Genomic DNA, 72,089 nt, shown 5'->3' on the forward strand with positions numbered 1-72,089 from the left:
CGAACTCATACCAAAATGCCATCCATCAATCATTCCTGTCCACGCTCATGTATATTGTTGTTGGGTCTGGCAATGCATTTATTTTAATATTCTCAAGCATGTCATCATGTCAGTCCATGAAACGCCCCACAGTTTCTCTCCGTTGATTGACCAATCACCTGACAGTTGCTAATATTTAAACTGACTTCTTCCATGCCTGTTGTCTGTCAAGCAATCATTTCGACATTTAACAAACAACCAAACACAACAACATTCACATCAATCATCTCTCACTACATGCCCCCTCACCCCGTCTCTGTCCGCCATGGACATGCATGCAAAAGCTTGCTCTGATTCAATGAAGATATTGAGACATAACTCTTTGAGAACTGGGCTGCAAATTTTACCAAGTTAGGCTGATATCGTTCGCATCATTTTGGCAAAATTTGCATTGTTCCTCAGGTTGGGCAGCTAATGCATTCTATTGAGCAGTAGACGAGCATAGTTTGCACAGCTGTCTATGTTGGGCTGCCATCTTGTCCCAAATTATTGATCTGGATGATTCTGTGAGGAATGTTTAGAATTTGAAGCAAGAAACCATTTCAGCTCATCTGATAATGCCTTTTTCCTTGTCATTTGGATCCTACAACGTCTAAAGTCATCCAGGTAATCTCAATCTCCTGGCCTTTCCTCTCCCCCATGCTTGAACAACATGTCCTCAGTTGCATAATTGTCTGCTGCTTTGATTAACGTTAATCTCACTTTGCATCCATTCTTGGATTTGGTCTATCCCTCCTTAGTGTATCCAGTGCTGCTTTTGTGAAGCTCAGAAGAATGAAATGGTATGTGTCGGGCTGTTGTTCATTTGCCAGCTTGTTCCACGTGCTGCTCCATAATCGACAGTGGCGTGCAACAGATTTGAGACATTAGTTCATAACTTCATGAGTGCCTATCTGCTGAACGCCTGTATTTGTCCCTCTCAGCTGATTGTGCTGTGATTAACAAGAGGAAGCCTCTGAAGTATCATTGTGAAGTTTCAATACATTTAACTTGTAGTTGACGGTCTTCTGATTGACTCCTGCTAGCGAAAGGTTAGTGGAGCTGATTGGGATGTTTTGGTGGAGGTAGTCCTGTGAGCTGCCTCAGACATTCAGGGAGAGCTGAGAATTTGGAAAACCAACTCTGCATGGAGCATTGTGGACTGTAGCTAAAGCATCTCGCTCTGCAACATGAAACAGACATGGATCGGAGGTTGCACAAACAGAGAGCTCTGAAACCAATTAGGGAACGTGTGTGCAGAGTGGGAACTGTTGTATCTACCCCGGGTTTTCCAAAAACAGCTTCCCAAGCTATGCATCATCCTGGTGTAGAGTGTGCGGTGACCTTGATTAAATAAGGACATGTTCATAGAATTATGTCACATCCTTCAACAAACATGCAGCTTCGCAATGAGCATTGTGGGTGGAGATGGGGGTGTCATAGTTTCATTCAGTTTCTATGACAGGGAAGTTCGCAGGGAGGAGTAAGTGGCATATTTAATATCTCCCAGTTTGTCGATAGGCATTTCAAAAATTGGTAATGAAGGTGTTATATAGTGGATGAAGTGAATATAATGTTCCCTCCCTCAGCAGGTAGACGACAGGTGCATTCTTGATTTCCACGTATAGTGGGATTCCCGGTGGTGCACCTAGCTGTGCGATGTCAACATATCACTGGGGAGAGGTAGAGAAACTAAGCGAAATCTCTGATCATTCATGTTGCAGTGAGACCACGAACAGTCCGCCATGTTAGTGAATAGACACTGTCCTGTCAGCAGTCACAGTCTCTACATTGAGAAGCAATCAGTCATTCCTATTGTCTTCGGGTCTGCACGTCCAAAGACGGGATGGCTTCTACAAAAAAGGCCATCCCATTGATTGATGTTCAAAATTCCCTCTCCGTCACGACTCCCCACCACCAACCAAACACACCAAAATATACCTTGTGTGCTGAGAGCAATGGGCCACTGAGAACAGAGCATCCGGTCCGTCGAGTAAAACCTCTCATGCCAGAATGAGTCACAGTAACCTCTCGAGTACATACTGTACTACTAATATCCCAAATTTCACTCTGGCAAAATAAGATACTGCATTTGAATCTTTATAACAATAATTGACAGGATCATGGTTACTCGCGTATTATTTGACCTGCCCAAAAAAAACTCATTCTGTTACTTTTTTGTATTCAAACTGCCTGCTTCCTGTTTCATAACCAACTCTCCTCCATTGCTCTGTCGCATATTCGAGGGGTTCAACGTTATATGTATGTTTAAAATTGCATCGATAATTATCAGTGTCCATCTCAGCTTTAGACCCTCCTTCCTGCTCACTCTCCATAATCCTTCAAAGCTGAATCTGTCCAGCATCCACTGCACTCTGGGGTGGTGAGTTGCATTGATTTATTACCATTTGAGACAAGTCAGTTATCCTCGCCCCGGTTTTCAATTTACTCTGCATTATCCAAAATCTATAATCTCTTCTTGAATATTGAACCACATGTGAAAGTATCCATTGATCATCCACATTGACAATCATGGTTACAATCTTCCAGGCCTCAATTACATATGTTTTTCTTCTTCTAAATTCCAGAAGGTATTCGCCTGAACTGCTTAACTTCTCTTCAAAAGACAAATTCCTTGTCTCTGGAATCAATCTCTTCTGAACTGCCGCTCATGCAACCATAAGACCATAAGACCATAAGACATAGGAGTGGAAGTAAGGCCATTCGGCCCATCGAGTCCACTCCGCCATTCAATCATGGCTGATGCGCATTTCAGCTCCACTTGCCCGCATTCTCCCCGTAGCCCTTAATCCCTCTAGCCAACAAGAACCTATCAATCTTGGCCTTGAAGACATTTAGCGTCCCGGCTTCCACTGCACTCCGTGGCAATGAATTCCACAGGCCCACCACTCTCTGGCTGACGAAATGTCTCCGCATTTCTGTTCTGAAATGACCCCCTCTAATTCTAAGGCTGTGTCCACGGGTCCTCGTCTCCTCGCATAACAGAAACAATTTTCTAGCATTTACCTTTTCAAAGCCATGTATTATTTTATACGTCTCTATTAGATCTCCCCTTAATCTTCTAAACTCCAACGAATACAATCCCAGTATCCTCAGCCGTTCCTTATATGCTAGACCTGTCATTCCAGGGATCATCCGTGTGAATCTCCGCTGGACACGTTCCAGTGCCAGTATGTCCTTCCTGAGGTGTGGGGACCAAAACTGGACACAGTACTCCAAATGGGGCCTAACCAGAGCTTTATATACTCTTCGTAGTACATCTCTGCTTTTATATTCCAACCCTCTTGAGATAAGAGACAACATTGCATTCGCTTTCTTAATCACAGACTCAACCTGCATGTTTACCTTTAGAGAATCCTCGACGAGCACTCCCAGATCCCTTTGTGCTTTGGCTTTATTAATTTTCTCACCATTTAGAAAGTAGTCCATGCTTTTATTCTTTTTGCAAAAGTGCAAGACCTCACACTTGCTCACATTAAATTCCATCAGCCATTTCCTGGACCACTCTCCCAACCTGTCTAGATCCTTCTGTAGCCTCCCCACTTCCTCAGTACTACCTGCCTGTCCACCTAACTTCGTATCATCTGCAAACTTCGCTAGAATGCCCCCGGTTCTCTCATCCAAATCATTAATATATAATGCGAACAGCTGTGGCCCCAGCACCGAACCCTGCGGGACACCGCTCGTCACCGGCTGCCATTCTGAAAAAGAACCTTTTATCCTAACTCTCTGCCTTCTGTTAGATAGCCAATCCTCAATCCATCCCAGCAGCTCACCTCGAAAACCATGGGCCCTCACCTTGCTCAGCAGCCTCCCGTGTGGCACCTTATCAAAGGCCTTTTGAAAGTCCAGATAGACCACATCCACTGGGTTTCCCTGGTCTAACCTACTTGTTACCTCTTCAAAAAATTCCAACAGGTTTGTCAGGCATGACCTCCCTTTACTAAATCCATGATGACTTGTTCTAATCAGACTCTGCTCTTCCAAGAATTTAGAAACCTCATCCTTAATGATGGATTCTAGAATTTTACCAACAACCGAGGTTAAGCTGATTGGCCTATAATTTTCCATCTTTTGCCTTGATCCTTTCTTGAACAAGGGGGTTACTCCAGCCATCTTCCAATCATCCGGGACCTTTCCCGACTCCAGTGACTCTTGAAACATCTCAACCAATGCCTCTGCTATTTCCTCAGCAACCTCTCTCAGAACTCTCGGGTGTATCCCATCGGGGCCAGGAGATTTATCAATTTTAAGACTTTTTAACTTTTCTAGCACTATCTCTTTCGTAATGGCAGCCATACTCAACTCAGCCCCGTGACACCCTTTAATTTTTGGGATATTACTCATGTCTTCCACTGTGAAAACTGACGCAAAGTACTTGTTAAGTTCTCCTGCTATTTCCTTATCTCCCATCACTAGGCTTCCTGCATCAGTTTGAAGTGGCCCAATGTCTACTTTTGCCTGTCGTTTGTTTCTTATGTACTGAAAGAAACTTTTACTATTATTTCTAATATTACTGGCTAGCCTACCTTCATATTTGATCCTCTCATTTCTTATTACACTCTTTGTTATCCTCTGTTGGCTTTTGTATCCTTCCCAATCTTCTGATTTCCCGTTGTTCTTAGCCATTTTATAGGATCTCTCTTTTTCTTTAATACATTTCCTGACTTCCTTTGTCAGCCAAGGTTGTCTAATCCCTCCCCGGTTAATCTTTCTTTTCTTTAGAATGAACCTCTGTACAGTGTCCTCAATTATACCTACAAACTCCTGCCATTTTTGCTCTAGTGACTTCCCGGTTAGCCTCTGCTTCCAGTCTATTTTAGTCAGTTCCTCTCTCATGCCTTCATAATTACCTTTATTCAACTGTAACACTATTACATCAGATTTAGCCTTCTCCCTTTCAAACTCCAGACTGAACTCTACCATATTATGGTCGCTACTTCCTAAGGGTTCCCTTACTTTAAGATCTTTTATAGAGTCTGGTTCATTGCAAAGCACTAGGTCCAGAATAGCCTGCTCTCTTGTGGGCTCCATGACAAGCTGTTCCAAAAAGCCATCCTGTATGCATTCCATGAATTCCCTTTCTTTAGATCGACTAGCAACATTATTTACCCAGTCCACCTGCATATTGAAGTCTCCCATGATCAATGCAACCTTGCCTTTCTGACATGCCTTCTCAATTTCCCGGTACATGTTGCGTCCCTGGTCCTGACCACTGTTCGGAGGTCTGTACACAACTCCAATTATGGTTTTTTTGCCTTTGTGGTTCCTCAATTCCACCCACACAGACTCCACATCATCCGACGCTATGTCATTCAATACCATAGATTTAATTTAGTTCTTAACTAACAAGGCAACCCCACCCCCTCTGCCCACCTCTCTGTCTTTTCGATAAGTTAAAAAACCATGGAGGTTTAACTGCCAGTCCTGACCCCCCTGTAACCAAGTCTCTGTGATGCCTACTACATCATAATCATTCACTATTATCCGTGCCATTTGTTCATCGGCTTTGTTATGAATGCTACGAGCATTCAGGTAAAGTGCCTTAATGCTAACTTCCTTATCATTAGAGATGTTGGAAGTCATGTGTCCTAAGTTATCCTTGCTTTTTTCTGCATTCTCACTCTGCCTCAATTTTAAATCCGCCTGGAAACATGCCATCCTGCTGCTTATCTTTCCATTTACCTCCATACTCCCTGTCGCTTTCACTTTCCCTTCCCCCCAACTCAGAAGTTTAAAGTCCTACTGACCACCCTATTTATCCTCTTCGCTAGAACATTGGTACCTGATTGGTTCAGGTGGAGACCGTCCCAACGGTACAGATCCCCCCTGTTCCAAAACTGATGCCAATGCCCCATGAAGTGGAATCCCTCTTTCCCACACCAATCCCTTAGCCACGTGTTTACTTGCCTAATTTTCTTGTCCCTATGCGAATTGGCACGTGGCTCGGGCAGTAATCCGGCGATTATGACCCTTGAGGACCTGTGCTTCAATTTCCTGCCTAGTGCTTCGTAATGCCCAAACAGGTCCTCCACCCTAGTCTTGCCTATGTTGTTGGTACCAACGTGGACCACAACAACTGGTTCCTCCCCCTCCCGCTCCAATATCCTTTCAAGCCGGTCAGAGATGTCTCGCGCCCTGGCACCGGGCAGGCAACACACCATGCGAGACTCCCGATCCGGCTTGCAAAGGATACTATCTGTCCCCCTAATTATAGAGTCCCCTATAACCACGACTTGTCTATTAGCTCCCCCCTCTTGAATGGCCTTCTGCACCATGGTGCCTTGGTCAGTTGGCTCATCCTGTCCAGAGCCCTTTTCCTCATCCGAACAGGGAGCAAGAATCTCGTACCTGTTGGACAAGGTCAAGGGCTGAGGCTCCTCCACTCCTGAACTCTGGTTCCCCCTACCTGCCTCACTTACAGTCACACTCTTTTGTGCCTGATCACTAGCTGAGTGTGAATTAATTAATCTCCCAGGTGTGACTGCCTCCTGAAACAAAGCATCAAGGTAACTCTCCCCCTCCCGGATATGCCGCAGTGTTTGAAGCTCAGATTCCAGATCATCAACTCTGATCCGGAGTTCTTCCAGCAACCAACACTTGCTGCAGATGTGATCACTGCCGTTCACAATGGGATCAACCAGCTCCCACATCATATAGCAACAGCACATCACCTGCCCAACCATCTCTGCTTAGTTAGTTAATTACTTACTTTGTACAAGTATGAGTTAGAATACCTTGTGATACCTCTCTGCTATAGTTTTTTTTTACCGTAAGGACTTGATGTGTACACACAAAAAAAAACACGAAGTAATTTTTTAACTCGTCCCCAGTAAAGAAATAAAAATTCTTACCTTAAAAGAAAAAACTGAGTAGTTAAGAAGGTTAGAGGAGGAGGGTGGGTGGGAGATACTACAGGTGTAGAATCTCGGGTTTAGCCGCCTTCCGGACTTATATACTCACTTTTCCTTCCACCAGTCGGGGCGCCAAAACAGTACATGGCTGCATTTTCAATCATACCTTGCATAGTTGCAGGAACATTTCTCTGCATTTGTACTCTTTTTTAAAAAATAAAATAAATGCTGTAAGTAAACTTGCCCTGCTCATAACATATGGTGCTGTATACGAGTATTCTGTGATATGTTTGAGCACACCCAGATCCCGCTGCTCATAAGTACTTTGAAGTTTCTCTCCCATAAGACAATGAATTATTTTTTCGATTGCTCTTAACAAATGGAACATCCTCATGTTCATTCATGTTAATTTTTATAAGCCTAATGTTATCCCGTTTATCTCATCTATCCATATCCACTTGTAAATTCATAATATCTTTCCAGTAAATTACTTTTCCAACTCTTTTAGCATCATCTTAACATTCATTTTAGTAATTTCCATCGCCTTCACAAGTCATAGTAGAGATTGGAAATAGTTGCGAACTGAAGACCAAACTCTATGGCATCTCACAATATGGATGTGACAAAAAAAAATCCATTTGCTCCATCTCTCTGCATTTGCTTGGGTAGCGAGTCCTCTATCCGAGCAAACAAAATATACTTACCTCCATGTGCTGTTATGTTGTGTGTCTTTTCGGCATATGATGCAATCATGTTCACCTGACCATGAATATATGCCACATGCACCCATTATCTACATTGCTTGGCCCATTTTTAAGGAACTTAGGTAAATAGTTCAAAGACAATTCATCCTTCGTAAAGCGATGGTCACTCTGATGGATAGTGGCTTAACATTTCAAGTATCTTTTTGTTACTTCATTGATAACGGAAAATAGCAAATTTCATTAATTACGAACAAATTGCTCACTTTTCTTAACTATCACGCGAAATTGACAGTTCTCAGCTATTTCCTTTCTGCAGGCGATGCTTTCGCTTCCAGTTCGTGTGCAATTGGTGCAACGGTATAAAGGATTTCCTCTGATTTCTGAGGAAGAGCCATGTGTGGATGAATGGATGCATTCAGTTCCTGGTTTCAGTCGGTGGGCTGAACGTCTTCTGGGTTTTCTTACATTAATTCTTGACCATTTGAATGTCTTGCTCCTATTCCTGAGCAATCCGTTTGACTCTTAAGTGCCCTCTCCTTGTTGTATGAAAATTTTGAGGACTTATGGAACCTTCCTGTTGCAATGATACATTTCAATGGGCTGAAGGCGCTCCCCATGATCCTCCATAATAGGCATAAACTGGTGAACAGTCTGCGTCAACATCCCTGGATTGGGACTTAGGCAGTTCTTGATCTGCCCTTTGTCGACAAAACGGACTCTTGGGCAGAATTTTCTCCTGCTCTTCACTTCAACACAAAGCTCATCGGTTTCATGTCCTTCTTCTCTACTTGCATAACGTGCTCAATGACGTGAATGTCCTTAATCTCGTGGGAGAATTTCCAGTCACTTTATGCCCTCATCCAGTTCTTGTACTGCAGCACTGAGAAGGCAGAATGGACTCATGTGGTTATTGTGTAATAGGATGCAAGTGCAGAATTACCAACAACGGGTACCACGTTAAGCACTGCTGCTGAACAGTCCCAGAGACCTTGTTCAATTCCAGCCTATTTGCGGTGTACTTCCGTTGTGGATCAGTTCTGCAATAATTTACTTCTTTGTGAAATTGAAAATCAGGATCCAAGGTCTAACCAGCCTTCTCATCATCTGATATCAGAGAATATACTTCTGCTGTTTTGATATTCCAGTTCAGAGAAGTGGAACCGACTCTTGAATTTGCTGTATTTATCTTCTATATTTGCTGAGACTTAAAGTCTAAAAGCAAGTTTTTCACAATATTTGTAAACTGGAAGAGGTATACGACCAATCTGCTCATTTAGTTTTAATGTACTGTGTCAGTTTGACTGCTTAACTTGTTTGCTTAATAAGAAATACATGTCGGTTTAAACCTTCGACTTACATTATAGAACCTTTATTTAAACTTCTCATTAAAAGCATCAAACCTATTGGTGGAGATGCAGGCAACTGTCGACTGAACATGATTCTTGTGTTTGAACGGAACGGTTCTCCCACGCCTTTTGCAAAGTTTTATTCTATATCAGAGGACATAAATTTTAGTTAAGATGATGGCTTACTCATATTATCACTTTCCATTGCAGCCAGAGGTGCAGAAATGTTCTGGGGAGCTGGATATAAATTCTGTTCATGGATTTCATTAAGTGTGGTACCATGGCCGGGCAGTTAAAGATGCGAGTTGCAGTCTGCCGCCGCTTTCACTTGAGCTCATAACATGTTGTGCCAGGTACTGGTGCGTATCAGTTCTGTTTCAGTTAATCACAACAGAATGTACCATTCGTCCCGCAATCTATGATCAGCGACAAAGCAGAACCTCCAGCGGGACAGCGGCCACACTGCGATTCTACAATGTTGCTTTAATCACATACACCTCTCACGCTAAGATTTCTGATAATGGGCTGAATTAGAGAAGTGCGCGGTCTCTTTGCTCAGGTATTTTGTGGTTGTCATTACTGGATCGCTCAGGAGAGAGCTTTGCTTCCTGACAGCACGAGAGCCCTTGATTTAGTTTACGTCACATCGTGTTTCACTTGCTAGTTAAAGCAGTGGTTATCACTGCTATCTCAAGCCACCAGAAACCTTGATTCAATTCCAGCCTTGGGTGGCTGTCTTTGGGAGTGAGTACGATATCGCCATGTCTGAAAGGGTTTAATCGAGATGTTGCGATTTCTCCTACTGTCCCAGATGTGCATGCCAGATGGGTTCGCCAAACTAAATTACCCATGATGACCTGAGATGTGCCAGAGCTGAGTTAGTCATTGTAAATACCGGATACAGTGATTTGGCAGAGATGCTGCTTCGGTGGGATTGTTTCAGAGGATTTGTATGGAGTCGATGCGCCAAATGGCCTGCTTCCACACTGTAGGTTTTCTCCGAATATCACTTCAATTGCAGTAATCCGTTGAAGGAACAATCCCTGATTTGCTTCCAATTTTTTTTTTCAGTGAGGAGACTAAATCTCTACATACTCTTCCAGATTCTTGTTGTCGGCTGCAGCGGGATATCGACAGGATGCAGAGATGGGCTGAGAGGTGGCATATGGAGTTCAACCTGGATAAATGTGAGGTGATGCATATCGGAAGGTCGAATTTGAAAGCTGAGTACAGGATTAAGGATAGGATACTTGGCAATGTGGAGGAACAGAGGGATCTTGGTGTGCAGGTACATAGATCCCTTAAAATGGCCACCCAAGTGGCCAGGGTTGTTAAGAAAGCATATGGTGTTTTGGCTTTCATTAACAGGGGGATTGAGTTTAAGCTTCGTGAGATCTTGTTGCAACTCTATAAAACTTTGGTTAGACCGCACTTGGAATACTGCCTCCAGTTCTGGTCTCCCTATTATAGGAAAAATGTGTTTGCTTTGGAGAGGGTTCAGAGGAGGTTTACCAGGATGCTGCCTGAACTGGAGGGCTTATCTTATGAAGAGAGGTTGACTGAGCTCGGACTTTTTTCATTGGAGAAAAGGAGGAGGAGAGCGGACCTATTTGAGGTATACAAGACAATGAGAGGCATCGATAGAGTCGATAGCCAGAGACTATTTCCCAGGGCAGAAATGACTACCACGAGTGGTCATAGTTTTAAGCTGGTTGGAGGAAAGTATAGAGGGGATGTCAGAGGCGGGTTGTTTACAGAGAGTTGTGAGAGCATGGAATGCTTGCCGGCAGCAGTTGCGGAAGCAAGGTCATTGGGGATATTTAAGAGACTCCTGAACATGCATATGTTCACAGAAATTTGAGTGTTCATGTATGCAGATCAGTGGTCGGCACAAAATCGTGGGCTGAAGGGCCTAATCTGTGCAGTACTGTTCTATGTTCTATGCTGTATTTAATCCCACTAAGAACTAATAAAGCAACCACACGCTTTGTTAGCCTACTCTGAGGTTCACACACAAGTTAGAGCAGTCTAAGCTGTACGGAGGAATGCAGATTATTGTAGAAAAACTTTTGTCCTCCTCTAATCCGTCAGCATAACGGGTGATCCGGGGAAAATGCCATAATGACACTTGAGAAAAACGAACAAGACGTGGCAAGAAAATGTCACCATTGCGATGGGCCTCTGCAAACATCTCGTCTAATTCTACCATTCATCTCCTCAGGGTCAACGCGCTCATATTCTACTCAATCAGTTAAGGTGGAGATTAGAAATAGCAAGGAGTAGCAAAGATGGGGGGTTTTATATCAATTTCAAAATGGCAACACAAAGATTGGGCAGGCTACTAATCTGAAAATTAAACATGCATGCTATTGACTACTGCAGTAAAAATGGACAAATTGAAAATTTAATCTGATCAGCTGCAGAGCAGTCTAAAACGGATGGGTGAACAGCCAGTTGTCTTTGTGCAAAAAGGCACCAACGATCTAAGTAGATAGCGATATGGGGTCCTGAAAAATAGAATTCAGAGAGCGAGGAGAGAAGATGAAGGGGAGGACCTCAAAGTTACTGATCGCGGGATTACTACTAGTGCAACGTGCTCGCCAGCGTGGAAATGAAAGAAATAGGCAAGATGAACATGTGGCTTGAGAGATGGCGTAGGAGGAAGGGGTTCAGATTTATTGGAGATTGGGACTGGTTCTGGGGAAGGTGGGACTATTACAAATGGGACGGTCTGTATCTGAACCAGACCTGAAGCAATGTCCTTGGAGGAGTTTTTGCTACTGCTGGTGGGGAGGTTATAAACCAATGTGGCAGGGGACTGGGAACAGGATGAGGAAACAAGAAGGCAGCGAGATTGAGACTGCAGACTGTAAGAATTATGAAGATAGCACTAATAAAGGGAAGAATAGGCAGAGAACACGTGAGCACAAAAGAACTAGTGGCTCGAAATGCATTTACTTTCATGCAAGGAGTACAGGGTGAAAAGCAGATGAATTTAGGGCTTGGATTGGTGCCTGCGAGTATGACATTATTTTCATCGCTGAGACATGTTTGAAGGAATGGCACGACGTTTGGCAAATGAATGTTCCAGGACATAGACATTTCAGACAGGACAGGGAGGGAAGTAAAAGAGTGGGTGGAGTTGCATTGCTGGTCAGGGATGATATCACGGCTGTGCGAAAGGACGATACTGTGGTGGTCGTGGGTAATGAGGTATTATGGGCGAAGCTGAGAAATAAAAAGGGTGCAGTTATATTGTTGGGGCGGTATTACAGATCTGCCAACAGTGAACGTGCGGTAGAAGAACAATGAGGCAAACCGATTATGAAACGGTGGAGAGGCAATAAGGTAGTGGCGATGGGAGATTTTAATTCTCCCAATATTGCATGGGATACACTTAGCGTCAGATGTCTGGATGGAGTAGAATTTGGACGAAGCATCCAGGAGAGTTTTCTAGAGCAGTATGTAAATAGTCCGACAAGGGAAGGGGCCATAATGGTCCTAGTACTGGGTAACGAGCAAGAATAAGTGGTACAAGATGTGGTGGGGGTTTTCTTTGGGAACAGTGATCACAATTCTGTAAGATTTACAATACTCATGGATAAAGAAAAGAGTGGTCCTAAGGGAAGATGCTAAACTGGTCCAAGGCAAATTATATCAAAATTAGGCAGGACCTGGTTAACGTGGATTGGGCAAAATTATTTGAAGGGAAGACCACATTTGAAATATGGGAGGCTTTGAAAGATTGGCTAACGGCAGTGCAGGATAGGCAGGTCCCGTTGAAGGTAAAGGATGGGAAGGGCAAGATTCGTGAACTGTGGATGACAGGAGATATTGTACGACTTGGCAAGAGGAAAAGGGAAGCGTACATAAGGTCTAGGCAGCTGAGGACAGAACGGGCCCTGGAGGAATATTGGAAGAGGAGGACAAGTCTTAAACAAGTAATCAAGTGGGCTAAAAGGGGTCATGAATATGCTGTAGCTATCAGGGTTAAGGAAAATCCCAAAGCATTTTATACTTATATAAGAAGCAAGCGAGTAACTAGAGAAAGGATTGGTCCACTAAAAGATAATAACGAAGGCTGTGAGCTGAACTTGAGAGAATGGGTGAGATTCTGAATGATTACTTTGCATCAGAGTCACTGAGGAGAGGAACATGATGTATCTTTCGATTAGAGGTAGAAATTTGATTAGTCTGAATCACGTTGGCATAGGTAGGGAAGATGTGTTGGGTATGCTAGATCTTAGTAAAGTGGAAAAAGCCCCAGGACCAGATGGGATCTATCCCAGGTTGCTGAGGAAGGCGAGAGAGGAATTAGCTGGGTTCCTGACAGATATCTTTGCGTCTTCCTTAAATACAGGCAGGTGCAGGAGGGCAGGTAGGTTGCTCATGTTGTCCCCCTGTACAAGAAGGGTGGTATGGATATTCCGGGTGACTACAGACCAGTAAGCCTGACATCGGTCGTGGAGAAGTTGGTTGGAGAGGGCACTGAGAGATATGATCTATTTATATTTGGAAAGGAATGAGCTTATCGGTGATGGGCAACATGTTTTTGTTCCAGCGAGGTCGTGCCTTACCAACTTGATAGAGTTCTTCGAGGAAGTGACCAAGTTGTTAGGTGAAGGAAGGGCTGTTGATGTCATATACATGGACTTTAGTAAGATGTTTGATAAGGTTCCCCATTGCAGACTAATAGAAAAAGTGAAGTCACATGGTGTGCAGGGTGTTCTAGCTAGATGGATAAAGAACAGGTTGAGCAACAGGAGTCAGAGAGTAGTAGTTGAGGGGAGCTTCTCAAAATGGAGAAAGGTGACCAGTGGTGTTCCACAGTGGTCAGTATTGGGGCTACTGTTGTTTGTATTATACATAAGTGGTCTAGAAGAGGGCACTCTTGGAATGATCAGCAAGTTTGCAGATGGTGCAAAGATTGATGGAGAGGCAGAAAGCATAAGGGACTGTCAGAGAATACAGGAGGGTATACATAGGCTGGAGAGTTGGGCGGAAAAGTGGCAGATGGCTTTCAATCCAGACAAATATGAGGTTATGCATTGAGGCAAGTCTAATTCTACAGTGAATTATGCAATGAATGTAAGAGTCTGGAGAAAAGATGATGCGTAGAGGGATCATGGAATGCGGGTCCATTGTATTCTGAAGTTTGTTGGACAGGTAGATAGAGTGGTCAAGAAGGCATATAGTATGCTTGCTTTTATCAAATGGTTTATTGAGTCTAAGAGCTGGCAAATCATGTTAAAATTGTACAAGACATTGGTTCGGCCGCATTTAGAATACTGCGTACAGGTCTGGGTGCCACATTACTAAAAAGATGTGGACGCTTTGGAGAGGGTGTAAAGAAGTTTTGCGAAGATGTTGCCTTTTATGGAAGGTGCTAGCTATGATGATAGGTTGAGTAGGTTAGGTTTATTTTCACGAGAAAAAAGGAGATTGAGGGGGGGCCTGATTGATGTTTACAAAATCATGAAGGTAATAGACAGCGTGGATAGAGACAAGCGTTTTCCCAGGGTGAAGAATTCAATAACGATTAGTCATGCTTTCAAAGTTAGACTTGGAAAGTTTAAGGGGCAATACACGTGGTAAGTACTTCACACACAGTTTGGAGCGCATTGCCAACAGAGGTGATTTAGGCAGGCACGGTAGATTCATTTAAGATGCGTCTGGACAGATGCTTGAGTCGGTGGGGCGCAGAGAGATACAGATGCTGACGAATTGACCGATAGGTTTAGACAGTACATTTGTATCGGTTCAGGTTTGGAGGGCCGAAGGGCATGTTCCTGGGCTGTAAATTTTCGTTGTTCTTTGTTATTTGTTCTAGCTGCACATCAGTCTGTTATGGAATTGCAGTCGTTATCACAACAGCAAATTGTAAACACTGGCGTAATGGTCGTTTCGATTGTAGTGATAAAGATGTATTGACTTTTTTTAGCGATGTCTGACTACAAAACAGTTTTTGTACTTTTCTTAAAATAATGGTTACATCGCTCATGCAGGCCCTGAACGTGTGAGGGCAAGTTGGGTTCTTCGAATTGGAAAAGTGCAGGGGAATGATTTAATTTTTTTATTTGTGGATACATTTTCAGGTGAATAATATACATGTGTTGCTCCAAAGTGCAAACAGTAAAAAGGAACGATAGCCCAACGATGTTTAATGAATGTTAACGATTACATTAGACCAAAAGAAATGGCTTAGATTAAACAAAAAATACAATGAAAGCCATGGATTCATAGAAATTTGTAATCCATAAAAAGTGCACCAATTACATGATGCAAAAAATCAAAAAGTGAACAAGAATGCAAACTAGAAGAAACATAAAGCGTGCCAAACAGTTTTTATTTATACTGAAAATAAAATGAAAACATTTTCAAATGAGGAACAGTGAATGTGCAGTCAGGATAATTTATTGTAGAAAACGTTAGGAATATCAGGAAATTACACACTTACTTTGAGTCGATCTTCTTAAAGTAAGATCTAGGCCTCTCCCAGAAGTATCAAATGCCCACGTTACTTGTGTGATGAAAGATTAAAGTCATTTATATCAGTGACAATGTAGTGTTTGAAAATATAGGTGAGATTAGCACTGATAGGACTGACACACAGGATGTGATTCATATGTGAATTTCGGAGGAAGCAGCAATACATATAAGGATGGCATTGCGGACCGCGGTGTGATTTTCCCAAACATTGAGCAAAGGCAGGAAGCTATTATAAAGGAATGGAAGGTTCTAAAATTAATCCAACGACCTGACAAGGCAAGAAGAGTGATAGTGGCGAACTACAGATCAGTTAACTTAACATACACATTAAGAAATTAGTTGAAATATATTATAAAACAGGTAACTCCTGATATTTAGAAAGGAAAAATACAAATTTAAGACATATTAATGCATTAATGGAAAGAATGTTATGATTGACACATTTATGAGATTGTTTGAAGACATTTTTGTAATCACAGACAAATTGAAAACTTCTGGATGGGTATAGTTGAATAGTCAGTTTGATTTTTTTGTTTAAGAACACAGCGATAATTAGTATATACGATTAAAGTGAAGTAGTGCTTCATATTGAAAGGGAAAGACAAAAAGTTCCATCTCATTTGAATGGAATCGGAAGATAAAGGTAGATTAGATTACTTACAGTGTGGAAACAGGCCCTTCGGCCCAACAAGTCCACACCGCCCCGCCGAAGCGTAACCCACCCATACCCCTACCCCTACATCTACCCCTTACCTAACACTACGGGCAATTTAGCATGGCCAATTCACCTGACCTGCACATCTTTGGACTGTGGGAGGAAACCGGAGCACCCGGAGGAAACCCACGCAGACACGGGGAGAACGTGCAAACTCCACACAGTCAGTCGCCTGAGGCGGGAATTGAACCCGGATCTCAGGCGCTGTGAGACAGCAGTGCTAACCACTGTGCCACCGTAAAGACGTCCTGCACTCGTTAGAGAATGTTGACGAGATGTACCTCGAGTTTGCGTACATTTTTGGAGGTCTAATCTAAGAAGTGGGAAACAAATCTCACCACAGAGAAAGAGCAATTGGAATTATTCAGATTACTAAGTAAATTCGCAAAATTGATGAGGAAAGCTAACTTGGCAACATAGCTCAAAAATTGCCTTAGTGGCAGGAGGCAGAGGGGTTTTATGGAAGGCTGTTTGTGTGACTGGAGGCCAGTGTCCAGTCGTGTACAACAGGGTTGTTGGTACGATATCCCTTATTATATGTGCCATTCATACATGATTCAGGTGTGAATGCAGGAAGGGGAAAATGAGGTAGGGGAGAGTATGATCGTCAAGTTTCTGTTTGGCTTATTTTTGGCTGGGTGTATGGCATTGTGGAGGACGATCTTACATTACAGGAAGGTTTAGTTGGACTAGTGATAAGGGCAGATCAATGGGCAGGAGACTTTAAACCTATTAATTATGACGTGATGCACTTTGGAAGAAGGAACCAAACTGGGGTGTACTAAATGAATGACAGGACATGACGAAGCTCAGGGAAGGTTCACCACACTTCCCTGAAAGTTCTTGATCGAAAAATCGATTTTCCAGAAGGCAAAGACGACTTTATACACAGGTTTGCCCTTATTAGATCAAAGCATAGAGTAAAAGAGCTACACACGTTTATGGTTAAGCTAATATGTAATATTATGTGCAGTTCTGGCTGCCACATGACAGGAAAATTCGAGGACACTGGAGGGGGTGCAACGAGATTTACCAGAACGTTCCCTGGGATTGAGGATATCAACGCATAGAGAAGGTCGGGCTGCTCCGTTTGGAGCCGAGAAAACTGGAGGGGACACAACTTTAAAGACCAAGCTTATGGGGTGCATTATCATGGTAGATAAACAGCAATTCTTGAGTTCAGTCAAAGGGGTAAGAACAAGGTTTTCAGATGATTTGAGTATTTATTTTCATTCAGAGGGTTTGGGGATCTGGAATACACTTCCTGAGAGGCGAGTTACGAATAACCTCAGTACCATTAATAACTACTTGGAGCTGTACCGGAAGTGCAATAAAATTCATGGCTATGGCCCTCGTACATCATATAATCTCAAAAGTGTGGAAATAGACTGACCCAATAAGTCCATATTTGGAACTCTGAAGAATACTCCGCCGAGACCCGTTTCCATACCCTATTGTTCGACAATAACTGTTGACTAATGCACCTATGGTCGCATTCCTGTACACTACAGGTAACCTAGCATGGTTAAATTACCTATAATGCATAACTTTGCATTGTGGGAGGAAATTGCAGCGCCCAAAGGAAACCTGTGCAGACTGTGGGAGAATGTGAAAACTGCACACAGACACGCGCTCAAGTATAGAATTGAAACGGTTCCTGACCCTGTGACCGCTGGCATTGCTGACCACTGAGCCACTATGCCGCGCACCAGGTAATTGGAAGTTATGTCGACCGTCCTGTCTCTCTCATGGTATAGACTCTACACTTCTTTGATTTTTTGAGTGGAAGGTCAATCATTGAGCAATTAAAGACAGGAATCGTTGACTTTCTGGATATTACATTGACATTTATTGTGAAAGTGTCATGACTTCTGAAATTATTTTGATGGGAAAAGTAAGAAAAAACAAGTGCTTCCTTACAGTCTGAAATCAGAGGGTGGAGATTAAAGAGCAGGGAATTGCACAAATATGAAAAGAGTGCTTTAGTTCTGTCTTCACAGAAACAAAACAAAAACTAATAAATCTTCCCAGCAATATGAGGGAACGTATAACTGGTAAGGGAAAAGGAATAGAATGGCAATGATTAAATAGATGGATTTGGAAGAATTATTGAGATGGAAAGGAATGACAGAGACAAAATCAACACAGATTTGTCACATGGCAATCATATTTAAGAAACTGATTGGTAGATAAATTATACAGAACTATACTAATTATATGGAACTATACATTGCCACCCTTTGCAGGCCGTCCCATGCCACTGCATAGACAGGAGCAGAGGGGGAAAGTCAGCACGGAATCAGTCAGAGATGGAAAGGAGGGTAGCAGCTCACAGCAATACTTAAACTGACAGCAGTATCAACATACACACAGACATACAATCAAACAGTAGGCTTATGCAGAGAAGAATGTCATTACTCTGAAGCCCTTCAGATGGAGCATGTCCATGTGGAGAAATGTTTCTTTTCTCCCTGGAAAGTGGAGATGATTTGTCTGTGGTCATTACCGGTGATGCAGATTGAACATATTTAAGTGAAATTCCCCTTCAATTACATCCAGCACCCTCTTTGTGAACCAGGTTGGAAGAGATTGGAGATTAATTTCATTGCACTTGAGTGATATCGAGAGAGACGTTTTGATCACCACTTCAATTGATTCACTCTCAGAACAGCAGAGACACAATTGCAGAGAAATGGAGCCAATGAAGTCCACATACTAATACACTGAAACACATAACACAAAGACAGATGAGCAGACAAACACAGCAAGGAACACAGAGATATATCCATGTTCGCCGCTAAAGACACAAAGACTGATACAGTTACATACATGCACAACAGACAGCGAAAAGTTGGTGTAGTGATCAGGTTGGTGGCAGGTTAGGTGCAACGCAGAGCAATGTGATATAACGTAAATTAGTAGGAAACACACTGAAACGCTTTGCAAACAGTTGTATAGTAATTAAAGGGGTTTGATGAGCAGAGTGTCCTCGCTGGAAAAGACAACAGTGGGAAGATCGGTAAATATCATAGTTTAGTTTCAGTATATGAGCTGTTTAGAGGAGAATGTACAGGAAAGATTCTCCGTGCTCCCTTCCTGGATACTGCTGGTGTCGATGTTTTTCAACCCAAACGCCTGTTCATGGAGACCTTGGATATTCTATCTGTATATTCTACCTGGCCATAGTTAATTGGAAGGGGAGCCGAGCAGGAAAGACCAAGGAGCAGCAAAGGAATTTCTGTGGATAATTTGGAGGATATCAGAAATTCTCCAAAAAAAGATGAAACATCCTTTTGGGAGGACAAGACAGCCATGACTGATAAGGCATCAAACCAAAAGAGGAAACATACAAAGTGGTGAAGATGATTGGGAATCCAGAGAATTCATTGAATGATAAAACCAGACAGAACACCCGGCACCAGCCTCATTATTGTAAAAGGGAACGGGAAACACAATCCTGCTGACCCTGCAGAGTCCTCCTTCCTAACGTCTGAGAGTTTGTGACAATTTTCCCACAGACTACACAGAAACACCAGGAAAGGAGGATGTCATACAACACATTGAGCCTCCCCATTCTCGTTCATGTTCAAACATCTCCTCAATGCACTTATCCCACGCAATGAATACATCCGTTAATGTGAGTAAGCTTGGGAAAGTATAAATAGGAAGTACAGTACTCCCTTTGGTCCATCGAGTTTGCTATCCAATTCAATGATGGCTGGCATTTTATTTCCACGCCGTATTCTTGCTCTCCCCTCATCCCTTTAGTACCGCTAAATTCTTATTTATATTCAGTGCCTTGGCTTCCAGATATGAGTGAATTCCCCATGTTCACCAGTCGCTGAGTGCAGACATTTAGTCTCATCTCGATGCAGAATGCCCGACCTGTACCTAATACGATGGGCCCTTATTTTAGACACCACAGCCTGGGGAATTATCATCCCTGCCTGCAATCTGTCTCATCCTGTCAGAGTTTTAAAAAGCTCACTGAGATCACCACACATTTTTCTAAAGCCCATGGAAAACAGGCCCAGTAGCCCCAAACTCTGCTCCCACACCAAGCCTGTCATCCCAGAGATCAGTCTGGTCATCCTTCGCTGCTCTCCCTCAATGTCAGGTTTTTCTCTTATAAGGTAAGGAGACCAAAACTGCACACAATTCTGCACAATTTCCGAGATTGGGTCTCTTCAACAGCCTGTACAGCTGCAGTAAGACTTCCTTACTCCTAGATTCAAATCCTCCTGAAATGAAGGTAATCGCACCATTTATATCCCTAACTGCTTTCTGCTCCTGTAAAATTGCGTTCAGTGACTGGTGTACAAGGAGATCCAGCTCCCCACTTTGTGGGTCTATGTACACTGGACAGCAATATAATGCCATTATCAGTATTGACCTCTGGGTTGAGGACTCACTGGGTGGAGGACCGTGGAGCGCTGCTCAGAAGGAAACAACAAAAAGGAGCATACATCACTTTGTAGATCAATATGTTTCAAACATAGGCTGACAACCGTCACCTGTACCCACCTTGCTCTCAACCTGCCACGTATTTGCCCATTCACTCCACTTGTCTCAGTCACCTTGGAGCTTTTTTACATCCTGCTCATCCACTCACAATCCCGCAGCCTTTAGTGCTGTCAGCAGGCTGGGATATATTGTATTTGATTCCCGCAACCAAATATTTAATCGGTATTGCGAGCAGCTGGAGTGTGAGCACCGATCCCTGCGGTACCTCAACAACCTTCCTCTGTTTTTTTTTCCAATTTCTTTATTTCGTGAATCTGGGTGTCTCTGGCTGGGCCAGCATTTGTTGCCTGTTCCTTGTTGCCCTTGAGAAGGTGTTGGCGAACTGCCTTGTTGTACCGATGTAGTCCACCTGCTGTGGTTGACCCACAATGCCATGAGGGAGGGAATCACTGGATTCTGACCCAGTGACTGTGAAGGAACGGTGATATATTTCCAAAACAGGATGGTGAATGGCTTGGAGGGGAACTTGAAGTTGGTGGTGTTCCCACACATCTGCTGCCCTTGTCTTTCGAGATAGACGTGGTAGTGTGTTGGGAAGATGGTGTCTGAGGACCTTGGTGAACCATTTCAGTGCAACTTGTAGATAGTAAAAAATCTGCTGCTGCTGCTGTTGAGCATTGATGGTGGAGAATTGTGGATGAAGGGACTTTCAAACTCAATGCTTAGTCCTGGATGGTATGAAGCTTCTTGAGTGTTGCTAGGGCTGCAATCATCCAGGAAAATGGGGATATTCGAGCACACTTCTGACTTATGAATTGTAGATAATGGACAGGCGTTTGGAAGTCAGGATGTGAGTTACTCGCCGCAATGTTCCTTGCTCCTGACCTGCACTTGTAGTTACTGTGTTTACACGGCGTGTCCGGTGAGTTTCTGAGCAACGATTACCCCTCCAGGATTTTGATACTGGTGGATTCAACGATAGTAACACCATTGAATGCCAAGGGGCAGTGATTAGATTGTATTTTAGTGATGATGGTCACGGTCTGGCATTTATGTGGCGTCAATATTACTTACCACCTGTCAGCCTGGACACTGTCCAGAAATTGTCCCATTTGGATATGGCCTGTTTCAGTATCAGAGGAGCCACAAATTTTGCTGAACATTGTGCAATCATTGGCGACCATCCCCACTTCTGACCTTATAACACACGGAAGCTCATTGATGAAGCAGCCCTGAAGATGTTTGGGCATAGGCCACTGTCCGAGGGACTCCTAAAGATTGTTCCTGGAGCTGGGTTCACTGACCTTTATCAACCATAACCATCTTCCTACGTGTCAGGTATGATTCTAACCAGCGGGGTGTTTGCCCGTGATACCCATTGATTCCAGTTTTGCTAAGCTGCCTTGATACCACACTTGTTTTAAAGGGCTGTCACTCTCACCCCACCTCTGGAATTCAGCTCTTTTGTCCATGTTTGAACCAAGATAATGAGGTCATTAGCTGAGTGACCCTGGTGGAGCCCAAACTGGGCGTCATTGACCAGGTTATTGCTGAGCAGGTGCGGCTTGAAAGCATTGACACCTTCCATCACTTTACTGATGATAGAGAGCAGACTGATGGGTTGGTAATTGTCGGGATTGGATTTGTTCTGCTTTTTATGTATTGGAGATACTTGGGTAATTTTCCACGTAATCGGGTAAATGTCGTTGTTGTAACTGTATTGAAACAGCTTGGCGAGGGCAGTGACAAGTTCTGGAGCACACGTTTTCAGTACTATGGCCAGAATGTTGACAGCATGTGTACTCTTTGGAGCATCCAGTGTCTCCAACCGTTTCTGGATATCGCTTGACTGAATCGAATTGGTTGATGACTGGTAACACAATTTAGTGGAGGAGGCTGTGATGGATTATCCACTCAGCATTTCTGAATGAAGATTGTTGCGAATGCAACAGCGTCATCGTATATACTGAAGTGCTGGGCTCTTCCATCATTAAGGATGTGGATACTTGTGGAATCTCTTCCTCCAGTGAATTGTTTCATTGTGCCCACTTTCTCGACGAGGAGTGGAAGGACTGCAGAGCTTAGATTTGAGCCATTGCTTGTGGGATCACTTAGCTCTGTCTATCACTTCCTGCTTCTGCTGTTTGGCACACAAGCAGTCCTGTTTGGTGACATTTCATCTCAATGTCAAGTGTGGTCGGTGCTGCTCCTGCCCTCCTGCACATTCCATTGAACCAAGGTTGATCCTCTGGCTTGATGGTAATTGTTGTGAGGGGGATATGCCAGGCCATGATCTTGTGCGGGAGTACTATTCCGCTGCTATTGCTGACCCACAATACCATATGGAAACCTAGACTTGAGCTGCGAGATATGTTCGAAGTCTGTCCTATTTAGTACCGTGAGAGTGCCACTCAAAATGTTGGAGGCTATTCTCAATGTGAAGGTGTGACTAGTCTCCACAATGACTATGCAGTAGTCCCTCTTACCAATATTGTCATAGGCAGATACTTCTGCAATTGGCAGAATAGTAAGGATGTGGTCAAGTATGTAATTTCCTCTAGTTGGTTCCTTCACCCCCTGCCACAGACCCAGTCGAGCTGTTATGTCCTTTAGGATCCGACCATCTCGATCAGCAATGCTGCCTCAGAGCCACTCTTGGTGGTAGACATTGAAATCCCCCACCAAGAGTACATTTTGCGTACTTACCACCATCAGTGTTTCTTTCAAGTGTTGATCAGCATGGAGGAGTACTGATTCATCAGTTGAGAGAGACTGGTACATGGCATCAGCAGGAGGTTTCCTTTCCCAAATATAAACTAACGCCATGAGACTTCATGGGATACAGAGTCACTATTGAGGACTCCCAGAGCAATTCCTTCCAACTGTATCCCACTGTGACGCCACTTTTGCTGTGCCCGTCCTGCTGGTGAGACAAGAGATATTCGGGGAAGATGATGGGGTGTTTGGGACATAGTCATACTCACAGAATCATACCCTACACTGACCAAATACTTAACTACACCAGCAATCATCCCAACACACACAAACGAAGCTGTATCAGAACACTATTCCAATGAGCCACCTCACAATGCAGCACAGACAAACTTCAGAAAACAGAGGAGAACCACCTATACAAAGTATTCAAGAATAACATATACTCAAAAAATACAATTCGCAGACTTCTCAAGAACAAACCACAACACGCAGACCAAACACAGCCAGAAACCCTAACCACCTTACCATACATCAAAGACGTTCCAGAAATGGCAGCCAGATGACTAAGTTCCCTCGGAATCCTAGTAGCGCACAAACCCACCAACATTCTCAAACAAAAACTAACAAGCTTAAAAGACCCAATACAACCCATGGACAAAACCAACGTCGTCTACAAAATTCCATGCAAGGACTGCCACAAACACTACGTAGGACAAACAGGAAGAAAGTTAGCCACCAGGATACACAAACACCAGATAACCACAAAACTTCTGCCCGTCCTGCTGGTGAGACAAGAGATATTCGGGGAAGATGATACGACCCTCTCTCCCTCGTAGCCCTACACAAGGTGAAAAAAAACGCCATTTTGAATGGGACAACACATCTATCCTCGGACAGGATAAGCAAAGATATGCCAGAGAATTCCGAGAGGCCTGGCACTCCAACCACACCACCATAAACAAACACATAGATCTAGATACCATCTATCACCCCCTCAGAAAACGAAGAGGAAATGACATCACCACAAACCCCAGGAACACCATACAGGGCAAACATATAAATAGAAATCAGGAGACAACAGCTTCGCTTCACTTGGAGGTCGCCACTGATGATGTTACCTCGCCAGGTAATGAAACGTCTAGATCTCAAACCTACAGTTCAACGTGCAAATATACACCCTTTACCTTACATATAATGTCAGGCTGCTGTTTGATGAGTCTGTTTATTTCTATTCACTATTTCCTGCCAGCTGTACCATTCTAGAAACATGGCCATATATTATCCCCAATCCACTAAGATTTGATTTTGCAAAGTAGGCTTGGCACTTTACCAAAGGTTTTCTGAAAATCCAAATGTATTACATCCATTGCTTCTCTTTCATTTGTTTCCCAGTCTGTTTCTCAATCATAATTCCCATTTCATAAATCTATGTTAATGTTGTCCATGACAATTATTTTCAGTCTCAATAATTTCTCCTAAACCATTTACTTACTATGTTCTATGTTCCATGTACTATATTAATATCCCACAAAAAACTTGGTTTTCCTCGTATTGTTAGAAAGTTTTGTGAAGACAGAACTGAAGTAATGGCCTCATTTTTCTGCCATTTCACTGTTCCCCATTGCCCATTCTCTGGTTTCAGATTGTAAGGAAGTTCCACTTATTTTCTCATACTTATCACATTGACATGATTTAACAAGGTATTACAGTTCACTCTTATAACCCTTGTGAATATACTCTGCAGAAACCGATCAATATCTGCCTTCAGATGCTCACTTCTTGACACCATACACTAACAGGAGAATAGACTCTGTGCTAACAGAAATACAGAAAGATCTATATTAGTCCCACGTTCCAACACCAGGGCCATAGACGAGAATGCTATGACATTCATTGAGTACTCTCCTGTCTGGTTCCTTCTTCCAGGTTTACATTCCATCTGCCATTGATACACCCATCTGACTATTCCTTCTGTGTCTTCCTGCAACATAAGGCCTTCCTCTTCACTGCCAACCACCCCGCCAATTATTGTATCAAACGCAAACTTACTTATTACAACTCCAACCTCCTCCACCCACATCCCTGCAGATTCACCTCTACACCATTTATGAATACCACAAACAATAAGGGAAACAGCACTGATCCCTGTGGTACACTAGGGGACACTAGACTCCAGTCACACAAGCAGCCTTCTCCCACCACCCTCTGTCTTCTGACACTAAGACATCTTTTGTTATAAATTGTCAAGTTATCCTTGATACTGTGAGACTTCACTTTATTTTTCAGTTTCCCATGTTGAACTTTGTCAAAGGCCTTGCTGCAAAATTAAATAAGCGATCTCCTCAAACTAATTCAATCAAATTCATTAGATGTGACATGCCTCTGATAAAGTCATGATGATTATCCCTGATCAAACCTTGCCTCTCTGATTGGAGTTCAATATTCTCCTTACCTACTTTCTCAAGTAGTTTCCCTAACAATGATCTGACACTGGTTTGACTATAGTTCCCTGATCTATCTCTACCACACTGACTGTAAAGTGGAATCGTATTAGTTCTTCTCCAGTTCTCTGGCACCTCCCCTATGGTCAGATTCTAATTAAAATTTTCAATCAAAGTCTTTCCTTTTTTGACCCCGACAGCAGCCTGTGATCGAACTCATCCAGACCGGGTGATTGGTCAAATTTTATACAGGACGAAGCCTCAAATCCCTGCTCGTATTTTACGTCAATCTGTTCAAGAACTTTCCAGTCCATCTTCTCTGTACCTGCCTCCTCCTTCTCCCAAGTAAAACAGATGCGAAAGTCTCATGTAACAATCCACCAATGTTCACCAGCTTCACACACAGATTGTCCCCTTTGTTTTCTAATGGACACTAACTTTTGGCTGATTATTCACTTACACTTGTACGTGTACAATATCGTCAGATTCTCGCTAATCTCTCCTGTTTGCACGTCTCCATGTCCCTCTGTTATTCAGTCCCCTCGATATTTCTAAATTTCACTACAATCACCTTATGAAACTCAAGATCACAGGCTGAGTTTCCCCATCAGACAATCTTGCCATTTTAGGGCTTAATCTGGTTAATATCTTTTGCATTTCGTCTGTAGTCAGTGTATTATATCTTAGAGTGAGACTACAAACGGTGCACAATACTTTAAGTTTAGCCTCACCAACACTCTGTGCAACTGGTGCACGACATGAAATTATACTCACATGAATGTAAACATAATTTTAACTGTTCCGTTTGCATATATTTTTCTCAATGCCTTGTGCTTTAATTTTTCTTATGAGCTTACTGTGTGAGTTCTTAAAACATTGCTTCTGAATATCCAACTATACTTTATCCATTGGTTCTTCATTGTCTATGTCTACAAGAATCATCTTCAAACCACTCCAAAAAGTGTTTGCCACTTATGGTTTTCCTTTCATCGATGCGTTATCATACGCCCCGGTTTTGCCATTACCTTCTGTATATCTAGCAGCACGTTGTTTGTAATTGAGTCCAACAGACACCCGACTGTGGATAACAAGTTAACCGGTCCATAGTTCACCGCTCTCTATCTTCATCCTTTCTTAAACTGTCGGATAATATTTATAACCTTCACCTTATTCAGATTGGCTAAATGCCTTTCAGTAATGTGTAGGAAAATAACATGCCAATCGGCAATGCAATCAATATGCCTATTGCTGCTTCATCGGAAATTCTTGTATGTACTACATTTGGTCTGTCAGATTTATCAATACTCAATCCAGCTATCTTTTCAATGACGACCTCATCACTGATTTGAATAATCTTTGACTTTACTTACACAAATCCCATGGTCTCTTGGTATTTCTGGCAGAATATCTGAATATTCGTCCTTTAAGAAGGGCCCAAAAAAAACTGCTTCTTTTCCCTGTGATTTTTCTGTTCTCTACAATAAATGATCCTGTCTGCACAATCACTGTCCCACATTTGAGCGTGTTTTTGATTTTGTTTCATACATTGACAGAATTTTTTTTAGCAGTCTTTTGGTTTTCTTTTGTTTGCATGCTTTACGTTTTTGATTGTCTTCTCAGTTTCTTGGCCATCCTTTACTGGGTCCTACATATCTCTAGATCCACTGGCTTACTACAACACTTGGCATTTTTCTAAGCTGCCTCCTTTGATCTAATAAGTAGATGAAGGTGGGGCTGACGGAATGGAAGGTGGACACATAGGAACGTTCAAAATGGCGGTGCTGTGTTGGATGTTTGGACTGGGATAAGATGGGTTTCAAGGAAGTGGGGAAATTGGTGAAATCCACCATGATCCCTTGCGGTTGGAGGATCCCAAGGCAGAAGTTGAGGCTTTCTTCCTCCAGGCTTCTGGTGGTTAGGGAGTGGCGATGGAGCAGGCCCAGAACCCTCATGTCCTTGGCAGAGTAGGAAGGGGAGTTAAAGTGTTCAGCCACAAGACGGTGCAGTTTGTCAATGTGGCTGTCCCAACGATATTTTCTGAAATGCTCCACAAGTTGTCCTGTCTCTCCAATGTAGGGAAGACTACATTGGGTGTAATGGATGCAGTCGATGTGGTGTTCTGTCTCCGTTCATCCCCTGTCAGCTACCTTCCCTTTGCCACACCCACTTCTCATTTATTCCTCAGCCCCCTTGGCCCTCAAGCCTCATTCCTGATGAAGGGCTTTTGCCCAAAACATCTATACGCCTGCTCCTAGCATGCCTGACTGCACCATACCCTTCGAGTCTGATCTCCAGCATCTGTAGTCCCCACTTTCTCCTCAGACCTTCATGGCTTGCATGACTCAGATTTATAACGGTTGCTTCAAATAAAACAAAAATTGTCGTGTACTTAAACATCATAAACGAAAAGCAATGCATTATTGTCACTGGTCCCAAAAGGTCCTTTACAGCAAAGTTTTCAATTAGCTCTTCTGATCATCCAACACCAATTCCTAAGTAACTTGATCTCGAGCTCGGTGCTCGACATAATATTAATACAAGCCATCTCACACATGCTCATGAAATCCATTTTTCTCAGCATTATCATTCAGTTGGGTTAACAATGCTTAGATCTAATTCAAACAGTACATTATTCCTGCAGTAGCCACAAACGTTTATACCTCATTTTCCAGTATTATAACATACCCAGTATTTGTATTGCAGCTTTCACTTCGATATATAACTCCCATCAATGTTTGCTCCTCCTTGCTGTTTCTGAGCTCCACCTTGTTAAATTCTGTAGAACCTGAGTGACGTGGGCTCTGGGTAAATAAATGTTAGCGATCATCTCGCCACATCATTTATGCACTTCTTCAGATCTCCTGTTATGCTGGTGGGGTAGAGAAGGACAATGATCTTTCAACAATGCTGTGTATTTCCCCAGCCAGCTGAGACTGCTCTAACCTTGGTGGGGACATTACAGTAGGCTGGTAAAGTGTTGCTGCTGCGGTACAGGGTCTTAGTGAGACAACATCTGGAGGAATGTGTGCAGATTTAATCTCCTCAATGAGGAACGGATATTTTTACATTCGAAGCAGATCAGAAACAGTTCCCTCAACTGATTCCTGTAATGAAGGTGTTAAACTATAAGGAAAGGATGATCAGGCTGTGTTTAGAAGAACGAAAGATGACCGTATTTTTAGATCGAGCACCGGAAGGGTCAGCAATAGAATCCAATTACACAATAAATAAAGGAATCTATTCCACTTCTACAGCTTGTTACGCAGGAACAGCAGAAGGGTATTCACGCCTTCAACCATTTTACACCAGAACAGGACAAGGTTATTCAGCCCTGGAGCCTGATGTGAGGTCACAGGAGGAGGCCAATCATACCCCTCGAGTCAAAGCATTGGACCCAGAGTAGGACATGTTGCACCAGTATCCTGTTACACAGCAATTGTAACAGTCCATTCAGCATCTTCAAATCTGTAACACAGGAACTGGAAGAGGCCACACAATGACTGGAGATTTGTTACACTGAGATAACAGGAGGTCAGTCGTCCCCTCCTATCATTTGTAGGGGAATTGGATAAGGATACAAAGTATCAGAGACTTTTTAAATAAGAAAGTTGGAGGTAATTCAGACACATGTCTGTTGTGTGAGCACAGGAGAAGACCAATCATTCCCTCAGTCCCATCTCAGGGATACATCAGGAGACTGTTCAGTATCTCCAGCCTGTTATGAAAGAATATGAGTTGACCCATCATCCCCTCAAAATCTTACACAGCAATAGGAAGTTTCCATAATTCCCAAACCCTCTAACACCTCAACAGGAGGAGGTCATTCTGGCCATAGAGATTAGAATATTGTAAAACTAGAAAGACGTCAGCCCATCGATTTTGTACACCAGCAGGATGATGAATCCATGCAACCACACATGTCTCTTACACAGCAATTGGAGCAGATCTTTTAGAAACGTTTGCACGTTAAACAGGAATTCAAAGAAAACGTAAAGGTTTTCAAAAGGGAAGAACTTATAATAACTCTATACATTACGTTAAAACATATCGATAAAACTATTGCAATTTATGGCAAATTATTAGAATCCTTTATTGAGGACATTGGCAAAGTTAAACCACAATCCATCAGAGTCAACACGGTTTTACGAAGGATAAACCGATTATGAATTGTTTGCTTGAGTTACTTAAAGATGTGATAAACAAGTTGGATAGTAGGATTCCTGGAGATGGAATGTATCTGGTATTCCTGAAGGCATCGGATATGTTGCTTATCTAAAGAGTAAGTGATAAGATCAGAGAACATGGGGTAAGGAGTAATTTATTACTTGGATGGAGGATTGGTTAACCAAGAAAATGCAGTCAGATGGAATAAATGTGTCATTTTCTTTTGGAAAATGCAATTTGTGGAGTACCGTAGATTTCAGTACTTATACCTCAACTATTTGCGTTCGATATTATTACTCGGTAGATGAGATAGAAAATAATATTTTCAGAGGACAATAAGTTTGTGAGAAGATTTGTAACTGGGGTGGTCGTTGCTGTGGTTCTGTTCGCCGAGCTGGGAATTTGTGTTGCAGACATTTCGTCCCTGTCTAGGTGACATCCTCAGTGCGTGGGAGACTCCTGTGAAGCGCTTCTCTGATATTTACTCCGGCATTTATACTGGTTTGTCTCTGCCGATTCCGGTTGTCAGTTCCAGCTGTGCGTTGTAGTGATCGGTATATTGGGTCCATGTCGATGTGTTTATTGATTGAATCTGTGAATGAGTGCCATGCCTCGAGGAATTCCCTGATTATTCTCTGTTTGGCGTGTCGTATAATAGTAGTGTTGCCCCAGTCGAACACCAACTAGCCAGGAAACGACATTACCAGCTATCCTTCGGAGCCACACACTCAGATGACAAGCAACATGAGTTCGACTGGGACAACAGATTCAATCAATTAGCACATCACAGAAACGCTTCACAGGAGGCTCCCAAGCACTGAGGATGTCACCTGGACTGTGGACGAAACGTCTGCAACACAAATTCCCAGCTCGGCGCACAGAACCACAACAGAGGACACTAACATTGGTGGGAAATTACTTTAGAATGAGGATGGAAGAGATATCAAAATAAATATGGATACTTTGGTTGAATGGGCCATAATTTGGCAATGAAAATTAAAGTGGATAAGTATGGGTTATTCAAGTTGGCCAGCATCATCAGAAGGTAAATCATTATCAAAATGTACAGAAACTTCAAAGTGTTTAGGAGCAGAGGGATATCCGTGTCCACTTGCATATGACAGAAAACCTGCATGCAGGTACTGCAAGTAATGTGAAATACAAACATAATTTCAAAGTTTATTTGGACAATGACAGACTAGAAAGTTAGCGTGTGTGACTGTAGCTATGCAAGGCATTCGCGAGGCAGCAAATGGAGTACAGTTTAGATGCCTTGTCTTGTGGAAGGATCCACTTACATTGGAGTTAATTCAGAAGAGGTTCGTTAGAATTATTCCAGAGATGAAACAGTTGTCTAATGAAGAGAAATTGAGAAGTTAAGGACGATATTCTCAAGTTTATAAGAATGAACGGAGATCTAATTGAGAACTGCAAAATGTTAAGACTAATTAAAAGTGTAGATGTGGAATGGCTTTTTTTTTCATGTGGCGCAATCTACAGCAAGAGCTCAGCCTTTTAGGATTGAGAGATGGCAGGAAAGTGGAACAGAGGCTGCAATGACACCCGCCATACTTGTATTCAATGGCGGAGCAGAGATTACATCAGCCATGATAGTATTCAGTGGTGGAGCAAAGATGACATCAGCCATGTTTGTATTCAATGGTGGAGCAGAGATGACATCAGCAATTATTGTATTCAATGATGGAGCAGAGATGACATCATCGAGGTGAAAGTGAGGACTGCAGACGCTGAAGATCAGAGCTGAAAATGTGTTGCTGGAAAAACGCAGCAGGTGAGACAGCATCCAAGGAACAGGAGAATCGACTTTTCGGGCATAAGCCCTTCTTCAGGAATGAGGAAAGTGTGTCCAGCAGGCTAAGATAAAACGTAGGGAGGAGGGACATGGGGGAGGGGCGTTGGGAATGTAGGGAGGAGGGACTTGGGAGAGGGGTGTTGAGAATGTAGGGAGGAGGGACTTGGGAGAGGGGTGTTGGGAATGTAGGGACGAGGGAATTAGGGGAGGGGCGTTGGGAAGTAGGGAGGAGGGACTTGGGGGAGAAGTGTTGGGAAGTAGGTAGGAGGGACTTGGGGGAGGGGCATTGCAACGGCCCTCCCCAAGTCCCTCCTCCCTACCTTTTATCTTAGCCTTCTGGACACACTTTCCTCATTCCGGAAGAAGGGCTTATGCCCGAAACGGCGATTCTCCTGCTCCTCGGATGCTACCTGGCCTGCTGCGCTTTTCCAGCAACACATTTTCAGCAGAGATGACATCAGTCATGATTGTATTCAATGGTGGAGCAGAAATGACATCAGCCATGATTGTATTCAGTAGCGGAGCAGGCTCGAGGGGTTAAATAGACGATTGATGCTCCTTGTTCTTAATCAGCCCTTCGAGTGTGTTACACAGGAATGGGGAAGGACTGGCTATCAAACAGGAGACAGGCACTCCAGATAAATCAGTCTTAATCATTTGGACAGGTCGTAAAATATTGAGCCATATAGTGACCACCGTTGGCTTCTCAACTATTTACAATCCATATCAACGATCAGTGGGATTGAATAGATGTACTGGTACTGAGTTTGGCAACGTCGCGGTGATAAGGAAGAAATTACATTATTAAGAGAGGGTGGAGAGTCTGGAAGTAGATACAGAGTGGTAAAAACAATAGATAATCGTTTGGCAGGTGGAATATAACATGATATAACCTGTCATTTCATTTACAAGACTAATGGAAGGCAGCATGTTACTGAAATGAGGATGGATTAAATGACTTAATGATACTGTGTAGTGGGGGGTTCACTCAGATCAGTTCAGACATGGGAGATTTTGATCTATCCCTGATCGTCTGCTCCTTGACGCTCCAAGTGACGCCATTGCTCTCCGTACACATGGAATATTTTGTTATGGTTGGTTAGTGGTGGGATGATGCTTTGAAATGTGTATCAATGAGACAGCCTTTATCCAAGATAAATTCATTTCTTTCTACATGGAGACCATAAGATGATGGGAATGGCTGCCTGCTTCTGAATGAAGGAACTGTGGCTGCTGTCAGGACAGAGGTATTCACCAACATGATATACTGTGCATGGACGCAGGATAACATAAATAAAGAGAGAGCTCCTTCAGTTCCTCTACCTCTCCCCATTGATATGGGTACTCTGAAGATGCCATGTACACCATCGGGAATCCCACTATACTGGGAAAATAACAATACACCCGATAGCTCCCTGCTGTGGGAGAAACAATGTATTTACCTCATCCACCATATACATCCACATTCCCACCTCAGGCGACGGACTGTGTGGAGTTTGCACGTTCTCCCCGTGTCTGCGTGGGTTTCCTCCGGGTGATCCGGTTTCCTCCCATAGTCCAAAAATGTGCAGGTCAGGTAAATTGGCTATGCTAAATTGCCCGTATTGTAAGGTAAGGGTTAAGTGTAGGAGGATGGGTGGGTTGTGCTTCGGCGGGTCAGTGTGGGTTTGTTGGGCCGAAGGGCCTGTTTCCATGCTGTAATGTAATCTAATCTAATCTAAACATCCTCCGTCACCGAATGGTGTCATTGATATCGAGACAGTGGGAAATGATGGAAATGGCACCAGGTCATGCCTGGAAATTTCCGGATCATAAAAGCTGAATGAAACTGTGACCCTAAAAGCCACTGGGAGGACTGTCCTACCCCTGGTATGAAGCTTCAGGTCGTGTTGAAGGAGGTGACACCGCTTTGTATTCAGCTGTTTGTTCAGTCAGGATCCCCTCACATGCTGCTCCTCCCATAAATGGAGCTTGGGAAGCTGTCCTTGGAAAACCCGGTGTGGATACAGTAGTTCGCTTTCACCACACATACTCTACTGCGTGGTTTCAGAGCTTCCCCTCTCTGCAGCCTCTGCTCCATTTGTTGTTCATGTTGCAGGCTCAGATGCTGTAACTACAGTCACCATGCTCCATCCAGAGTTGGGTCACCAAATCCTCAGGTCTCCCTGAATGTCTGAGGCAGCTCACACACAACCTCCAGCAAACCATCCCCAGCCTCTCCACTAAATTTTCAATTACAGGAGTCAGTCACAAACACCTCGTCTACAAGTGTTGTTGACCAGACCAGATACCCGCAAAATGTTTTAAGAAGGCCGCTTACACCCAAACCTTTTCTTATTTTGAATATAGATGGGAAGTGTGTGTTCCAGATATGTTGAGACTGGTCAAGCCACTCGACATTAAGCAAAATATAATCTATTCAAATGCTTTATTTAAAATACAATTAAAGAAAAGACCATTTTGGGATAGCGTATATGTTGGAACACTTACACAAACAATAGATACCGTACCTTCTTGGTTTACACCGCTTGGCACAAAGATATATTCAAATACAGATCCTTACAGCCGAATTCCAATCGTGGAGGAAACAACATCAACAGAGGTCGTAGAGAGAAAAGCAGCTGGGGATCATGTATTGAAGCTTCCAACCCTTCTGGGAGCTTCTGAATGCTCCAGCTAAAAGCAAAACGAGGATACCTGGTCTGGGAGAGCTGGCTACTGCCCTTCCATTGTTACCACCATTTTAATGAAACCTAAAATCTCAGTTATTTATTTAAACTGTTTTCAGACAGCAGTTCTGCACCTCTGCCTTTAAAACCTCTATTCAAAAAAAATCCAAGATAAAATAACTTTTATACAGTGATAGTATCCTGACGATTCCATCTTTAATAAAATAATCCATCAATATACAAGGGTAAATTCATTTTAGACCTCCTCGACTTCGTCTGTTAGTAGACCGCAATGCATGTATATATATTACAGTGACTCTGAGCATATAATTGTTCACCACTAGTTTCGATTTCAGTCATTTTACTCCTGCCACAGAATGCCTTTGTCTTTCTTCATCCAAGTTTCCACAACGTGTTAAAACTTGGGTTTTCTCGCCCTGTCACCTGTATAATTTCAAATTGAATGGCAGAAATAATAAGCTCAATCGAAATAGCCTGGTATTTCTCTCCCTAAAATTCTCCAAAAACTTTAAGGGGTCACGATCAGTGAAAAAGACTTGGCTCATGTATGTTATTCGCAATTTAAATGCTGAAATGTTGCAATACCAACAACAAGGCCTTCTTCCCCATTGTGGAATAAATCTGTTGGTGTTTCCACTGGACACTCCAACCACACGTTAAATAATGGAGCACTTCTCATCTCTCCAATAGTCCTTCTGAATGACAGAGCTCCTCATGTCTCAGCACAAAAGAATTACATGCTTCTGTACCTCTTAATGCTGTAACCTATTTACCTGATACTCCTGGCCTATGCCAGTAAACCTTACTTTCAGAGATACATGCTTTAAGAAGATCTCACACATTTTTCTCCATCTCTCACAGAAACCAAACTTTGATTTCTGAACTCAATCATCATCATCATCAGCCATTTCAGCTTCGAATCTTGCCATTGATACTTTTTGCTCTTTCACACGAGTCCTCACGATTGCAGAAAATGAATTGTTGAACGTCTCCAAAATAAGAAACACTCTAACAGTGTCATCGCTTTGCTCTGTTTTTAATACCCTTACCGACCTTTCAAAATTTCTTTGTTTGATCCTTTCAAACTCAATGTGCGTTTAACGAGGGACCAATTTTTAAATTCCTGAAACGATGTCTGTCGGCTTCTGACACAACCTCATGTATACTTCAGATGGCTTTCTTCGCCTCCTCATACGGGCCAGATACCACCTCCAGTAAGGATGCAAATTCCGATCAGCTTGATTTGGATCAACTAAATACACATGGTCACTGAGCAGTGCATTTGCTTATCCACTTTCTCAAATGAAATTAAAAAGGCTTCCCCATCCTTATAATCAAATTTAGATCATGCCTGGATGTATTTGAACAGAACCCCATTAGGCCATTGGCTACTACAGAGTTGTTCAACCTCACTATCCTCCTGATTCAGCCTACTATCTACCTTCATCTCCGCCTTCTATGTCAACTTTCCTCTCTAATTGCTAACTTTTAAAATTGAAACACTCTGCTTTTCTTCTGTCTTTTCTCTGTTTCGTCTTCACTTTCTTTTCTTTTATTTCTACTTTTCATCATCATTCAAACTGCTTCAACTCTTTCTCATGTTCAAAGTGCGTCATCTGAAATTGAATTCTAGCCATTTCCAAAGAGTCTGATGGCGGCTCAACAAAACCTAATTGCCGAGCTATAGCTGTAATTATCTCTCATTTTCTCACAGACAAACACAACCCCAACTCCAGTTTGTCTGTCAATTCCTACAGCTTTGCCTTCATTACCTTTTGCAAAACACCCAACTTTACTTCTTCCACTCCCAGAGAACTCTTAGTGACTGAAAGAATCTTTCTAAACAAAACACGGTTTAAACCAACCGAATTCAACATGTGGAACAAGAGGCACGAACAGCTACCTTTCACGACCTTTGAATCCAATAGCCTCCAGGTGCATATTGTCCACTGTCTGCATGAGCTTATTCTCGATTCTCTGGTTTCCTCCCACAATACAAAAATGCGCATATCAGCTGAATTGGCCAAACTAAATTGCTTGTAGTTTCCCAGGAATGTGTGGGTTAGGATCCTTTGACGGGGTAAATGTGTAATAATAGGGTAGAGGATTGGGTCTGGATAGGTTACTCCTCGGAGGGTCGGTGTGAGCTTGTTGGGTCGAATGCCCTGTTTGCACAATGGAGGAATTGAAATTCTAAACTCAATTTAGTATTATCGATTTGGAACCAGACACGACTCGTCAATTTGCTATAGACCAACTCGACTGCCTCAAACTATTTTAGGAGGGTAGCTAGGATACACATCTTTTCATATTTTAAATGTAGATGTGAAATGGTTGTTCCAGATGTGATGTTACTAGTCAAACCTTTCACCATTATGTAAAACACAATATATTAAACACTCTAATGAAACTCCATACACAATGAAGAGGAATTTAGAATAATTTAACCATTGGAAATCTTAACCGAATAATGGATAGAGTATCTTCTTCAAATGAACTGTTCCAATATACTAACATTCCATAAACTATCCACTTGGCAAAAAGGAACATTCAGACATACATTCTCGCATACAGTTCCCCAATCCGGGAGGAAGCAGCATCAAGTCAGGTTTCAGAGAGAGTAGCAGCTGGAGATAAGTTACTAGACGGTGTTATTACTATTTACTAAAAACCCTAAAAGCATCGTAAGTTATTTACTTGAGCCGTTTTCAGAAGGCACTTTTGCCTTCAAGAACTCTTATTTAAAGAAAGGAGATTTTTTTTAAGTGACAGCATTGGCACACAATTTAGATGACTGGTCCTTTACTTAAGGGGCTTCCTTGTGTTCCTGATCGCAAGGTCACTTGAGAGGGACAAATACAGGTACAGACCAAGTTGCAAGGATGTGTCTCATAATTTCTGAAACACCCCTGTCCATGGACCATCACATGGGACATACTGGGAAGTGAACAACAGTCTGATACACACCATTTCACTGTTTCTGAGCTTCACAATGCCAGCACTCGATACACTCGGGAGCCAAAAGCTCAGCCCAGGGAAAGATACAGAGGAACAGAAAGATTCACATAAAAGACAGAAGCAGACAGTTAATGAATTGAAAAATTTTGTGGAAATATGGGGAAACAGACCGGGCTGAAGAAGTGAGATCTTCGAGAGTAAACTTACAAGAAGGAGAACATTGAATAAAGGCATTGTCAGATCAGCTGAAATTGTTTGTGACATCAAATTCTGAATCTGCTTTACAGAACACCACAAACAACATAAATTGGGACAAGATGACAGCCAAGCATGGAGAGCTGTGCAGACCATGCGAATGTGTTGCTCAGTAAACTGCATTATTTGCCCAGCATAGTGGGTATTGCAATCTTAACTATCATATGCAAACTAAATTCGCATCAGATTACTGTCTATAATGGGAATATTTGCTGCATGTGTGTGTGTGTGCATGTTCATCAGAAACTGAGGAAGAGTGCGTGTTTGTGCGCGATTGGCGTGTTTGAATGTGAAACTCATTGTTCAAGATGGAACGACATGGAGAAACCTATTTTAAATAAGAACAACTAGCAGGCTTTTTGTTAATCGTCAGAGAGAGAACGAGAGAAGTTTAATGGACAGATGTGATAAAGTGTTTGAGAATATCAAAATAAAGGCATTGCCAGACACTGTGTAGATATGGCTAGCGTACTGGTGAATGCAACCCAGCAATATCCAGAAGGGAACTCTGTGCAGCCAACACCAATACTTGATCTATCATCCTGGGATAAATGTCCACCGTGGGGAGCTGTTCAGACCGCACTGGTTCATTCATATTTAAACCCAGGCTGTTGCATTTTTCGTAACACTGTGTTAGATCACTGTCCAGTGTGGGGAAACCTGCAGCCCATGATGGAAGTAACAGGATATGCAGCTCCCATCCAGTTACAGCTCCATATCTCCACTGTACCTTGATATGGGGTGCTGAAGATGTGAAAATCATTGCAAATGGAAACAGTTGATATGCTAATATCCTGATTAAGGTGAGTATCACACAAGTATTTAAAGATGAAATAACTGAGATAATATCTGATGAGGTTTTGTGAATGGTGCAAAAAAGAAAGAGGGGGATGGTGATGTTATAGTGGTTGCACTGTAAGCCTCCAAATCACCAATGGGAATTGGAGGAATAAATAGGCAGGGAAACTGGTGAGAGTAGCAGGAGCAATAGGATTGTCATAATAGGTGATTTAAAATTTCCTAACATAGACCGGGACATCCAGATGGTTAAGAACTTCGATGGAACGTAATTTCTTCAGTTTGTTCAGGAAAGTTTCCCCAAACAATATATAAACGGTCCTACACAGGAAGGGACATACTCGACCTACTGTTGGGAAATAGGGATGCATAGGTGACGGTGGTAAAGTGGGGGAGTATTTTGGGAAAAGTGACTAGCGTTGTATTCATTTTAAAATAGTTATGGGCGGGACAAAATTGGTCCACAGATACAAGTTCGAAATTGGGGCGAGGCATATTTTGTTGGTATTAGATAGGGGATTGCAGGGGTTAATTGGAGTAGTCCGTTTTCAGGTAAAAGGATGCCGGGCACGAAGGAGGGCTGTAAAAGTGAGATAGCTCGAGTTCAAGGCTTGTATATTCCTGTGAGGGTGAAGGGAAAGTGAGATTAGAAGAGAAAACCCTGGACGACAAGAGATATTGAGGCACTGACCAGCAAACAAAGAGGTGTGCCCCAGGTGCAAGCAGCTGGACTCAAGTGAATCCCTGGAGGTACACTGGGGATACTGGAGTTTAATGAAGAAGGAAATCAGGAAGGCGAAAAGGGAGTATGAGGTAGCCTTGGCTGAGAAGATTAGGGTGAATCCAAAATCACTATAGTAAAGGAAAAAAACAACTAGAGAGAGAATAGGACGCCTTGAAAACCACAATGGCATGTATGTGTACAACTTCAAGAGTTGGTTGAGGTCCTCAATTTCCCCTATCTGTTTATCATGAAGAAAGACATGAAGACGTGTGAACTTTGGGAGGTTAGTTGAGATATTATAGTACTGTCTGTATCACAGTAGAGGTGTTGTTGGACATATGCGAATGCACAAAGTGAGATAAATCTCTTGGTCCTGACTAGATATATCCAAGAGCACTACAAAAGGCGAGATAAGACTGTTAAGAGTCCAAAGTCCCGGAAGACTGGACGGTAGCAAATGTGGTGCCCTTCTTCAAGAAGGGCTGCAATTAAATGCCTGGGAAATATAGACCAGTAAGCTTCACATCTGTTTTTGCTAAACCACTTGAGAAGGTTCTGAGAAATAAGATACGCATACATTTGGAAAGACAAAGTTTGACTTGGAGCAGTCAGCATAGCTTTGTGTAAGGCAGGTTAGGCCTTACAAATTTTGTTCGAGTTTTTGGAGGAAGTAACCAGGAACGTTGAGGAGGTCAGGGCGGTGGACATAGTCTATATGGATTTCAGTAAGGTTTTTGGTAAGATTCCACATGGAAGGCCGCTCTAGAAGGCAAGATCGCATGGACTCCAAGGTAAACTGGCAATATGGCGACACAATGATTTGACATTATGAAGCAACTGGCGATGATGGAGGTGTGCTTGTTCGACTGGAGAACTGTGACTAGTGGAGTGCTTCAGGGGTCGGTACTCTCCCCGTTGCTGTTTGTTATCGATATCAATGATTTGGATGAGAGTGCACACGCAAGGTTAGTAAGTTTGCAGATGACACTAAAATCAGAGGCATCGTTTACAGTGATGAAGGTTATCAGAAATTGCAGCAGTACCTTGATCAGCTGGGGAAGTGGGCTGAGAAATAGCAAATGCAGGTGCGACGTCTTGCATTTTGGAAAGTCAAATTCAGATGGGAGGTTAATGGTGAATGAGAGGGCCTTAAGGAATGTATTGGAACAAAATGATGTTGGAAATCAGGTGCACGGTTGTCTGAATTTGAGTCGCAGATGTACAGGACAGTGAAGAAGGCTGTTGGCACACTGGCCTACATCAGGGCATTGAATATAGAAGTTGGGACGTTATGTTGCAGTTGTACGGGATGTTGGTAAAGTTGCATTTGGAGTATTGTGCTCAGTTTTGTTCACCTTGCCCTAGAAAGGAAATTATTGTACTAGAAAGAATGTAGAACAAATTTACAAAGATGTTTCCTGGGCTAAAGGAAGAACTTGGACAAGTTAGAATATGCATAGGGGTGAATATTTCAAATATTTTTGCAAGGTTGGGGAACCAAGGACGAGAGGACATCTGTTAATGTTTGGAGAGGACAAAAATAAAAAGGAACCTGAGGGTCAACTGTTTTACACAGAATGTGGTTTACATATGGACTGAGCTGCCAGTGAAAGTGGTTGAGGTGGGTACAATAGCAAAAGGTATTTGGCTAAATACATGGATAGGAAAGGAACAAGGGCAGGGAAATGGGTTGAGTGTGGATGTACATTTTGGTCGGCATGGAACAGCTGGGCCGAAGGGCTTGTTTCCATGCGGTAGAAATGTATGACTGTAAATACGTGCGTTTTGGGATAGAGACAGAGAGGGACAGAGTGAGAAAACATGTCATGGAAAGATATGTTCACAAGGTTCAGAATTTTGAAATGAAGACATTTCGATAGTATCATGCAACACTGGTCAGTATTATGAAGAATTATGAGTGAATGGAATATTGCTGTGAGTTCAGGCGATGAAGAGTTTTGAATGAGCATTTGTTCTGCAGCTTTGTAACTGGGAGTGAGGATATCAGAGTCTTTGGCTCATTGAACTGTATAAAACAGCAATTTGTCTTAGTGTCATTTTCATTAAGTGTGACAGAGGGATTGTATGTACGAAGCTGAGCTAGTTTCCTTGTGCTATCTTATCGAACTCAACTCATTAAATACCACTCACCTCACCCACCTCTCATTGAATTCCAGCCCGATTCTCCCACCCAATATGATTGGAGGTACTCACAGTCGCCAGGATTTCCCTAGATATTCCGTTTTCCCTGGCACTGGTGCCATCTTTAAAAGGCCAAGGGGCACACGGATGAGCTTTCTCATTTTGGAGCTGCCCTGTACAGTTTACCCCGAGCATGGCAGATAAGCAGCAATTATACCACAGTTTGTTGACGCTGCATGGTGTGCATACTGGATGGGCTAGTACAGAACAGGACCATTGCCTTCCCAGAGGGGGTCTTACCAACAGACCCACTGAGCATGGTCTGTGCTCACCACCGCACTCGATGCAGTATCTGCGGTCTGCAGAAATGTCCTGCAATACAGGACAAGCATCAATAACCATCCACGCTCTGTCAGGGTAAGGCTCACCGCATTCTCTCTGCTGCCTCACACTCACTGTATATCTGTTATAGCACGAACAATGCTCATGCTCCACTACTCTCACTGCCGCATGCAGCAGCTTCGCTCCCACCCCCACTCTCTCTCTCTCTCTCTCACCTTTGCAATGCCCCCCATACAGTTAGAGAATATTCCGGAGAATACCAATGATGGAATATTCCACACAGTGTTCGAAATAATGTCCAGTTTCAGGAAAATGTAGTGCCCCAGTGTGTAACACATAAGAGGAAGGAGGAGGGATGCACATTTTCCAAATCAGACACATTTCAAACCCCGTTGACGCCACTCAACCCTTCAAACGTGCTCTAGCATTTAATCAGGTTCCGGCTGATCCGATGCTTTTCTCAGCTCCATGTTACAGGAACTTTCAGTCATTCAAACCCCTGGGTTCCGGTCACTGTCTAGACGGTACTCAGGCACTTTTACCCCAGTATTCTTCAAGCGCCTGTTTGAGGGCATTTCCCAGGGAACGCACTCTCCTAACTGTATATTCCATCAACTGTATACTTTCATGCAACAATCAGCATTCTTTACACAGACCAATCAAAAATCTACACTTATTTTATAGTTATAGATATCCAATCACACTTAGGTAATTCTGGTTATTTTATTTGACTCACCTTAAATATTAAACCAAAAACAGCTTCTAAACACGTCTTGTTATAAAATACAATTTCGAGCAGAGAAAGATCTTACCCTCAGCCTTTATCTTGACCGTTATCTGAATTGTACCACTTTCCTTGTTAAGAATGTTTCTCTTGCTCTTTGTCTGTGACTGTTTCTGTCTGTAGCAGTTACACAGTATCCCACTCGGGTTGCAGGATGGTTGGTTTGTGATACAGAGGGAGGCCAACGGTGCAGGGTCAGTTCCTCACACTTACAGAAGTTACCATGAAGGGGACGCTTTCTCAACCTCACCCCATCACCTGAGATGTGGTGACCAACAGGAGAAACAACCATGAGTGGTCTCTGTAATGAGAGTTCTTTGGGACTCTATTCTATTAATGTTAGCATTTTAATATTTAAAAAATATCTTTATTGAAAAATAGATTTTTATTATTATAATAAACCAAAAACAACACAACTCAAATAACTGATCAAAATTGCAGGCATGTGCATGTATATACAAAACAAGTTAAAACACTAAACGGACAGAAGAAAAACAAAAATAAACAATAAATAATGAATAAATAATGCAGCTCAGAGTAACAAAATTATAGCTCTCGTTCTTCAAGAACATTAACTGATATCCATTTTTAGGTTCATTATTCATCCTCTTTGGATATAAACTGCATTAGATAATATCATCCGGGCTGTATAAAAAACCCCTGAGAGTGGCAGATAAGCCTGTATCATGGTAATCCAAAAAGATCTACCATTTCTTATATAAATCTCTGTTCTTTGGTACACCATGCTGGTGAAGAAGTCCAAAGGGATATTCTTCATGAAGAGCTTACGATGACCCGGGGGTGGGGGGAGGGGGCGGCGGTGGGGTTTCAGATATCCAACACAACAGAATGCTTTTCAGAGCACAGAAAGTAAGGATACTATTTCACATGTGCATCTGTGTAAAGTACCCTGGGCAGGCCCAGGAAACGAGAAACGAAGTCCATCTCCAATTCAGTCCCCTCGACCCACTCTATCACACCTTACACAGTGCTGCAATATTTCTGAAGCCTGCAGCCTGACCACAAGCAATGATGAAGAGTGCCTGTAGTCATTCTGCATTAGGGACATGCCGAAGATAGTCCACTTTGAATTTTGGGGGAGAATCTCGGGTCAGATAGACCCTATGAAGAATTTTAAACTGCATGGAACGGGTCCTATTGCAGATGAAATTCTTCAAGCATTTTCACAAATATCCTCCCATGTCTCCGAAGTGGCCTGAACCCCAAACTCTCTCTCTCGCAGACATCACAAAGCTGCATTCTCTCGTTTGAGGCGACACTCTCCAACTAATGATAAAGTGTCTGATAGAGAGTGTATTCTAAGAAATAAGCACCCTCGTCTGTCTATCGGAACTGTAGGTGTCTGTTAAAAGTGTGTTTTTTTAAAAAACAGATCTATGATCTGGAAAAGAATGAGAAGAGGTCTCTACGAGCCAGTCCATACGTACGAGTTATTTGATCAAATGACGTCATTGTTTCTCCCTCAAATAACACGTGGTGGATCAGTGGTGAGCATTGCTGCCTCACAACACCAAGGTCCCGAATTTGGTTCCGGCCTTTGGTGTCTGGCTGCGTGGAGTTAACATATTCTCGCCGTGTCTGTGTGGGCTTCCTTCCACAGACCAAAGGGGTGCTGGTTAGATGAATTGATCATTGATAAATCACCCAGACTGTTCAGTGATGAGTAGTCTGGGTCATTAGTCAGGGTAAATATAGGATGGTAGGGGAATAGGTCTGGGTGGGCTAATCTTCAGAGGGTCAACGTGGACTTGCTGGGCCGAAGGGATTGTATCCACACTGTAAGAATTCTACTAATTCTAAATAACTCAAGCAAGGCACACTCCTTGCTGCCCACAGTTTAAACCTGGAATTCATTATCCCAGGATGATAACCCGGTATACCAATTATAGAGATAAGAAACATAGTTTTGGCTGTATTGCCCTCGATCGAACGCATTATCATTCAAGCTTTAACAGTATTGATAATTATTGGTTTATGACAATACTCCATAAATGTTGTCATTTTGACTAAGACCAGCAGACTAATAAGGGTTCACTTTGTCTGAGAGGGTTCAATATCTAATCCTATTGATGCCGAGTCCAGGCACTAACATAGGATACAAAAGACCTGAATTCATAGCTTTTAATCTGGGAGATCTACTCCCTACAATCTGCGGGGTAGTTACAATTTGGTTAGCTTGATAGAGAGTCGCTTATGGCCCCAAATGAAATTGCTAAACCAGCCATAAAGTTTCCTAAATGTCTGTCTGGGAAACATCAAAGGAAGCATTCACACGGGGTATAGTAAATGAGGAAGGATATTCATTTTAAGAACAGCTATCCAACCTAGCCAGGATATTGGAGGTGCCTCCCTTCTTTGAAGGTCTTGTTTAATTTTTCAAATAAATGGACATAGTTCACGTTAAATAAATGATCAAAAACGAATGTAATGAATATACTGAAATAGAGAAAACTCCCCCACCTCCCCGTCCATTTAAATGGAAAACCTCAAAATCACGTATTTCCCTAAGACCACTCATAGGCATGGCCTCAAATTTTGTAAAATTAATCTTAAAGCCCAAAAAGGCGACAAGCGAATTAATGCTTTGCATCACGTGAGCTTCCGAAATTGCGAGATTCGATAAAAATATAAGACCTTCAACTGCAAACCAACATAATCTTCTGTGACTTCTATCCCACTTCTGGGGCAGGTATGTGTGGTAATATTCCCAATTGTGCAGGATGTCAACGAATCTAAGATTGTTGCAGGGATGGAGAAGAGATCAACCCTCGTGTGCCATTTATGCGGGTTCAAGAAGTTAATAAAATCTCTACTTGTGAAGTAGATCTGCCTCCAGACATCCACCAGCTCTGGTTCAGGACGCAAATCCACTAATTCCGTACATTATAACGAAGGTATTGGAGACCTTTGGACATTCTGTCCACCGTGGGGTGCATAAGACAGTTGTAATATCCTTCTGTAATAATGTGCCACCATGCAAGGTAACTTAATTTGGGAAATGCATCTGCCAGGATTTTAAGAGGCTGCACTGGGTGATAATTAATATTCAAAATACTATATTAATTCCCATAGTTCAAGGCTTTGAGGATTATGATCCCTCCATGAGTGTTTAATACAATCTATTAATTTAAATGGAAGATTCTTACATCCATTATGACTTTTCTCCTACTCCTAGTATTAAAAGACGCGAAATAAACAGGATTAAAGCCGCCCTGCTGTCACGTCAAATGTTCCTTGTCATCACGGTGCCTCTCCTGCGATGGAGCAACATCCACCCTCTTTTTTTTTAGACGAGAAATTACATTTTTCCTCTTGACTGGCAGATCTCTCCCCTTAATGTTTCAGGTACACCATTTAAGCACATAATAATCCATAACACACTGCAGCAACATTTGAACTCGAGACAGTTTCACATCGAATTACACATCGCTGAGCATTAATGATAAAAGACTCAGTAAAATCTATACAAATTAAAACTACTACAACTAACCATCTCGCAAAACTTTCCAAAGCTAAACACATAAAAAACAACGAACGAAACAAAATCCCAAGTGCCAATGACACTTTATAGGGGAATTAACCCCCTCCCATTGGGGACGCTTACATATCCCAAAACTTTATCTTCTGCCCGCTATCAATATGGCATTCAGTTCAATTAATAACAAAAATCCGGCTTCAACTGTCCTTAGGTCGGCATTTTGTCATCACAACTCCCTTTGTAACTCCCTCCAGCTTGAGCCACACCTCCGACACAAGCAAAGAAAGAGAAAATGAGTAGTAATACTAATGAAGAAGTTAAAAGTGTGCACGCTATCCATCCCCGACTATAATCTAACACTGGTTAATACCAGAAAAATCCAACAAAATTTCTTTATGGGAGAAACATGATTACCTATACATCCAGCTTACTTTAAAATGTCCACAAAGTTTTCCCTTTCTCTGGAGAGTCAGACGAGTTCAGTGATCCATTCAAAGCAATACGGAGCACCGCTGGGAACCTGAAGGAATACTTAAATCCGAGTTCCCTTACTCTTCTTTTGATATAATCAAAACAATTTCTTTCCTGAATCACCGATGCTGAAAAGTCCTGAAAGAATATAATCCTGGAACTCTCGTGAATTAAAGCCACTGGAAACCACACTGAGCTTCCATCAGTCTTTGTTTCTCACTATTATTATGTAACCGCACAAGGACAGGGCAAAGGCGGTAATCTGAGTCTAACCGCCGCGCCATAACCCGATGAACTGTCTTCACCCGTCCCTCTTCAGCTTCGAAGTGAAGGAATCACAGCAGCCAGATCAAAGCTGACTACCTGCCGTCTGGCCCAGCAGATCGATGATGTGAACATTCTTCATCCTGTCCTTGTTCTCGAGGTGGTCATTTTGTTCAGTTAAGGTATGGACTTGTATTTCAAGGGGGAGGATCCTCTCCCGAGAGGAATTGATCGCAGTCTCTGTCAATGCAGTTCGTCACTTGACATGGTCTGTTCTGTTTCCAAGGCTGTCTAGTTGCTGCTCAAGTTTTTGCAGCACGTCTGACAGCGGTTCTAGCCACAGCTGAACTTCTGTTCAGTCATGCCTTCAATCATTTCACATAACTTGGTGAACTCAGTGATCAAGGCCTGGTGAGTAACTGAATCTATTTAATCAGCAGAGTGGGTTGCAGATACAGCCTCAGGCGTGCTTGATGCTTCTGACGGGTGCACAGTGTGTTGGGACTTGCTCGATCCTTTCCCATGTTTTGTCATTTCCACTTGACAAAACGGGATTAGTAAAGATTATATCGCTCTTTTTGTGTTGAATGTTAAGTAACTGGCTGGTATGGGATGAGTTAGAGAACCACTTAGCCTGTTCTGTGATGCAGACCCCAGTAAAACAGACCGTCCAGATCGCCGCCATCTGGGCTTCCCCCTTAACATTTTATCGATATTACCATTTCGTTTTGAATTATATTCCTGGATGTTCTGGAGCAGTGTCATTTGGTACCACTGTCTACATTTTCCGCACAACGCACATTCCTGCCAATCCCCGATAATCCTAGACTCCGTTGTTATTTATGAACCTTCTGTCTGTGCCTCAAAAATATTCGATATCTCTGCCTCCAATGCTCTGGGGGAAGAGAGTTACAAAGAACCACAACACTGAGAAAAAAAAACTGAAGATCTAAGTGTGAGATTATTTTTTCTTTGTCTCCTTATCCGAGAAAGGATATAATTACATTCGAAGCAGTTCGGAGATGTTTCACTTCACGCATTCCAGGAATGAGTATCTCATATTATGAAGGCTTTAGCAGGTCACTCTTGGAAAGAGAGATGATCTTATTGAAACATACAAGACCTAGACGAGAGTGGATCAGATAGATACCCACTGGGTATAGTCCAGATTTATTGTCATTTTCACAGAATCTCTACAGTGTGGGAGCAGGACATCCCATCCATCGACTCCACACTGACCCTCCAAACAGCATCCCCCGGACCTGCCCCCCTACCCTATCCAAGTAACCCTGCATTTGCCATGACTAACCTGCCTAACCTACACATCCCTGGACACGATGGGCAATTTAGCGTGGCCAATCCACTCTAAGCTGCGTATCTTTGGAAAATGGGAGGAAATTGGAGCATTGGGAGGAAACTCACACAGATAACTACATACAAATGCTCAAACTCCACACATAGCGTCGCCTGAGGTTGGTATTCAAAGCAGCTCCTTGATGATGGGAGGTAGCAGTGCTAACCTGAGATCCACCATGCACATCCGTCAGATCTACGAGTTACTTTTGGATGACGAAAGAAATCTGTCTGACTTGTTCCTGTCACTGAACCTGAAGCAGTCTGAGAACTTTATGATCGTCCACATCACCAACCTGGTTACATTTAAATTTACTAGGAGAATAGTTCATCCACTTTACTAACACCTTCCACCCCGACCTCAAATTTACCTGGACCGTCTCAGACTCCTCCCTCCCCTTCCTGGAGCTCTCTGTTTCTATCTCGGACGACCGACTCAACACGGATGTTTACTATAAACCGACTGACTCCCACAGCTACCTACAATACACCTCTTCCGACCCCGCCCCCTGTAAAAACGCCATCCCATATTCCTAATTCCTTCGCCTCTGCCGCATCTGCTTCCAGGAGGACCAATTCCAATACTGAACAACCCAGATGGCCTACTTCTTCAAAGACCACAATTTCCCCTCAGACGTGGTTGACGATGCTCTACACCGCATCTCCTCCACTTCCCGCTCCTCCGCCCTTGAACCCCACCCCTTCAATCGCCAAACGGACAGAACCCTACTGGTCCTCACCTACCACACTGCCAACTTCCAGATACATCGAATCATCCTTCGTCAGTTCCGCCACCTCGAAACAGACCCCACCACCAGGGAGATATTTCCTTCCCCACCCCTATCAGCATTCCGGAAAGATCACTTCCTCCGCAACTCTCTTGTCAGATCCACACCCCTCACGAACCCAACCTCCACTCCCGGAACCTACCCCTGCAACCACAAGAAATGCAAATTATGCGCCCACACCTCCACCCTCACTTCCCTCCAAGGCCCCAAGGGATCCTTCCATATCCGTCAGAAATTCACCTGCACCTCCACACACATCATTTACTGCATCCGCTGCACCCAATGTGGCTTCCTATATATTGCGGAGACAGGCTGTCGACTTGCTGAACATTTCAGAGAACACCTCTGGGACACCCGCACCAACCAACCCAACCGCCCCATCGCTGAACACTTTAACTCCCCCTCGCACTCCACCAAAGACATGCAGGTCGTTGGCCTCCTCCATCGCAAGACCGTGGCAACACGACGCCTGGAGGAAGAGCGCCTCATCAACCGCCTAGAAACCCTCCAACCACAAAGGATGAATGCAGATTTCTCCAGCTTCTTCATTTCCCCTCCCCCACCTTTTCTCAGTCCCAACCCTCAGACTCAGCACCGCCTTCTTGAGCTGCAATCTTCTTCCAGACTTCTTCGCCCCACCCCTTTCTGGCCTATCACTTTCACCTTAACCTCCTTCCACCTATCGCCTTCCAAACGCCCCTCTTCCAAGTCCCTCCTCTCTATCTTTTATCTCAACCTGCTTGGCACACCCTCATCATTGCTGAAGAAGGGCTTATGCCTGAAACGTCGATTCTTCTGTTCCTTTGATACTGCCTGACCTGCTGCGCTTTAAGCTACATTTAAAATTTGTTGGGAGCAGTGGAGGAGTGGGATAAAAATGAAACAGTGACACCCTCCAACCGATGTCAGTCCAGGAATTCGTAGAAATTCACCAAGTGGCAATTTATTCCAGCGGGAATTCTCTTTTCTGGAAGTTTGGGGTGGCTGAATCTTTATATTATATGAGGCTGGCTTCGATATAATATAAAATGATTTTGCACAGACAGGTAAATCAGGGATAATGGTGCATGGAGAACAAAATGCAGCTGGGAACACAATGAGATGAACCACAACCTTATTTACTGGTGGAGTAGTGTCAAACGGCCAAATGGCCCACTCGTGTCCCTCAACCCCATGTTCTGATGTTACGTACAGCCCTTCAGACCTGCTTCAAAGAGGCAATTCAAGGCCACTCCGATGGTTAAGTGTAGTTTCGGAAAAGTACTTGGAAAATCCAGGCTGGATCAGGAACCGACCCCCACCACCAAGCTCTCTTTCCAGGCTTCCTCACTCTGTAACCTCTGCTCCAGATGTGGGTCATATTACAGAACTAGATACGCTGGGAATACAGCCCCCATCGCCCACCTACGTTTAACCCAAACGAATCATCTGCTGTCCCTGAATGCAACATTATGCAACATGACTTCCAGGATTATAACCTGTTAGTTTCCAATAGCGTAACATGTGAAATTAATAAATAGGAACAGAAGTAGGTCATTTGGCCCCTCAGGCGAGCCCTGTCATAAGATAAGAACATGGCTGATCTACTCCAGGGCTCAACTCCACTTTCATGCTGACTCCTGTATCTCTCCACACCTCTCTGGGTTAGGGAATTCCAGATATTCACTACCTTCTGAGAGAAGGCATCACTTTGCATCTCAGATTGAAATCGATGTTCCTTATTCGGTATCTATATCCTCGAGTTTGACACTCTGCCCAGGAATGGAAACAACTTTTCAACATCTACCTTCTCAAGCCCGCTCTGTATCTTGTATGTTTCAGCAGTATCACTATTCATTCATTTAAACCTCAATGAATAATCGCCTCACAATTATAGAGATTCTGAATAGCTCAAACCTTTCATCTCTGGAAGCCGGCTAATGAACCAACCTGCATTAGCATGCTTACGTTATGCTTCATACACAGGAAGACTCCAATCATTTTGTAGTCCTCTTTTTCTGGAAGTCCACTCCAGTAAATAACAGCCAGCCTTTTGGTTCTCAGTATCTTCCACAAACTCGATGTATATTGCACTCAGCTCCCTCCTTCAGGCTGTCAGTATAGATTGCAATAACTGATGCCACCGAACTGATATGTGTGGTACTCCAGCAGGTACACCTTTATCATAAAAATCCATTAATCCTGACTCTACAATTTCCCTGTGTTAACCAATCATCATCGCATGTTAATACATTATGTGTAATCCTACGAGCTTCCGGCTTGTGTAAGATCTTTTATTTTATAATACCCTGTGGAAAATCTCTGAAAAGCTTCTTGTCTGCCAGATGCCCTTTATCAAGTCCACTTGTTATATTGTCAGGCATCTCCACAAATCTTTGCATGATCGTACAGTGCAAAACATAATTTCCCTTTCACAAACCCACCCTGACTCTGCGTGGAGCTTTTCTCAATGTCCATGCTGGCCAGGTTTTCCAAACTAAACTAGCCCCATCTGCTTTCAGTTGGCCCATAGGCTTCTGAATGTTTCCCATTCGTATGTTTATCCATGTGAGTTTTAAATGTTGTAGCTGTACTGTCATCCACCATTCTTCCTCTGATAGCTCATTCCATACCCACACCACTCTGTATAAAAACACTGCCCCTGCAACCCTTTTAAATTTTCCCCATTTCACCTTAAACTTCTGCCTTCTGTGGTTGAACCTTCCAGTCCAGTGGAAAATCCCCTGGCTATTCACCCGATGCTTACCTCTCATGATTTCATAAACTTCTATAACGGCAGCCGACAACCTTCTATACTCCATCTGATACTAACTTCAAGAACAAGCATTTAAAGATAAGTTCTGCAAATTTGAAACTATATTAAACATGACAGTAAAACAATACTCAGCCAAAACTTCATACTGTTATTTGTTTTTCTCCTTATTACAATACTGAGGCAGCATGAAATGCTTATTTAGTGCCAATAACAAGTCACGCACCTGAAGTTATTTGTCTAAAAGGGGTGATGATCTCGACAATGAAAACGTATCTTTTGCCAGATCTATATAATACGACATAGTCAACATTGCCTCCCCTGGCCTCCCACTGACCTTGTGTGCTTGTGTCTTCCTTACCTTGCACTCAATAGAGAGTACCCCTTTCCCCCAATCACATCTTAATTTAAACCCGTTTCACAGAATCTTCTTTTATCTTTTGCCACACCCTCCTTCCCTTGTCACCCATTCCCCAACTCTGGCAAGAGATGTAAAAGCCCAGTTTCCAATCCTTTTCAGTTCTGAAGAAGTGTCACACTAGACTTGAAACACTAATTCTGTTTCTCTGTCTGTGCAGATGCTGTGAGTCCTGCTGAGTTTCTTCAGAAATGAATAGGGGCACAGAATAAATTTTCAATTAAACAAATAACGATCGATACTGGAAATAAAAATACCAAAAATTGCTAGAGAAACTGGGAGCTTTGTTGAGGGTTCACTGGACTTGAAAGATTATATCTGAATTTACTCCAGAAGATGCTGCAACATCTTCAGCAATTGCTTCAGCCATTTCTGTTTTTGAACAATTTCCAACGACATATGTCAAAGATACCCAAACATTTTGTCCACCATGGAGAGCCGTACACTGGAAACTGAACGATAACATATGGTGACAAGTTCCTTGACCCCGAAACTGCATAAAGCTGGCATCACTGACACTGCAAAGTTCTGAATCATGGTCAGGGAGAAAAACAGAAGGAAACACATTCACTTCAAATACAGAAGATGGCATTATTGAAAGGAAATGATTCAGAATCGTACCTTAAATTGATTGAGTTAAAGTAACAAATTAGAGGCGTGACACCAAGGAAAGAATTTCGGCAGAATGAGAATATGAAAATGGAAACGTTACCTCATCAGAAACCAGAGTAGATCACTGAATACAGGGCTGTTGGGTGAATGGGTCTCGGTGTGAACTGGGGACAGTCAGTGGAACTGAATCGCAAATATTGCACCTTAAACTGGGTTATCATCTGATGCTGTAGATCAGAGCAGCGACAGCAGAAGCAGAATTGTTCTCAATGACAATCTGTAACCTTTCCGTCAGGATAATCACTCAGTCCACCATTATCCTCAAGCCGATCTATAGTTCAGTGACGAGTGTGAATGAACATGCCAAGGTCATTACCATGTGTACCTTAACCTGATGACGACCCATTAAAGCTACCGCAATTGGCTGGTTACTCTCGAAACAGCAGACTAACATCTGGTACAGAGGCAGAAATTATACCACGAGTAACAAATCAGATCTAAGCAATGTCATTCTGTCAAATCCAAGCATAAATGACGATGGACCATTAAACAACTTACTGGAGGAGAGGACTCCACAAATAACCAATCCTAAATAATGGAACAGTCCTTTACATCAGTGTAAAAGTCAAGTATGTGGTGTCTGCATTATCCTCAGCCAGACGTGTTGAGTGGATGATCCAACTTACCCTATCATGATGCCCACAGAATCACACATGGCAGTCTTCAACCAATTCGATCCGCTGCATGTGACATGAAGAAACAGCTGAACACAGTAGATACACAAAGGCAATGGGCTCTGACCCCATTCCTGCAATGGGACGGAAGAATTGTGCTGCACAATAAGCCGTAACACTGGGGAAGTTGTTTCATTCCAGCTCCAACTCTGACATCTCCCTGGCAATTTGGAAAATTATTCAGCTATGTCCAGTTTCCTAAGAAAGGAATAAATACAATCTGACCAATTACCACCCCATCAGTCCCATCACGACAGTCAAATTGGTGGGAATTCTATTTGACCGAGCTGTCAAATAGCACAGAAAAAACCAGCTCAGTGTGGTTTCAGATAGGTCTCCATGTGGAGATGGTGCTGTTGTGGAATTGTCATTGGATTACTAATACAGACCAGGCTCATGCTTGGGCAGCTGGTGGAAGAAAAAAACAATTATTAAAATTTGGTACAGTAACAGTGATCTTGTGTCCAATGCTGATTGTAAACATCGATCTCCTGACCCAATGTACGTTCAGGAAGTGAATCTCCGTGCTTGCCTGGTATGGCCTAAAAGTGACTCCAGACACACAGACATGTGATAAACTCTTCAATAGTCTCTGCAACGGCCAAGCAAGACACTCAATTGTATCAACTGCTCCGATCTCTTAAAGGATATACCCGGAGAGAACACCTGGCTCCAACCTTGGTGTCCGGAAAGAGAACGGGAAACATAGTCCTGTTGACCCTGCAGAGACCTCCGTCCTAACATCGGACGGTATGTGACAACATTTACTGAGCTTTCCCACACACTGTACAGATACATCGGGTAATGAGTACGTCACACAACACATTGAGCTTTCTCTGTGCTAGTTAATGATCGAACATCTCCTTAATTCAGTTTTACCCATACAATAGTCATATCCCTTAATATGTTTAAACATTTTGAAATATAAAGTGAGAACTGCTGTAGTCCCTTCAGCCCATCAATTTTGCTCCTCCATTCAATATACAGGCAGTTCTCAGATAACGCGTGTTGATTAAATACAATTTGGCTGCAATGTAATTCATGAACCTTTTACCATAAAGTGAACTCCCGTTCATTGTGACGCAATTCCTTGCTGGGAACCAACTGAACGGCAAAACCCAGCCTCAGGATCCTCTGTCTGCAAAATGTACAATCAATGTGTTCAGCTAAAACAGGAATGCAATCCGCTCTGGAAGCCTTGAAACTGAGCCTGAAATGGGGAATTGTAGTTTACATTTAGAAGGAACTTTATTTCAAACTGTAGGGAGAATCGTGAGGAGAACTGAAGTTTCCCCATAGGCATCACGTGGTCAGTCAGCCCCACGCGCTTTCTGGTGAAGAGTGTGTTGAAAGGTACACTGCTGTAGTCAGTGACCTGTAGTTTAAAAGTGTTACATTTACAGCACCGTTTTATTTAAATCTGTGACTTAAAGATTTATTTAGACTGTGCTAGTATGTGTGGTAGAATAAATTAAATTTTTGGCTTTACTAATATTTTTGGGAGTTCGCCCCTTACCCTCTTTTTCCAATGGACCCCATAACTACTGAGTTATTGGAGAACAACCTGGATTGATAGCTGATCTTCTATCTTCACACGATACTCCGCTCTCTGCCTATCCTTTTAATTTCCTGAAATCCTTATTTATATTCTGTGCCTCGGTTTCCACAGCCTGACCTGGGAGAGAGTACTCCTGGTTCGCCAGTCTCTGTGTGAAGACATTTATTCTCATCTCAATGCAAAGTGGCCTGTCTGTACTTAATGCTGTGGCCCCTTGTTTGAGGCGTCCAAACCAGCTTCCAATCTGTTCGTCCTGACAGAGTTTTATATATTACACTGTGATCACCACTCATTTTCCTAAATCCCATGGAATACAGGTCCAGTCGCTCAAAACTCTCTCCCAAAACAAGCCTGCCATCCCAGAGATCAGTCTGGTCATCCTTCGCTCCTCTCCCTCAGTGTCAGGTTTGTCCTTTGTTGTGTAGGGAGACCAAAACTGCACACAACACTGTACAATGTTCGAGATGGGGTCCCAGGTAGACAAGGCACTGCAAAAGACTTTTGACTCACTGGCCTTCATCAGTTAGAGCACTGAGTATCGCAATTAGGGAGTTATGTTGCAGTTACACAAGATGTTTGCGAGTCCATACTTGCAGCGTCATGTTCAGTTTTGTTCACTTTGCTCGATGAAGGATGTTATTAAACTGGAAAGAGTGCAGAAGAAATTTACAAGGATGTTGCCAAGACTCAATGGTCTGAGTTATAGTGAGTGGTTGAACAAGCTAGGAGGTTTTACTTTAGAATGTATGAGGCTGAGGGGGATCTGATAGTAGTGTATAAGATCATGGGAGGCATGGATAGAGTCAATGCACTCATTCTTTTTTTCCCAAGGATTGGGCAATCACGGATTAAAGGGCATCAATTTAAGGTCAGAGGGGAAAGAGTAAAAGGGAACCTGAGGGGCAATTTCTTTTACACGCAGGGTGGTATGCATATGGGATGAGCTGCCAGCACAAGTGGTTGAGGCGGGTACATTCACAAAATTTAAAATACATTTGGACAAATGTAGAGGTAGGAAATGATTAGAAGGATACAGGGAAATGGCAGGGAAATGGGGTTAGGGTGAATGGATATTTTGTTCGGAATGGAACAGTTTAGGCCGAATGGCCTGTCTCCGTGCTGTAAGACTATATGGGTCTAACAACCATTGTTCTCCTACTGAATGTTATATTGTATTTTCCCGATTCACTGGAGTGAACTTGACCCTCTAACCTCTGGGCTTCCATGATGTTTGACCAGAATGTTCAAACATTCCACATTGAATTCAAACGCTGTGTAAAATACAACATATTATTGTCACTATTCCTCCAAAGCTACTTCAGAGCAAGGTTAGTAATTAGTCCTTCCGACCACACAATAGACAATAGACAATAGGTGCAGGAATAGGCCATTCTGGCCTCCGATTCTGTACCACCATTCAATATGATCATGGCTGATCAGACTGAATCAGTATCACACAACACCAAATCCGAAATAATCTGCTCTCTAGTTTGGTTCACAACATACTCTTCAACCTACCTGATAGACACTAAAGGAATTTATTTTTCACAACATTAGCAGTCACTTAGTTAACTCAGTTTCGATGCAACTTGACAGCATCCATTATTACTGCAGAACCCACGAGTATTTGTTACTAATTCACAGGATGACGGCTTAGCTGGATAACCAGCATTTACTGGCCATGCCAGACGGCAGTTAAGTGTCAACAACGTTGACTTGGATCTGTAGTGACATACAGGCCAGACCAGATAAGAATAGCCATTTACTTCCCTAAAGGACATTAGTAAACCAGATGACTTTTGCAACAATCAGGAATGGATTCCTGATCATCATCAACCCTTGATTCCAGATACTTATTGAATTCAAATTCCGCAATCTGCCGTGGCAGGATTTGAAACCATGTCCCCAGTACATTACCTGGGTCTTTGGGTTAAGAGCCCAGCGATAATATTAGTATGGCATAGCTTCCCTTTGCATATAGTTGCATATATAATTTCCAGAGCATATGATGCAAAATATTTGTGCGACAGTTTTTGCTCAGATATATAACACAACAAGTTTGTTTCTCCTTGCTATTTGTAAGAACCACCCAATCTCATTCTGTGGAATCTGAGGGACAGAGCCTGTGTCGTTATTCGTGATAGACTGGGATAAGACATTCGGGGAGGCTCACCTCGATGCTGAGATGATCTGAAGACATGTCCACAATACAGGACAAGCATCAATATCCATTCCGCTCTGTCAGGATAAGTGTCACCGTATATTCTCACTTCACCTCACACTCACTGTATATCTCTTATAGCACCTACCCTCGACCAAGGCTCACACTCTAACTCCAATAAGGCTCAAGCACGACCACACTCACTGTTGAATTCAGCAGCTTCCCTCCCCCACATTTTCTGTCCCTGATGCGATAGCCCCGCACACTAATAGCACGACATGGATACAACACGATGGACAGACTCCCTCCGGCCACCTCACCATGTCACACCTCACCTAGTCCCGCACTAACAGCGTGACCATCCACTCCCGCCCTCACTCATTCCCTCCCTTTCTCCCATTCCAGGAGAAACAGCCTGGAATAGGACAGAAAGGGCCAACCCGAGTGGTGGAGTGCCGGATATCCGTTCCCTCATCCTCCTACACTGATGTATGGGGAAGATCCTGGAGAGCTGCAGAGAGGACCAGGAGGTCTTGTGTGGAGATTCTGAAACATCCACGTCCCACCAACCTAATACGGAGCAGTGTTCAGTAAAGAGCAATTCTCAATTCAAACCTGCTGTCAGTTCCAACCTCATCACTCTCACTCGCAGAAGAACAGATACCCCATTGCACAGAGATGCAGGCATTGAAATACACAGACGTATTGGTAAATACCCCAATATTCTAACATACACAATGCATACAAGGAGATAAGCATGCACACACGGAGAAGCACACAAAGACATAAACAGTCACACACAAATAGAAACAAACACAGATAGAAACACACAGGCTGATACAAAGACGGACAGACACAGTCACACAAATACAAAAGTAACAAGCACATGGACACACAAACACTTAAATACACATTAAGACACAGACACGAGTGCCATTAAGACACAAATAAATAAGTTTTTGATTTATAAGCGGATCAAGGATTCTCGGGAGAAGGTAAGAGAATGATATTGAGTTACATATTCGAAATGACTTAATGGTATATCAGACTCGATAGACCAAATGGTCTAATTCTGCTCCTTTTTTTAATGTTCGTGTGGTGTTATGCTATCAGGTATTCTCTTCCTGAGACAGCAGCAGCAGCATATTTGATTGGAAACAGTCAGTGGTAATGTGGGAAAAGATTGAAGGGCAGAATAGTTACTGTCTATTCCTAGTTATTGTAACACTATATCCGAAAGGGGGCAGTGATTTGATATGAGGTTGACACAGTTTTTTTAAAAATGTGTCCCACAATGAAAGAAGGATCTCCCTTTCCCTTTACTATTGTGCTATCTGTGGTGTCCTCATCCTCAGGGAGCATTGAAGACTCGGTTAATTTAGGTATTTTACTTTGAATTGACTGATCATTGCCAGACAGGAGAGTCAATGTTTATTGGGAACAGACAGGAGACGGATGGTCAGACACATTCGGTTCAGCCATGAGCATTCTGAATGGTGCCACCAAATGGCCAACTGCTGCCCCTTTCCAATGTGTTGTTCCGTCAATCCACCCTCCCAGCCGGTACACGAATATAATGCTACCCCTATCCCATGTGTTGTTCCCTCTTTCCACGCTCCCAGCCGTAACAGAGATATACTGCTGCACCTACCCCATGTGTTGTTCCCTAAATCTACCCCTCGATGCTGTTCCAGAGATATACTGCTGCCCCTACCCCATGTGTTGTTCCCACAATCCACCCCTCGAAGCAGTTACAGAGATAGACTGCTGACCCTACCCCATGTGTTGTTCCCTTAATCCACCCCTCGATGCTGTTACAGAGATATACTGCTGCCCCGATCCCATGTGTGGTTCCCTCAATCCACCCCTCAGTGCGATTGCAGGGTAGTGGAACATCCCATTCAGCTAGACTGGATCGTTACAATGAGACGGGAGGAGACCATTCTGCCCCTCCAAAGAATTACACAGGAACATAGGATGAAGTAATTCAGCTCGCTGAGTACATTACACAGCCCAGGACGAAGCCATTCAACCCGCCTGAACTGCTGCACAGGAACAGGGATGCTTTCACTAACAGTAAATAGTCAGTAGCGATATATCAATTTTTAAACAAACCTGTAACTAGTTTTGTCTCAGAGATCACTGTATGATCATCAATGATCAATAATCTATGTAAAATATCTGGATGAAGGGACTAAATGGATCAAAGCTGAACTGCCTAGTACACCAAAACACGTTCGATCGATCTTCAAATGGAGGTAGTGAATCTGCATTATGATGTAGACAGGGAAGGTTAGTGGGCATACCCTCAGCAGAAATAATATAATGTGAGTTGTCTATTGCATTCGCAAACAATGTAAATGGAGAGAGATTGCAGAACTCTGTGATGCAGATGTTTTTTCATATTCTTGGTACATGAATCATATGAAGTCTGTCTGCAGATGCAGCAAGTGATTCAGAAGGTAAGTGGAATGATGCTGTTTGTGGCAACGTGTATTGGGTTTAATTAGGAGTATTTCACTCTATCTGTACAGGCCATTGCTGAGTCCACATCAGATACTCTGGGTGCAGTTCTGATCCTCTGAACTAAAAAAAAGGATACAAGTCCTTTGAAAGATGTTCAAAGATACTGCTCTTTACTCATTTCTGAAATGAAGGCCTTTTGTTATCGGGGATTATCTGTTTAGATCTTAGATGAGAAATCTTACTGAACCACGATTTTCAGAGAATTCTTTCAGCTCGATACGAATTTTCTCTTGTTACAAAGACTAAAGCTAGATAATAATTTTTGAACAAGATGCATTGGTATTAACACAAATCTGATGAAGATATCAACCCATTTTTAAAAATTACGCAGCTGCATACAAACATCTTATCAAATCATAAAACTGGCACATTATTTTCATTTGCTAATGAAATGCACTGTCCACAACAACAGCAATGACTCTGCATACAACATACAGTCTATTATCATCCATTCTAGAGAATGTACATGGAGAGTGCACATGGTCCAGTTTGATGTTCAGTTGACATTCTTGTATTTTTCCACACAGAGACAGAGAAAAAATATTACTTGCTTCAGAAGCAGCAGCCAATAAGTCTCTCTCTCTCTCTTACTTTGTTCTGCCTGAAAACAAGGCCTGAGAACAGAAAAATTCTAGTCATCTTTACCACTCGTGGAGGATTCCTGATGAGAATTCATAGGAATCTCTGTACAGCTTGAAGCAAAGGGAACTCAGCCAAATCCAACTGTTCCGGGAAGAAATCCGCATTCCCAGACATGTGTACGTGCAGAATAAGTTCAAAGTCAGAAACATATTTGAGACACTCTATCATTTTAACATTTGTTCACAGTTCAACTTTCTGTGTCACGGATTGTTCTAGAAAATTACCCAGTCCGATACCTATATCATTGGACACAGTATTCAACTGGTTACATTTAAAATTTGCTTTCACCAATAGAGGACTGGGAAAAGACATGAGTGACCCTCCAACATTGGTCAGAACACGAACAAGAGATTCTCAATGGGTTGTTAATGTGTGAACTCCCTTCCACAGACGATTGTAACGACTGGATATTTCCATTCGTTCGAAATTGTCTATGTAAGACATTTGAAAGACAAATGAATGTAGGGAAATGGCACACTGACAGAACAGTGCTACTGAGACCTTAATCAGATCATAGTGCATGGTAGAGCCGTGACAAAGTGTCTGATAACTCACTCTTGCTCCACAGTCCCGTGTTACTATGGTGCATTCAGCCTCTCACAGCTCCTGCAACGTGCAGATGGGGGCCACTTGCTCCAAATACCTGGTCGGTCCACAGTAACACATGATCTCCTTTAATCACTCACCACTGTCACACTCAGATTGGTACGGATTGGAAAATGTTATTTGGAAATCCAGGCTGGTTTTGAAAGACGCCTCTGGTCTGTTTGCAGAGTGCCCCCTCTCTGCAACTTGTGCTTTATTTGTTGGTCTTGGTCTAGACCAGGATTCGAAATGAATAAAGCTCCATACCTAACTCAGAGATGAGTCAAAAATGCTTTGCTATCTCTGATTACAACAGACAATAACAGTACAACCAAGAAAATTACAGCTGTTTACTTTTAAATTACAGAAAATGGAAACATAAGGAACAGGAATAGGTAATTTGGACGGTCAAGCCATTGTATATGATCATGGCTGATCTACTGTTAGCAATAACTCCTCCTTAATGCCCAGTACTTCACACTCCCCAGCTCTCTGACAGGTCAAAAGTTCATGTACCACCTCTTTAAAGACTTTCAGTGATGTAGCTCCCCTAACTCTCTAGTCCAGATAATTCCTGACTTTGATTACCCTCTGTGAGAGGAAAACACTTTCTACACATACACCCGTCACCTATTGATATGAACAAGAGGTGAACACAGGGGCTCAGGAAAGAGTGAATGGCTTTGATATCAAGGCAGTCGTTGACTGAGGATGTCTTCGGGACCACCTACTTATTTGAGCTTAATGAGAATCAGGTCTAAACTCCGCACTGGTTGGGGTCTTTCAGAGCACAAAGGAATATGTTTGTGGCCGGTGGCCGACAATCCTCTCAGTCCCGGGACATCGCTTCAGAAGATCCTCAAATTAACTTCCTCAGCACGAACATCTTCAGCTCCTTCGTCAACGTCTATTTGCCCCCATTCCTGGCCCCTCCCATCTATCCAATGATCAGAAGCGGAGTGATCACTGAAGATCACACATTATTCAGAACATTTTGTCCCCACTCAGCTCCTGAATCGGTCTGTGTCTATATTCAGAAAGACCCAAACAACATTCACGTTTGTGCTGTTAAAGTGTCGGTAACATTCATGTAACAGAACGGCCAGGCACTGCACATTTCCACAGTTAAAAGAGGAGCTCATTCAGCACCTCAAGCTGGTTACATCCGGATATGTAGAAACCATCCAGCCCATCGAAATGTCTGAACAAGAAGAGGGACAGCCCATTCAATCCTGCTGCCTGTTCCCAGGAAGAAGAGGCGTCTGGTCAATACATTGAGCTGTTAAACAGGAACAGGCAGAGTTCAGTAAGACCCCTAAAACTGTTCTATGGAACCAGGAGGAGACCATTCACCCTTCGAGACACTTACGCAGGAATTGGAGGGTTTCATTGATGCTCCAACCTGGAAAACGAATGGAGCAGAGATTGCACTCATGGACTGCTCACACTGTTCCTTGCGGCTCCATTGCTTGTGGAACAAATGATACTTTAACCTGTTTTGCCGGTAGTGAGGAAGGAAGCCAAATGTTTTGTGCCAAGCCTCAAGGAAGCATCTTCCATTTCCAAGAGGACAGACCCATGTTCTCAGTGGGGATCAGAAGCTGGTGGGGATAGTTAACTGTTTTAGAATGAAGGTATTGTGGCTCCTGCCGCGATGGTGGATAACTTGAAGTTCTATGTATGATCACACACCAAATGCACTGTATTAATGTTGGAAGAGTTTAGTTAAAGACTGGCTCTCTCTCTCTCAACCGAAATGGGGAGTGGTGTGGAGTGAGAGGAACGTTCTCAGAGTCTTTTAAGCCACCAAGGATCATGTAAACCAAGTAAAAAAAACATGGAATTTTCCACCGTATGAGTTCTGTTTGGAATATAATGAGTGACTGTCCATCACCTTAAGTTTCAATGCAATCACCTCTTATTCTTCAAAGCGCAACAGATTAATCCTCATCCATCCCCGATGGTACAATCATCCCAACAATGAGTCTGGTGAAACCCCTTTATACTCTTTCTGCCAAGAGGATTATTCCTTATAAAGGAGAGAAAATTTGTGCACAATACTCCAAATACTATCTCAACAACTCTCAAGGGTTGATCACAATAATTCTGTTTCCTCGCTTAGCTGTCTCAGCTTCTTTCCTGTGGTATAAGAAGCCATTCCTTCTTTCTGCCCTGCGAATGATGTGGAATTTTGAAGTTTCTTACATCTGTGCGTCAGTCAAAACAAGAGGAATCGTTGGAGATGCATATCACGTTCAGGGGGAGACTCAATCAGAAAGAATTCACTAGAAACAGGGAATGGTCACGTACATGAACGGAAATGACTTTCAGGAGAGTGGAAATCAGGCAGAGAAAGGCAGCTATCTTTCCTTTTGTTCTTCCCTCACGGGATGTGTGCAGCCGTGGGTAGGCCATCATGTTATGCTGATCTTGAGTTGAGTGGCTGATTCAGCTCTTGCACAGGATAATAAAGAGTAAACCACATTGTTGTGAGTTTGCAGACACACAGAGACCTGAACAAGAAAGGATAACCTATTGCCTTCTCTAAAGGACATGAGGCAAACAGATATGCTTCTGTTGAAAAGTAGTGGTGATGATTTCATTTGCATTCCATCAACTTCCTTCATGAGACACCAAATGACTATTAATCTGTGCCGTTTGCTTATGAGTCAATGACTTGACCACCATGCACTGTCTATCTGACTGATGCTGTGGAGAGGACAAAATAACCATCTCGAGTGCAAATATTTTGACGTAAGCATAGTTAGAAGGGACTTGAAACGGTTATATCTGGATCTGCCAAAGTCACAAACGATGGATTATTCAGCAGATGCATTGAGGCTGAGAAGGAGACTGATATATCCTGATAGTGGTCTTGGGCAGGATTGGTGAGTGGGGAGAATATGCAGAAATGTAAATATGAATGAAGAAAAAAGATAATGGAGATTAGGAACAGTCTGGTTTCTCCTCGCGTATTGTTGAGTAAGTTGTGAATAGTAATTTGCTAGTTATAATCAGTAAGCGTAAAACTTTTGACTGGATCTGAAAATGATGACTTCCAAATTTTAAAAATTGAATATGAACAGCAATTCAGTTCAACTCAGCTTAATGGTCAGGTGGAATGATTTACCAGGAACACCAACTATAGCGAGGATGGGATAGTAACCATCTTGAATAATCCAAAGGATATCTTCGACCCGTGATGCTAACGATATCCAAGGCTGAGAAAGGTAAACTACTGTCTGTTGTAATATTCCAGTCCAATGTTCTCAGATTCTGATCCATTAATGGAAGATTCCAGTCTAATGTTCTCAGATTCTTATCTCTCCTCCCCCTGTCTCTCGAGCTCCTGATCCCTGTTAGTCCAGTCATTGATGATCCCGCCCATACTGGGATAACAATTTGAACCGAGTCCTTAATTAAGAGAAGAGGTAAACCCTCTATTGACACATCCTGGATCCGCAGAGACTGACATCGATCAAAGTCACTGAACAAATAGCTCCAGCCAACGCCTTTCAATTCAATATTGTTTTAGTCAAATTCAAAACAATGATTAAAACTGCCATTTTCTGGATGGGCTATGTGAGGGTGATTGCTGGAACAAATCTTGAGGCCGGTAGATCAATTGAGTGAAACCATTCAATCTGTCTTGGATGCAGGAGGAATGACATAAGTTTATCAAAAGGTAAACATGCGTCTCTGATTATAAATGGAAACATACATCCCGGAAGTATTGATCAAGCATCATAATTTCAATTAAACATTGAGACAATTTTTATAATTCATGATCTGAGGTGAATGTGTGTCTGAGAAACGTGGGGTTGTAACAGACAAATGGCATGGATATGTTAACAGAGAATTGAACGTGATAAATGCAATTCACATTGTTATTCCAATTTCAAAGAGAGGCAGATGAGGCCTGTGCTATTGATGTTCTCGATGTTAGTGAACCGTGATGAAATGTCATTTACTGGTCTAGAATTACAGTGTGATTATGGTATTGTGGAGGAGACAGAAAACAGAGAGAATTGTGGTACATGGCAGGTCAGACTGGAGGAAGAGACAACAATGTTCTGCAGTTATCAGTATTGGAATGTTACTCTTTTAACTCATATCAAGAACAGATTCAAGGATACATCTAAAGTGAGGAATGAGGAGTGAAATTTATTTATTGAACAGAAAATACGGGGACAAAATGATTTCCTGTCCGTACTAAACTATGGGAAGTACAAAGAAATAAGATACACTCATGATATTGAGCTACATAAATTGAAATGTGCATTACAAAACCACGGAAGTGGTGTGCAATCTTTATCAATCATTGTTTGCCCCACAGCTGAGATGCTGATTTCCCCTCTGTCAATGATCCACCTCATTGAGATTCTCTGGCGCAGTATCTCAGTATCGAGGGTGTTCTCAGTTCCTGCTGCTGTTCACCCAGTCTATTTAAATTAAATCACCTTCCCACTGTAGAGCAAAAAAAAACACTTGGCCTTTTGGACTTTGTTTAACTGTCAGCAACTCAGCTGTGTGATATTATTGGCGATACATGCTCTGGGACCACTGCCAGTATCCGCACAGTGCTCAAATGGTATGGCAATAGATAAAGACCTTGCAGCCTGTGAGAATTTCTAAATAAAACTTCCATTTTCTGTCCGTTCCTGTCTATCTCCCCTCATGCCGTATTCTAATCTATCCAACTCACCCTCGTTTAATATCCCTGTTTCCAAATTGTGCAGTTGTACAGCATGATGTTCTGGCCAGTTTGGAGAAATGGATAGAGCAGGGACAGGACTGATCGTTGTAGGGTTCGGGGTTTAGATGCTTCAATAAGAACAAGGAAGGTCCTAAAAGTGGGGCGGGGTTGGGGTTTGGGGTGGGAGAGGGTGGGGTGGCATTGAAAATCAAAGGCATCATTATGTTGCTAGAAAGGATACTTGATAAGGACACGTCTTGTGAGGTCGTATGGGAAGAGGTTAGAAACAAAAACGGAGAGGTCACCCTGTTGAAAGTTCTCTATTGCCGTCTGAAAAGTTCCAGAGATGTAGAGGAAAGGATTACAAAGATGATACTGGATAGGAGCGAAAATAACAGAGTAGTTGTTATGGAACGATTAAACTTTCCAAATATTGACTGGAAATGCTACAGTTCAATTACTTTATATGGGTCAGTTTTTGTCCAACGTATGCAGAGTGGTTTCCTGACACAGTATGTAGATAGGCCAACAAGGGCCGAGGCCACATTGGATTTGGTACTGGGTAATGAACCAGACCAGGTGTTAGATTTGGAGGTAGGTGAACACTTTGCTGATAGTGACCACAATTCAGTTATGTTTTCCTGAGCGATGGAAAGGGACAGGTGTATACCAAAGGCCAAGAGTTATAGCTGGGGACAAGGCAATTATGATGCGATTAGGAAATGTTTTAGGATGCATAGGATGGGGAAGGAATTTGCAGAGGATGGGTACAATTTAAGTGTGTTGCTTTTCCAAACAACAGCTACTGTGTGTCCTTGATAAATTTATACCAATCAGGAAAGGAGGTAGTGGTAGAGGGAGGCTGCTGTGGTTCTGGTTTGCAGCATCTGCAGTCATTGTTTTTAATCCAGTATTTGGTTTCCAGCATCTGCAGTCATTGTTTTTAATCCAGAATCTGGTTTCCAGCATCTGCAGTCATTGTTTTTAATCCAGAATCTGGTTTCCAGCACCTGCAGTCATTGTTTTTAATCCAGAATCTGATTTCCAGCATCTGCAGTCATTGTTTCTACCTTTACTGAAGCAGTTGAATCTCTTGTCAAGAGGAAGAAGGAGGCTTATGTAATGATGAAACGTGAAGGCTGAAAGCAGACAGATGGTGGTGGCTGATGGGGAATGTTCATCCTGAAGGTTAGTTGCTAGTGGTATACTGCAAGGATCTGCTTTGGATTCACAGTTGTTAATCCTTTTGACAATGACCTTATCAAGGGAATGGAAGGATGAGTTAGTAAATTTACGGTTGACAGTAAGGTCGATGGAGCTGTGGGCAGTGCTGAAGGATGTTGTAGGTTCTGAGCTGTAATGTTCTATGTGCATGGACCGACAAAGGGCTAAATAGCTTCCTTCTGTGATGTAACAATTCTGAGGTACTCTGACCCACAATAAAAGCTTTAGGTGCCTGGAGAGACAAGCTGGTCCTGTCAAGGAAACACACTGCACAAACTTCCACCATCTCTTCCTGTTTTCTGATATACAGAGGCCTCAAAATATCAGTCCAAACAAAATAGATTGATTCAAATTCAAGCAGTCAGGACGACGATCACCCGAGGGGATTGCCGTCAGAGGAATCAACGAATAATAAGATTTCAGAATAACACAAAAAATAAAACAATATCACAGCAGCATAATAATTGGCAGCAGAGTAAAACTTACAGTTCCAGATATTTCCAAGTTCAGCATTGTGTTCAGTTTTGATCACCTTGCTGTAGGAAGGATGGTATTAAACTGGAACTTTACAAGGATGTTGCCAGGGCTCAAGGTCTGAGTCATAGGTAGAAGTTGGATAAGTTGGGACATTTCTCTTTAGAGCGCAGGAGACTGAGGGGAGTGAAGTTATTCGAAAGCTAGTTATGGCCTACAGCAGTTCCAGTCTCCCAGCCTGCCTCGATCCTGTGCAATTTTCCTACCAGTGGAATTGGTCCATTGAGCGTGCAATATCCCTGGAACATTTGTACAACAAGAACACCTACGTCCGATTCCTGCTCATTGACTATAGGTTCACCTTCAACACCATTATTCCCTTCAGAATAATCACAAAACTCCCTGACCTTAATCTTGGCTCCGCCCTCTGAAATTGGATCCTCAGCTTTCTGACCTATAGTGCACAATCAGTGAAAATAGGTAAGAGTGTCTCTTCCATGGTAACATTCAACACTGAAATCCCAAAGGATGTGTCCTCAGTCCCTTAGTATACTGCCTGTACACCCACGACTGTATTGTCAAATTTTGAACGATTGCCATCGCCCTGTTCACTGATGACACCATCATAGTAGGACAGGTATGTAGTGATGGCAGTCAAAATACAGAACGGAAATAGAGGACTGAGTGATGTGCTGCACTGAGACGCCGGCAGATCTAACCAACTGATCAATGACTTCAGAAAGAAATGAGGAGAACATGCCCCCATCTGCATCAATGGAACTGAAGTTGAAAGAGTGGAAAGCATGAAGTTGCTTGGAGTGACGATAACCGACCTCCCATGTAGATGTTAGAGCCGAGATGGCACAAGAACGCCCCTTCTTTCTCTGGCAGCTCAGGACATTTGACTTATCCACAAGGACCCTCACCAATGTCTACAAATGCACCACTGACAGCAAAGTATCTGGGTGCATAACGACCTGGTGTGGCCACAGCCCTGCCCAGGACAATAAGAGAAATGACAGAAGGTTGTGTGCACAGCCCATGTCATCACGGAAACCATCGTCCCATCCAATGTCTCCATTTACACAGCTCACTGCCGCGGAAAGGCTGATAACATTATTAAAGACACATCGCACCCTGGATCTCCTACAATCTCTTCCATCATGCAGACAATGCAGAAGCTTGAACACAAAAACCAGCGGCTCATGAACAGCATTGTCCCAGCCCATTTTTAAACTGAGGAATGGACTCTCTAACTTCAAATTATGCTGATCTTGCTCACATTGATGTTGCCTATTGCATGCCCTTTCTGGTGTAGCCTGTATGCCTCAGTCTAAGTTTTTCCTTGACCCTATGATCTGTATGTCCTTGCTTATTGCAGGAGTGAGATTCCCCAGCTAGGAACAAAGACTATGGAGGCAGATAGGACGCAGGCACGGAATGGACTTTAATACAAACAAAACCTGGTTAATGTTGGGAGAATACCAAAGGATCTTCCTCGAATCTGGCTTTGACATGAGTAGACAATCCTTTCCTAAATCTTTAGCTCAGATCCGAAGGCAAATCAATGACACACTTCGATTTTGCAGTAAAAAGACAGTATTTTTATACGTACTGTGTTGCAATGATCGAACACAACTTTGTCAGTGTACCCTCTACTCCCCTTCTGCAGAACCAATCTTGTGACACAACTGATCAATGATGGACACTCGCATGGACAGCCTGAGGTTCTTATTTGTTTCGGATCTTTAACGGTTTTTGTTATCTCTAGTCCTTGGGATCTTTCTATAATGCATTCCAAAGTTTGTATCTGTTTTCTTTTTAGTCATAGCCCTCATTGTTTATCTTGAAGAATTGCATAAATTCTATTCTCCATTGGGCAGGCTATCTCTCATCAAATTTCGTGATCACATTTAACATTAAAAAGTTGATTCTGTTACAAAATTCGTAATATTATTATTATTTCTACTGTTAAACTTTTTCTAAGCGAATTAGACAAGACATGCCAGGCATCTCTTTAAGGTTTTATAATTACGTTGAAATCTGTGTCCATGATTATTTACCAAATATTTAAATAGAACTTATTACTATTGCAAATAGTTTCAAAGGCGCAGCTCGCTTCTGAAAGATAAATTGAGTAGCTGTTTTTGGAGATGAAAATAATTCTTACTGAGATCAGAATAAGTTACCTTTTGTAATGATTCTTCAAAGTTTTGGTGCTGCAATTTCATTATTTCATCTGTGTTCGGTTACAAATCATCATTTTTTTTAAAAAAGAACTTCCTTTATCTCTATGTTGGCATGTTTCAGCATCTTGCGAATTAGATAATCCTTTCTTTTGCTTGGAAAACATCCCTTCTCAAAGGCTCTATTTTCACTAATGCTGAAGCAATCTATTTTAATTTATGGCTATTTTGTGGCTCTTCAGAAACAGACGGTTGAAGTAGAATTTAAAAATTCGGCTACTCCATGTCTCTAAAAAAAGGCAGCTCCAACTCTCACTATGGTCTGCCAGAACTGTGTATAAACAAAGAGATTCACTCTACTTAGTTACATGCGACAATGAATCCTATCAATTCAAATGAAACTAAATCTAATGATAGAGACAGCGAAATTGTCACAAGATCAATAGACCCAGAGCGAACTCTGCAGCCTGCCACATCCGGCCAAAAATCGTGATAGACGATTAAACAACTGACTGAATTATTCCCATTATATCAATGGATCAGCTCTGCACATCAGTGTAAAAAAGCAAGGAAATAGTATCTGTACCATTCTAGCCAGGAGTGTTGAGTCCATGATTCAATTCACCGTCATAATGATGCCCACAGAATCACAGATCAGTCTTCAACCAATTCTATTCGCTGCACGTGACATGAAGAAACAGCTGAACACAGTCGATACGACAAAGGCAATGGGCCCTGACCCTATTCCTGCAATAGGACTGAAGACTTGTGCTGCACAACAAGCCGTATCACTGGCGAAGCGGTTTCCTTCCAGTTCCAACTCTGACATCTCCCTGGCAATGTGGAAAATTACTCAGTGTCGAGGAATAATTACAATCTGACCAATAACAACTCTGTCAGTCTCATCACGATATTCAAATTGGGAGTTCTTTTTGATAGAGCTGTCAAGGAGAACAGACATAACTTGCTCAGTGTGATTTCTGATAGGTTTTGGAAAAGTTACTGGATTAATAATCCAGACCAGGCTAATGCTCTGCCAGATGGTGGAAGTTAAAAACAATTAATAAAATATTGAGATCTCAAATCTGTTGTCAGTAACAGTGAGCCTGAAGCCAATATCGATTGTAAACACCAATTTGTTTTTCCAATGTACTTTCAGGAAGTGAATCTCCCTTGCTTTCCTGGTCTGGCATAAAAGTGACTCCAGACACACAGACATGTGATAAACTCTTCAATGGTCTCTGAAAAGGCCAAGCAAGACACTCTATTGTATCAAACTGCTCCGACGTCTTAAAGGATAAAACCAGACAGAACACCCAGGGCCAGCCTCAGTGTGGGAAAGGGAACGGGAAACACAGTCGTGTTGACCCTGCAAAGACCTCCCTTCTAAAATCTGCGACCTTGTGACAACATTTACAGAGCTTTCACACAGACCGCTCAGAAACATCGGGAATGGAATAGGTCATACAGCACATTGAGCCTGCCCCATTCTCGTTAATGTCTGAACATCTCCTCAATGCACTTTCCCCACACACTGTACACATCCCTTAATGTGATTAACCTTGTGGATCCATAAAATAGGAACTGCGGTCGTCCTCTTGGTCTGTCGAGTTTGCTATCCAATTCAATATAATGATGGCTGATGATGATCCTGCTCTTTCCCCCATCCTTTTGGTGTCTAGACATCCTTATCAGTCTTCAGTGCCTAGTCTTCCACAGTTATATGTGAGAGAGAATTCTCAGGTTCACCAGTCTCTGAGTGCAGACATTTATTCTTATCTAAATGCAATGTGACCTGTCTGTACCTAATAGTGTGGCCTCTTGCTTTAGACGTCCCAGCCAGGGGAATTATCATCACTGCTTCCAATCTATCTAACCCTGTCAGTGTTTTACATATCTCACTGAGATCTCCACTCATTTTCCTAAACCCCATGGAATACAGGCTCAGTCGCCCCAGACTCTGCTCCCACAAAAAGTCTGTCATCCTCGAGATCAGTCTGGTCATCCTTCGCTGCATTCCCTCAATGTCAGGTTTGTCCTTTATTAGGCATGGAGACCAAAACTGCACACAATACTGCACAATTTTCGAGTTGTGGTCTCAACAAGAGCCTGTACAGTTCCACTGAGATACCATTACTGCTGGACTTAAGTCCCCCTGAAATGAGGGTCAATACCCCATTTATCATCCTGACTGCTTTCTGCTCCTGCAATATTGCTTTCAGTGACTGGTGTACAGGGATATCCCAGATCCTTTTCAATGTTACAGCTCCCCATATGGTGGATCTGCGTAAACTGGTCTGTGTGCCAATGTATTCCCAGTATTGGTTTCTGTCTTAAGAACTCACTGCCCTGCATGGAACTCAGATGTCTGTCCAAACAATAACAGAAGAAAAGTGCAGCTCCATTCATAGATCGACATTTCTCAACCACTCCCTTTTCCAATGGTTAGCTGGAATTTTAGTGTTTCCCAACAAAGTAGACAACGTTACACCTATCCACATTACTCTTCATCTGCCACATGAAGACCATTTGTTTCAATCCATTTGTTTCAATCACCTTGAAGATTTTTTCACATTGTCCTCACTTTTCTTCATCCTCGTTCCGTCAGCAGACTTGGAAACTTTGCATTTGATTTCTTCAACGAGTTGTTCGAGATACCTTGTGAATATCTGGCGCCCCAGCACCAATCATTGCGATGCCTCATGAGCC

The sequence above is a fragment of the Chiloscyllium punctatum genome, chromosome 46, assembly GCF_047496795.1.
Source record: "Chiloscyllium punctatum isolate Juve2018m chromosome 46, sChiPun1.3, whole genome shotgun sequence".
Taxonomy (NCBI): Eukaryota; Metazoa; Chordata; class Chondrichthyes; order Orectolobiformes; family Hemiscylliidae; genus Chiloscyllium; species Chiloscyllium punctatum.